This window comes from Mesoplodon densirostris, chromosome 7, assembly GCF_025265405.1.
Source record: "Mesoplodon densirostris isolate mMesDen1 chromosome 7, mMesDen1 primary haplotype, whole genome shotgun sequence".
Lineage (NCBI taxonomy): Eukaryota > Metazoa > Chordata > Mammalia > Artiodactyla > Ziphiidae > Mesoplodon > Mesoplodon densirostris.
The window spans coordinates 111,947,510-112,016,734 of NC_082667.1; the positions used below are offsets into that span (position 1 = coordinate 111,947,510).

The following is a 69,225-nucleotide window of genomic DNA, read 5'->3' on the forward strand; positions in this document are numbered from 1 at the left end:
TGTGCCCCTGGTCCGAGAAGCTTCTATGATGTGTTCCAAACTCTGCTCATCTCACAGGAGGAAATGGGTGCCTGGAAGTTGCCAAGGCCAGTTCAGGCTCATTCTACCCTATCCCCAGGCACATCCCCAGCCACCCTCTTTGCCCACTGCCCAGCCCAAGGAGCTGTCTCTCTGCTGCTGACCAGGGCTCAGCCTCCTGGGTCAAGCTCCAGGACAGTGAGTTCCATGTCTACGCAGCCTTGGCCAGGGTCCATTTTCTGGGCACTGGGCTGATTTGTAAGGCTCAGTGCCTTGTGGCTTTTCTCTTCCCCACCCCAGGCCTGACAAGGACAAAAAGCGCCATTGCGTTTCTGGGTTTGCTGTCAAGCAAGGGTGATTGCCCTTGCGCACAAGCTGAGCCTCTCTCCCACCTTTGCCTCTACAGTCTCCCCTCAGCATCTAGCCAGGGGCCCTGGAGGATCACAGGGCTGGATCAACCACCCAGAGGATAAGAATTCCTCTGCCTGAAGCAGAACAACAGTAACAGCCACAGCTTATGTTCCTTTAGTTTCCAGAAGGAGGATTTTATTTAGTCAGTCAGGTTTAAATTTTATTTATTTATTTTTGGCTGCGTTGGGTCTTCGTTGCTGCGTGCAGGCTTTTCTCTAGTTGCGTCGAGCAGGGGTTACTCTTTGTTGTGGTGTGCGGGCTTCTCACTGCGGTGGCTTCTTTTGTTGCAGAGCATGGGCTGTAGGCAGGCTGGCTTCAGTAGTTGTGGCATGCAGGCTCAGTAGTTGTGGCTTGTGGGCTGTAGAGCACAGGCTCGGTAGTTGTGGTGCACAGGCTTAGCTGCTCCACAGCATGTGGGATCTTCCCAGACCAGGGCTCAAACCCGTGTCCCCTGCATTGGCAGGCGGATTCTTAACCACTGCGCCACCAGGGAAACCCCAGAAGGAGGATTTTAGATTCCAGAGGCTATTGACTCAGTTATCATGCAGTGTTCATCCATCATTCATCAAACCTCTGTGGACTGCTGACTCCACGCAGTGTGCCTGGCACTGTGCTGGGTTATAATCTAGCAGGATCAGTGTGCAGATGTCTCTGCTACAAAGAGGAGTAGGGCAAATGCCGCACCCACCCACCCCACCTAAAACAAACAGCTAAAACAAACCCCTCTCACTTGGCTAACTGGTCAGCAACTTTATCGAACACTACTGGGTATTGGGGGTTTTCCTGTATTGATCACATACCTGTCCTCACAATAAACTTTTGAGATAGGTATTAGATCACTTACACATGAGGAAGAAGACAGAGACTTTCCCAAGGACATACGGCTACTGATGACTGAGATTCAAAAACCGGAGTTCTTTCTCCTGACCTTGCTGCCAGTCCCAGGTTAAGCTCTGCAGGCTCAGCCCACAGAAAGCCTCAAGGCAAGCCAACCTCCCCTGGGCCCTACCCAGACTTCCTACCTCTCCTCCACTGGCCCCTCTCCCATTCCCTCTTCATTCCTTCATTCAGTGAGTCAGTCAAAGACAATTACTGAGCACCTACTAGGTACAAAGCTCTCAGGGAGAGGGGGGAAATGAATCATAAAGGACTTGGTCACCAAAGGCTCTCATAGCCTAATAGGAGGGTATATAGTACATAAGTAACTACAATGCCAGATGAAAGGTAAGAAATGTAGGTAAAGGGCTAGATCAAGTTCAAGGGAGGAAAAGATTACTCTGATTTAGGAGAATCTTTGTGGAGGAGGGGCACTGAGATGGGCCTTGAGGATATTCAAGTTTTGGTCCAGCAGAGATATGGGGGAAGGGCTGCTGAGATTTCAGGAAACACCTTAAGCAAAAGGTGAAGGCAGGAAGGAGGGGGAGAGGAAGCGGGGAAGCTATAGGAATCTGGGTGGTTGGAGGACGATGCACCTGAGGGGGAGCAGGAGGACAGAGGTTTAGAAATAGAGAGTGGACATTCTATAAGTAGTTATTACCTGAAAAACAGTACATTTGGGCCAGATTACAGGGACAAAAAATGCCAAGTTAGGGGGCTTCCCTGGTGGCGCAGTGGTTGAGAGTCCGCCTGCCGATGCAGGGGACACGGGTTCGTGCCCCGGTCCGGGAAGATCTCACATGCTGCGGAGCGGCTGGGCCCGTGAGCCATGACCGCTGGGCCTGCGTGTCCGGGGCCTGTGCTCCGCAACGGGAGAGGCCACAAGAGTGAGAGGCCCGCGTACCGCAAAAAAATAATAAATAAATAAATAAATAATAAAAATACCAAGTTACAGAATCTGGTGCTTGTTTCCTTGCTAACAGGGAGCCACTATGGGGTTTTCCCAGCATCGCCCTGTGGTGGGTGAGGCCAGGTGGCTGCTCCATCTTAGCCTCTCCCGGCCTCCTCTCCAGAGCTGGAACCACAGTGTCAGCAGCCCTGTCCCCCACTGCTGTGTCATCGTTTACTCTCTTTCAAGTGCCTAGCCCACAACCAGCGGCCCCCACGCAGCAGCCCAGAAGGCTTCCTTCCTGGGGACAGCAGGGCCGAGTCATCTGGAAACCTCGCTCGGATGAGCTCCGTGATCAAGGTGCTGATACGGCAGGTGGGCCTGCCTCGCTGCGTCCCCAGTCACAGAGGTGAACGCGGTGGTGAGTTTCGTTGGCCCATCACCTCCGCCCTGGGCCGGGCTCACTTTCACTGCCGGAGACGGAGACAGAGGTGGAGATGGTGCAGATGATGTGACAATGCCATCTCACAGTCCTGCTTCGCGTTTCCTGCCTTTGCCCTTCAAGCTTGCTCTGTCCTGCCCGCCCCACTCTGAGTCATCCAAGGCCAGGCCCCTAACCTACCCCCTCGCTGACCACAGTTCTTCTCTCTAGCGTCACGTAGAGGCTCTGAGGCCGTGGACGTAGGGGAGATGAACTTTTAAAAAAATTTTTATTGGAGTATAGTTGCTTTACAATGTCATGTTAGTTTCTGCTGTGCAGCAAAGTGAATCAGATATAAGTATACATATATCCACTCTTTTTTTTGATTTCCTTCCTATTTAGGTCACCCCAGAGCATTGAGCAGAGTTCCCTGTGCTGTACAGTAGGTTCTCATTAGTATCAATAGTGTATATATGTCAATCCCAATCCCCCAGTTCATCCCATCCACCCTTCCCCCCCCTTGGTAATCATAAGCTTGTTCTTTACACCTGGAGATGAACATTTTGCCACTTTACATCTGCTCTAGAACAAGCAGGCTAACTGCCCCACTGGGGGCCAGTTCATCTCTTCCTCCCTGGAGGGCAGAGCACGGGGTCCGGAGTCAGAAGAACTGGCTGAACTTCCTTTTCTACTGGAAAGACTCATGCGACTTATGAGAATGGCTGAGCCTTGGTTTTCTCACAAATAAAAGAAGTAAAGAGGGGCTTCCCTGGTGGCGCAGTGTTAAGAACCTGCCTGCCAATGCAGGGGACACGGGTTCGAGCCCTGGTCCGGGAAGATCCCACATGCCACAGAGCAACTAAGCCCCTGTGCCACAACTACTGAGCCTGCGAGCCACAAGTACTGAGCCCGCGTGCCACAACTACTGAAGCCTGCGCACCTAGAGCCCATGCTCCGCAACAAGAGAAGCCACCACAATGAGAAGCCCGCGCACGGCAATGAAGAGTAGCCCCCACTCGCTGCAGCTAAAGCCTGCGCTCAACAACGAAGACCCAACGCAGCCAAAAATAAATAAGAAAAATAAATAAATAAAAGAAATAAATTTATAAAAGAAAAAGATAAGGAATAAAATGACTGAAAAGAGTAGAACATCAAAAAACAAAAAAGAAGTGAAGAACTCCTGGCTGGCTTTTTCCACAGGCTTGAGATGAGGTCCTGCTGAGACAAAGCATGGGAAAGGACTTTATAAACTGCAAATTAATCTGGGAGTATTGTGATTGTGGTTATTAGTTTGTGGAGATTGAGTTCACATTATTGTTTTCTCTCTAAGAATCCTGTTCCTTTTCTTCAGAGCACTTACAGATTTTTATAAGTTATCATTACTGCTAAGCAAATAGTTGATTGGTTTACTGCCTACCTCCTCTCCAGAGTGTAAGCTATGATAGGGCGGGAGTCATGTGTAGGATTGTTTCTTATTATTTTCCCCAGCATCTGGTTCAGTGCTTGCAATGTAATGGAAGCTTAAGGAATAATTAAGTTATATGAGGACCCATTGCCCATCCTCACCAGAGACATCTGCAAGCCTAGTCTGTCTTGTTCACTGCTACACCCTGGCATGGAGTAGGCAATTAATAAGTGTTTTTTTTTGAAGTTGAAACGAACAAACTTCCCTTAATTCTATCTTCATTGTGAAGTTCTGTGGCTAAAGGATCTATCGCGTTTCCCAGTTGCCCCATCTGTGATCCAAATGCCCAGAGAGGCTCTCTGTGCCTCTCAGAATCCACCTTCCCAGCCTCTTGTCCTTGTCCCACATCTTCCTCTGCTCCAGTCCAGAAAAACTGCCCACCATCCTCTCCCCAAGATATGCTTGTACCACCTGCAGACCTCTGCTGGGGCTCAGTCATTCCCTGTTCCCTTCCCTCAAAGTCCTGTCTGAACTTCCTTCCTTCCAAGCCCCTTTTAAAAGTGTGGTATGTATGGGTGTGGGTTTGTGTATGTGTGTGTGTTTAATAGCACTCTGTACCTACTGGAGTATTTCTATTTGGAAAAAAAGACTTTTACATACATGATATTATTCAAGACAAACAGTAGCAACATTGGCAGTGCAGGCATTTTACAAGTGTACAGATTAGGAAGCTAAGGCTCAGAGAAGTTTTATTTGTAATTTATATACCCAGGGATTGGACTTACTTGTGGATCCATGAAAGCTATTTGGTGGAGTGACTTCCACTGAAGAAAAAAAGAGAGACAGACAGACAGACAGGGACAAAGGCAGAGACAGAGGCAGAGACCCAGAGGGAGCAGGGGAGGAAGAAAGGAAGGGTAGAAAATAGGAGTACGGCACACATACTAAGAATGAGTATTATTTGGGAAATGTGTGTGTGTGTGTGTGTGTGTGTGTGTGTGTGTGTACACTTGCCAACGAGGCTGTGAAGTAAGACCTATTTCATACTATGGGCCACGGTCAAAGTGACTGGGTTACACGGTGTGCTGAGGTTAGCCAGCAGAACTTAAGCTTCACCAATTATCATGGAGGCCGAGATGGACAAGAGGAGGGCCAGAGATGGAAGACATGATCTGAATTTCAGCTGGGCCAGCTTGGGGCCCAGGGAAGCCGGTGTCCTGAGGGAAAGCAGCGTGGGTTGTGGTGCCGGTTGTGTGAGGTGAGTTGCTGTAGAGAAGCCTCAGCTGTGGCAGGGTTTGTGTGGAGAGGCTGAGAGTTTGCTGGCTGGCTTGGGCTGGGTCAGGGCCAGTGCTCTCTGCATACCAGTGCTGTGTAGCCCAGGGCAGTGGTTCTCAAAGTGTGGTTGCAAGGCCAGCAATATCAGCATCACCTGGTCACTTGTTAGGAGTTCAGATTCTCAGGTCCCACCCCAGACCGTAGGAATCAGAAAACCTGAGGGAGGGCCCAGTCATCTGTTGAACAAGCCCTCCAGGTGATTCTGAGGCCTAACATTCGAGAACCGCTTTCCTAAGGAAGCCCTGTTTGGCATTCTGTGTTTGATGTGTCTTGGAATATATTTAGGCAGGTCTGGTCTAAAAGCAGCCTTATTGAACAATAGAAATGCTGGGCCTCCAGTCCAGGCCTTTTGCTATAAATCCTGGCTTTCTTTCCACTGTTTATACGGCACATTCACGCACAGGATTATGTGTAAAGGAACGCTGGGTATATCCTTCCTACTCTGTGTGTCTTCCACACTGCTGGACTCGGCCCGCACTGGGTTCCAATACATGCGTGTATGTTGCTTTGAAAATGTTCTCAAGTTACATGTGTATATGAGTGTGCAGACTTGGGTACATGGGTCTGTCCTGCCTTCTCTGCTGGACAAAGTCCTCCCAGGGCAGAGCCTGAATCCCACCTCCCTCGATCTTCACATCACCCCTCTGGCCGGGGCTCAGCCGTACTCAGCATGCAAGCACCTGATCCAGGAACCTCACTCTCTAATCCTGACCACACAACCCGCCCCAGGCCGGAGGTTCCCAGACACGCTCATGGCCCCTATAACCTTGAGGCAACCTTGATGCACCTCCCCAACACCTGCAGCTCATTTCCTCCCCGCAGGACTCCTACCTGTTACCTAATGAGAGGAGCTATGCGTGGGTGCCGGCTCCAGCACTGAGAACCTTTACCACCCCACTTCCTGTGTTCATTTTTATTGTGCTTTTGGGTCACTGGTGACTGAGAGAGCTGTTAACACTTACAGCTACTTCCCACTACTGCCTGAAGCTCAGTTTCCACATGTGTGATAACGTGATAAACATACCTAGCACATAAAGACTGTTCAGAGGACCATAGGAAGTGATGTGTGTGAAGAGCTTAGCAGTTCATGGCACATAGTAAGTGTCTGATAAAAAGCTCATGAAGGGTTTAGGCAGAGTTTTCCCCTCAGATAGCCAGGTAAGTGCCCGTCCTTTGCAAAACTGAATCTCTGAGAGAAGGTCATGTGGTCTGGTAGAGCGACCCCCGGGGTTTGGCTTCAGACCCTGACCCTGTCATCACTCTCCCTGAAATAGGTTTTACATCACAGCCTCGTTGGCATGTGTACACACACACACACACACACACACACACACACACACGTTTCCCAAATGTACTCATGAGGGAGCAACTGAGCCTCTGTTTCCTCATCCTCCAGCCCCACCCCCTGCAAATTTGGCCATGGGTGATGCCAATACCTCCTGCATAACGAGTCTTGAGGATTAAATAGAGTTAAATGTGAAATTAAGTACAAAGATTAAGAAAAATGAAATATAAAAATTGAGCGACTTTGTAGATTGGTAAATGCTATACGAATGTTATTGTTATTCTCTTATCCTAGAAAGATACCCAACACCTCCCTGGGCTGACTCGCTAGGTGGGGACCTGTGGAGCACTGTTCTGAACAGCTGGGGAAGACCCAGAGAAAGAAGAGAACAAGATCTCTGTCCAGGTCAGAGAGAGTGAGCATCTCAAGGTAGTGAAGGAATAGGGGGGAAACCCCAGCCCTCTCCCTGCACCCCAAACACTCTGAAGAACAACTTAATTTTTCTGTGGAATGTAGGAGATGAACTCCAAGACAAGTGACTGTATCTTGTATCTGAAATAAAGAGAAACTTAATTAGCGCGTGAACTGTGAAGCAAAATTACTGAGAAACATCCGCCTGGGCTGATACGAAGCCACCATCTTGCCTAAGGCAGACACAAATCTACCCTTGTCAGAACCACCAGTGGTCAGGCTTTTGATGAGAAGCCTGGAAAACACCTCTGCCTCGGGTAGGCTGCCCATGGGGTGGGGCTTGGGATCCCACCCGGAAGAAATATAAACAAGTTGAAATAAAATGTGGGCTGCCTTCTCTGGAAATGTCCCCCTCACACACAGGTGGAACACCTGCCATCTCATCCTTAAAGTCAAGGGGTCACAGGCTAGGCATTTCCCTCTCTATTCTTCGGGGCTAGTCTGGCTTTATGGCTTTGAAGATCTTAAGATCATCTTTTCTACCAGAGGCAGTTACTCTCTGAACCTTCTAAGGCAACATGAGAACTCATAGTCGGGTGGTATTTACCCATTTAGGGCAAACCCAGTTGACCATCAAAGGTCAGTGGCTGGGAGAAGTGGGCCCTGGAAACCTGCAGTATGTCCCAGCATCTGGAGAGACAGGAAGGGGCATCTGAATGGGCCCATGATGCAAGAAGCACCAGGAAGTTAAGGGACTAGAGAGGAGTTCAGGTGACATCACAGGTTTCTCTTCTCCATAAAGCCCAGGTGAGCCACTGAGAAGCCAGCAGATGCCTCGCTGCCCCCAGCATCATAGCTGCAACCACAGCCAAGGCCTCTGCTGCACCTGAGGAGCAGTCCTGCGCCTCGTCCCAAACCCCTCTTCTGGACCCGCCACACAACAAGGTGAACGGACACCCACAGGAAGAGTAAGAGAGGAGAAGGCCACGAGAGCAATTCCTACCTTGTCCAGTGTACACTCCAACCTCCTCCACCTTCTTGCTGCTGACCACACCCCCCATCATCATCATCATCAACACCACCATAACCACACCTGCCACATCTTGAGTAATTCTTTCCACACGCTTTTTCATGCAGTCTTCATCATCTCCCACGCCCCCTACCTTGCACCTTCCCCTCCAGGCATATCAGGTCACTCTATCCAAACCTTCAATGTCCAGCTCATGTCCTCCTTCTCCCATGAAGTCTTCTCTGACCTTTGAGAATAGTAAGTTTCTAATGGCATGAAGTAGGGTTCTGTTTTTGGCATTGTTCTGTCAATATTTTCCATCAAGACTTGGATAGACCCAAGGATAACGGGCTTATCTAAGTTGGTATCACAGCCACAGAGGACTGAATCAGGATTTCAAACGTTTCCCCTTATAAGCTGAGATGATGGACTAGAACCATCAAAGTGAAATTTGCTAAGCATGTTGTCAAGGGGAATGGGAGCCCACAGGAAAGACCATTTTAATGACAGTTATATAAGTATGGAACCTTGAACAAGGAAAATCTTATCTTCCTATATTTTGTCCTAGTCAGATTATATTTAGACCATTAAGCAGAAATCACCCAGAGGTCAAAGAATGGGTTGATAGAATCATACTGCATTAAAACACGACCTCTTGAAAGAAACAAATTTCTCACCCTTGGTGATGTTTGACTAATACTGGGTGACCATCTGATGAGGATGTAGTGACAGGAATCTTGAATTTGCTGGGGGTAGGGGAAGGGGGGAATGAGGATAGAATGGTTGCTCTTTCAAATTCCCTTCCAATTCCTACATGAGTCTATGTACTATATTCTTTCCTGATCAATGTCCTTAGAGTAGCAAAAGCTAAATTGAGTATATCAGTTGATGGGAAGGGCAGGGATGTTGGGGTGGGTGGGGCTGGAAGAATGGGGATTACACAGGAAACACTGGGGCAGCTTCCTCCTGAAGGTTTCCGGACTGGAAGTGCAGAAGGGAACTCTGGCCCCTTTTCCTGAAATTCTTCCTCCTTGAAAGCTGGTGCTGAAGGCAATGAATGGAGATTGAGGAAAGAAAGACCTCAACAGTACAGATACAGGCTGAAAACTCCTCAAGCTGTCGAAACCCAAGAAAGATGTATCTGTTGGGGTGAAGTGGGGGAGAGAAAAGGGGAAGATGAACATGGAGGAAAAGGAGAAGGAGGGCACTAGAAAGGGGAGAATCCCAGCCAATGGCCATTTGGCTGGCAGGGGAGGATGAGGTGGGGCAAGGAAAGAGCACGTCATGTGTGGGTGCCTCTGTGTGTGCACTCACTGTTTTTGTATCATTGTGGACCTCTCCTGGAAGAAAAAGCACGAAGATGAGACTTGGAGGGGAAGTCGATCAGTGTCTACATTGAGCTTCTTAAAGGTAGGGGTCCACAGACAGGGCAGAGGTGAGGGAAAGGAAAAGGGTTCCGTTGAGCCTGTAAGAGTAGCAGCCTGGTGGGATAGGCGAAACACTGAATATGGAGTCAGGAAGCCTGGGTTCAGTCCTGGCTCTGCCACTGGTTAGCTGTGGGTCCTGAGGACGTCACTCTGCCTCTCTGGGCCTCAGGGTCCTCCCATGTAAAAGTCTACTCTAGCTGGGTAGTCTATGACATTAACCATTTATGTGCCAACCGAGTTAAATTATAGCTAGAACATTATTATTATTTTTTTAATCTCTTTTTTTTTTTTTTTTTTTTGGTACGCGGGCCTCTCACTGTTATGGCCTCTCCCGCTGCAGAGCACAGGCTCCGGACGCGCAGGCTCAGCGGCCATGGCTCACGGGCCCAGCCGCTCCGCGGCATGTGGGATCTTCCCGGACCGGGGCACGAACCCGTGTCCCCTGCATCAGCAGGCGGACTCTCAACCACAGCGCCACCAGGGAAGCCCGAACATCATTAATTTTGAGTCAGAAAATGACTCTTCTGTGACTATATTTTGTGCTTGGTGATTTGGGTAATTTTGGTTTTGTCTTCCAGCAATGTTTTAGTGTTGCTCCCTTTGAAAACTTCTAACCTATCTCTTCTGAACTTGAGCTAGAAAGGGAAGGGGTTTTGCCCCTGCCTGGGCAAAAGGATGATGCCCAGTAGGGTAGGGTATCCCAGTCTGCCTTGGACTGAGGGGTTTCCCAGGACAAGGGACTTTCAGCCCTGGACACACTGGGGGCTGGGTTGCCCTAGTGGGGAGACAGATGAGGGTTTGGAGGCAGCTTGGAGGAGAGGGCCTGGAAGAGCTCACCTCCTGTTCCCCTTCTGCGTGGAGTTTCCCTCAAAGCCCCCCGACCGATGTGGTGGTTTTCATTACAAGGCACAACTCCCTGTTGGGAGGCTGGTGGAGATGCAGGGAGAAGCGAGCGGCAGCCTTTAAACCAGTTTCAAGCCCCAAGTGAGACAACTATATTGCTGGGAAAGAAGCTGAAATGCTTGACTAGCACTGATGCTGTGGGGATTTTCCCTTTTTCTTCAAAAAAACACAAAAGACCCAGTGGAAACAAAAAAAAAATGATGAGTTGTGAGACAGGCCTCGGGTCCTACGCGGCCCCAGGAGACAGCGCGCAGTTCATTTGTTTAAATTTGCAGCTGACGGCTGCCACCTCTCTATAGTCAGCAGGCGGAGAAGCTCTCAACGTCAGGCAGCGGCCAGTCTGGTGACATACGGCTACAACCATGAACTACCCCCTAACCCTGGACATGGACTTCATGAACTACAACCCGGAGGACCTGGTGAGTAGGGACAGGCAGCTTTATTATGGTGGCCCAGGAATTCTAAATATCCTGTGCCCGGGGCCCAAGGAAGAGGGAAAGGCATGCAGTCCTCTCCCACTGCGGATCGGCAGAACCTAGACAGGCCCATCGGCGCCTGCCTTTTAAGGTTTGATTTCTCATTCCATGGAAAATAGAGCTGCTGCCTTAAATAGACATCCTTTATTTAGAGGGGATTGGAAGTATGGGTTCAGGTCCTGCATCCTCCCTGACATGCTCTAGGACCTAGAACAAGTCACTTTGCCTCTCCATTCTTCAGTAGGGGCTCCTCTCCTCATCTCATACGGCTGGAATACAGGGTAGATGGGAAAGTACTTTGGAGGTTTTCTTAATATCAGGAGGCTGGCATTGCTGGTTGACCAATCAGTGTATGTTTATTCATCTCTTGCTCTACGATTCTGTCATCGGGGCATGACATTCTCTCTTGGATAGAGAAGGTGAGAGCCTGTTCTTGGCACTTAAATAGCTTACGGGCTAGCCAAGAAGAAAAAAAAATTACTCACCAGAAGCTCGTAGACAATGATTATGTGCTAAACCCAAGGAGATGGTCAGCAAGGGAGAGGACCCCAGTGGGCTGGGGTCAGGAGGTAGGGGGTGCCAAGCTGGTATCAAGTTAGTGGAAGAACTCGGTGTTAATCCTAGAAATGTCTCTGAGCATGTTGTGGCCTCCCTCAGAGGACTGGGCTCTCTAGAGATAAGGTCTTTTTCGGTGGGCTAAGAAAATAGTCCCCAGCGTCACTGTCTGCCACCCACCCAAGACTGTCCCGTGAAGCAGAGTAACCCAGTTGGCTTGGCTTTTACTGGGTCCCCAGAAGATGTATGTAAGGAGCAACTCAACCAGAGACCCAAGACTCCTGTGTGAGGGCAGCAGAGGGTTGCTTGTAAGGATCTTCTGGAAACTTTCTTGTAGTCTTCACTCCCTTTCCCCCGTGGCCAAGAGCACTGCTAGGAAAAGAACTTCTCTCTGAGCTAAATTCTGGGCTGGATCCTTTTCGAAATGTCCAAACCTTTTCTCCTACACCTGCCAGCTCTCCTGGCCCTAAACTCACCCTGAGATGGTCTCCGACTCCCTCTAGCTCCCTTGACTGGAGTCTATACTGTATCTCCACCAGCTGTGTTCCCAGACTTGCTTGGAAAAGTCTGCCTCTCACTTGCCCAGATCCCAAGACTTGGAAGCGTAAGCAAGAGCATGGGGAGGTGGGGGAAGGGATAAATACCCAAAGCCTGTCTTCTCAGATCCAAGCCCCCGATAAAAGCAGAGCCAGAACCATCAGTCTAATCAGACCTGCTGCTTAATCTGTGGGACCCAATGCAAAATGAACATGCAGGGCCTCTGTTAAAAATTTCAAGATAGAGACGGCAGAGCAGTAAACCAAGCACAGGGCTCTTCTAAGTGCTGGGCCCTGTGCGACTGTACTGGTCTCACGCCCATAAAGCTGACCCTGAGTCCAATCAGACTAAAACCCCACAACCCTGACAAGGCAACGTGCTCCCACCCTGGCCCCCAGCCCTGGCCCCTGGCCTCACCTGACTAGGTTACTGGGCATCTTCCTCTGCCCGAAGCTTGAAGCTGACCACGAGCCCTGACCCAGTTGGATATCACAGTAACCAACTCGAGACCTGGCCGGTTCTGGCTTCTGAGAAACCTCAAGAGTTCCCCTAACTGCACGCCTCACTCCACTGTGTGACCTACTAGAGACAGGTGGCCGCAGGGGGACAGCGGGGCATGTCCCACATACCGAAGAAAATCTGCAGCTCCGGGAGAGAGAGCGGTGACTCACTTCATGTCAAGCCTCAAATGAGTGGTCTCAGCCCAGGCATCCCTGCAGGCCTGAACCTCCTCCATCAGGGTCGGGCCAGGAGCCAGGAGTCCTAGGACCATCCGGGCCCTGGACCTTTCTTCAGCCAGCCCCCAGCACCTCATCCCGCCTTCACCCACCTCCCATACACTCTCTCTCCAGGGCTGTTGCCCCCTCAGAAGTACAGACACTCTCTCTCCACCCCCCCGCCACTCACAGCAGGACCTTGAGCAGTTTTGACAGTCTCCCTGACGGTATCTCCCAGCACAGGGGCCCTGGCATGGCAGGGCAGCAGGAGAGTCTTGTATGCAGTAGCTTCTCAATAAGTATGTACTGATTTGTGCTGCTCTGCTGAGTGTCTCAACTCCCCATTTCTCTCTGGAGTTAGTCTCACTTCTATTATTTTGCTTCCTATTCCTCTCCCTCTCCTGGTCCAAACCAAGTATCAGTTCAGTGTCCTAGAACACTGGGTTCTAGACTCCAATGCTGGGTTAAGAACTGGGGGCTCTTGGCCATAAACCAAGTGTTGGGCACCCTATCTTCCCTCCCTCCTCTTGCATTCTAAGATCAACTGTTTAAAATGTCCATTTTCTTGAGATAGGTTGCTAATTCCCATGAATAGAGGATCCAAACAGAAAAACTGTAGATGGCTAAGTACCAGAAACTAGGAGCCAGGTCCCTGGGGTGGGCATGCCAGGGACTCATCCTGCTGGGAAGGCAGATCTAGGCAGACCTAGAAAAGCCTCTGTCCTTAGGAACCTGGATCTGAAAGCATGCAGCCTCCTCTTGACAGACCTAGGACCTGGGGCACCAACAGGGGTCGGTCATAAACTGCACCTCCAGCCCCACCCTGCACACCAGCCAGGAGGGGAAGCTGCTATAGAGCAGGGTGAAGGTGGTCCAGCCCCAGGGCCTGGCTTCCCCTGACCCCTCCCCAGGGATGACCCCCACAGTCTATGACTTCGGCGTGATCAGCGCATCACAGGACGGGAAGGCCATTCATACGCACTGCCCCATTTCATCAAGGAGGTGTGAAGAAGAGGAACCAAAACCAGCTCAGGCTGTTTCTGGGGTTTACCTTGGGGGAAGGGAGGCTCACCCCCTCCCAAACCAGGTCAAAAGTCCCAGAGGAACCCCAGTAGAAGAAGCCCCAACTGGGGCTGATTGGAAGGGTCAGAGATGAGGGAGAGACCCAGGGCTAGCCTGGGGAGGGGTCAGTGTTGGGGCAAGTCTGGGCTCAGGCACACAGACCACAGTCTCCCTCAGAAATTCTTGCCTTCAGTGAGGACACAGACTGTGGCTGATCCACTCCTCTGGCACAATGGCAGAAAAAGTGACCATGAATTTAGCACTGAGAATCAGGACACAAGAATGTGTATTCTTTCAGGAACGATGGGACAAAATATTTCAAATCAGTACTGACCCAGGAGATGGCTTCAAGAGGTTGCCGTACACACCTAAGAGACCTGTCTGCCTGTCCCTCGGACTGTGTGGCTCTGTCCCCAAAGTGCAAATTGATCTGGGGTGCCAAGGGGGACCCCTTGAAACCTAAAGACTCAGTGCAGAGGTAGGGATAGCTTAAAGTCTCCCCCCAGAACCACACCCAGAGTAGTGCCATGTTCCTGATGGCCAAACCTTTGGGTGGAGATGGAAGAGGAGCCTGGCGGGCTCGCTCCTGAGGGGTGGGGGCGGGGAGAGGGGGGAGATGTGACAAATGGCCAGCCAGAGTCTCAGATGGTCTTTAGGGGGTGTGGGCCCTCTAAAGGAAGCGTGGGGAAGGGATAAAGTCCTCCGCCCTCGCCTCTCAGCCCAGCCTCCTTCCTCCAGACCCCCGCACCCCTCAAGCCACGGAAAGCTGGAATGAGAGACGCCCTGGCTGGTCCCACTCATGACTCCTGACTCTGGGTTGGGAATATCCAGCCAGGGACATAAAAGGAGACGGAGTCTGTGTGTGTCCCCTATAGCCAGAGTGATGAACTGCGTCTGTGTGTAGACGCCTCTTGCAGCTAGTATGACTCAGGCCCCTGGAGCCCTGGAGTTGGGCCTGGATGAGCCAAGCACTCAGCAGCCCTCCTGGGGGCTGAGAAGCAAGTCGGGCTGGGCCATTCACTCAGTGAAGAACAGACAGGCTGGAGAAGCAACGGCTCCCACCCAGGTGCTGAGCTAGATGAAGGTGACACTGAGAACCAGATCAGCACAGGGCAGGGCATGGCAGCCAGAGACCCAAAGCATCTGGGAGCTGTGAGCAAGGGACATCTGAGGGCAGGGCCCAGCTTCCTTTCCAGAGCAGGAATCCGTTCCCACACACTTGGCCTCAAACATTCCTCTTCCTCCCAAGGGCCCCAACCCATGGTTCGACAGTTCTGCCTGTTAGAAGGTTCTTTCTCCTTTGACTGAAACACCCCCAATCCCAACCTCTGCCCGTTTCTCCTGCTCTACCTGCTAGGACCTCACACAATAAGCCCATCCTGCCTTCTTGCCATGGGGGCTCTTTCCAGTCCTGGAAGGAGCCAGCTCTCCTGGACTCAAGTCTTCTCTTTCCTGGACACCACAGCCCGGGACCTGGAAACTTTCCCCCAGGGTGGGGATTTCCAGACCCCTTAACAGCTGGTCACCCTTGTCCAGCCCAAACAAACTGGGTTGGTGGCAGGTGCCCACCTACAGGTTTCTGTTCACCTAGATAAGGCAACAGAGCCCTGCTGGCAGCCACGCCACCCTGTTGACTCATCTGAAGCCTGCAGTCAACAAACTCTCAGGTCTTTTTCTCATAAACAGTTGTTAAGTCAGGTCTTCTCCAACCTGTCCCTGAAGAGTTGAAGTTTTAAACCCCATCTAGGTCTCTACGTTTTTCTTTACCAATTCCACCTGGTCAGTTTGGGCCTGTAGTTCCAGGTTGTAGAGAACTCTGCACGGTCTGAAAACCTCCCCCAGCCGTATCACCCAAGACAGGGCTGAGAGTGAAAAAGAGGAGAGGGTCCAGGACAGACCCCTGAGGAAGGTCCTAGACACCCGCTGCCCACCTGCTGACACAGAGCCCCATCAGCAAACGTTTGCTGAGCTTCACACCGGCCAGTGCAGGGCAGTGAGACAGCCTCATTATTTGAAGTCAGATGGGGCTTGGAGGACTTAATTATCCAAGGAGGGGCCTGGGTCCTACAGAGGTTCCTGAGGAAGGAAAGGAGGGAGGGGCAGGGGAGTGGAGTGGGGGTGGGAAGAGTAATATTTGTAATTCCAAGCACTCTGATCTCTCCCCCCATCCTCCCTTCTCCTGGCACCTCAATACCAGGACACAGAATGTTCTAGTCCCCACTCCTGCCCTCTCCGCAGCTTCATCCCGGTCATCGTGGTTTCTTGCCTTCTTTGAGGCCTGGGTCCCTGGCCTCTGTTAGGCTACTGTCCGCTGGGTACCTGCTTATGCCACATGCTGTCATGGCCCCAGCAGTCACACGTCTGAGTCTATACAGGGTCATGCTGCCGTCAGAGTGTGTGTGTGCCTGAGGGCCGTGGCTTCCTGCAGCTTCTCATAGCAAAGGATGAGTGAGCGCTCGGCCAGATGGCCCACCCTGAGCTCCCTCTGGGTGTGAGTCCTGGGGGGGCTCCCTTCCGCGCCCACTCCCCACAGCATTCAGGATTCCTGATTCCTAACTTCCCACTGGGCCAGAGCTGACCTTGCTCGATGACCTATCTCCATGATTTGAGGAAGGGCGGGTGTGCCGGATCCCCTGGCTGTGGGAAGTGGCTTTAACACGTGCCACTCCCGAGCCCCCAGGATGTCTGTTTGACACCTCCTGCTGAGAGGCATCACCATCTCTCAGCACTCCTCAAACCAGCTTCCTCCGTCTTCTCCTCTCTGCCTGAGCGCTCTGCCGAACAATGGCCTCTTGGAAAGAAGGGAGACAGTCCCCCACTCCCAACCCTCCTCTAAACCTGGGTTCTCAGGAGATGGGGGCTCTGGGGTCCTGGGGACTTGTCTCTCTGTGTTGACTTTAAATGAGCAGCAAACAATCAACCTGAATGCTTTAGAGGGCAGGTCTTGAGTGGTTCTGGACCAGACAGGCTGGCTGCACCTAAGCCCTCCGTTGGGCAGTGGGACGGCCAGGCTCCCACCACAAGGTAGATGGAGTCCAGCCCCGCTGACTGCACCAAACCCTGCATCTCTTCTTCTGTCTCAGTTGCTTTGCTCTGCATGAAAACAGCTCATCTCACTGCTTTCCCCTTTAACTCCTGCTGAATTCCAGGATGAATCAAATGGTTGTATTCAATGACGATGTTGGAAATAACTCCCAATATGGTTAGAGAACCCAAGATAGGCTCTAGGCTGTCAAGAGCATTGGGAAGAGGCAAACACTGAAGAAGGGTGGGAAGGAGTGTCTGAGTCTGCTGAGGCACAGGGAGGAACTTCCCCGGAGTCCCAGAAGACGAGGTGCCCTGGCCTTATCTGGGAAACCACTCTCCAAGCGGCGTAGCACACATCTGCATCATGTCTGGCATGTGTAAAACACATGGTCTTGTAAGGGAGACACCCGAGACCCGCCCCCGGGAGCTCACCATCCAATGAGGCCACCGACATCCCAACCCTGAGTGAGGTGACAAAGGCACGCGTGATGGAAGAAGAGAGAATGTAATTCCAAGCAGAGGATTTAGGAAGGACACAGGAAGGTGGGGTTGAGTGGGGCCTTGAAGGAAGCATAGCAATAGGCAGACTTGGGAAGAAAGGACTGCTGGGCGAAAGGAAGAGTTTTAGAGACAGGATTGTATCAGCGTGATGGGGGCAGGCAGCCAGGAGAATGATGAACCTGAAGGAGAGGGATAAAGCGATAAAGTGGAAGAGAAGGTTGGAAAGGTCAGGGGAATATACAGTTTGCAAACATGTAAAGGCCCTGTAGAGGAGTTTAGACCTCACCCTGCAAGTCCATGGTCTTCCAGTGAAAGCAGAACCATTTTCGTAAACAAAAGCATATGTGTGAAACACCACATGAGACAAGGGTGTCTGGATTAAAGACGGGAGGACCAGAGGCTCCCTCCCTTCCCACTGCCCCACCCCCACCCCAGTAAAACCTGCAAAGAAAGTCCATGGACTTATGCTGTATGGGAGGCCTCACAATTAGTTCTGAAATTTAGTAACGTATGGTAAACATCTCTTCCTAAGAGAATGTGCAGGTAAACCTCACTTCTTTTTGAGTGCTGCATAGTATCCTGCTGTGTGAATGCACTGAGGTTGGCTTCTTCCAATCTTCTATGGATCAACTTGATCCCAGACATGACTTTTCCTTATAACTGGCTTTGCTATTAAATATGACTAACACAACATTTTAAATCAACTCTACTGCAATAATTTTTTTTTAATTCTTTGAAATTGAAAAAAAAAAAAGATAAAGACAAAAAGAAAAGAAAACCACTGCTTAGAGGTAACAGGGAACCAGTAAAAGATTTTAAGCAGGACACTGATGTGATGGTATTCGTGGGCTGAAAAACTCATCCTGTCCTCTGTGTAGGAGATGGATAAGAGTGGAGAAGTCGGTGAGAATGGGACCCATGGGGAGACAGAAGTCCTGAGCATTAGGGTGAAGGAGGGCTAGACTGGGGCTATGGCAGAGGGATGCTGGGGTCGGGCGAGTCTACGACTCTGCCGCTGCACGAATGTATCCTCCCACCCGCTTCTCCCAGAGCCACCTGCCCCAGGAACTGGAAGGAAAGGCCCAGATTGGGAAATGGGTCTTCCCACCATGGAGAGCAAGTGTAGTAGGACCCACAGCTGGGGCCCTGGGTAGCAGCACAACCACCCCCTGCTTGTGTGGGACCCTCGCTCTCCAGGAAGGAGGGCAGGGTGGGACCACCCTGAGCCTGGGTGCCCGGTACCCTCTCCCACCCTCTCTCTCCCTGGGGCTCATCGTTTACAGAAGTGCCTTTTTGAAGCCACATAAGCTGGTTATAATTGGTTTTGAAATGCCGTGGAGAGGGGTCTGGTTACGGGAGGGGGTGGGAAGAACAGAGCTGGGAAGTGAGGAGCAGGTGCAGGGGGGCAGCTGTGAGTGAAAGGTATGAAAACAGGCGCCCTGCCTTCCTTTGCGGTTAGCTGGGTAAACAACCTGAGTGCTGGGGTGGGGAGGGGTGGGGGGAGGAGGGGGAGGCAAGGGAGGAGTGAGCTTCCGGAGACAGAGTGGGCACATCCCCTTCACTTGGAAGCCTCCCCCCCTCCCCCCTCCCCCCCTCGCGGAGAAGGGAGGAGTTTGCTGGTGATGGGGAACAGCAGGCAGGGCAGCCAGGCAGCGCTGCGTAGTGGTGCAAGTTACATCAGCGTGGGTTCGAGCAGACCTGATCTCTGGCAAGACATGGGTGAAACAGGAATATCACATGCCTTGAGCTTGCTGTGCCGATTAAACAAAAAAAGAGGCTCTTACTACAGTTTCAGATATAATGAAGGAACAAGGGGACAAACTGAGAGCAAGCCAGCAGGCCATACCAGCATCCACCCCTTCAGCAGGATCCTAGGTCTTAGTGCCCTCTGTCCTGTTCAGAATTGGAAGAGATGGCTCTTTGTCCCAACCAGATCCATTCCCCCAAATGGAAGCCCTGATTCCAGCCCCTGCGGCTGCATCCTTCGGCACCTGAGGCCTCGCAAATGAGAAACGACTTACAGGTGCCCAGCCCTTCAGAGTTTATGAAGCACATCCACACCATATATCTCCTTTCATCTTTGTCACTACCCAGTGAGGGATGTTTACAGACGAAACCTGAAGTTGGAAAAGGCAACGTGATTTGTTTGAGGAACACAAAGGGAAACTGGGATTTGGTCCGTGGGCAGACTGGGAGTGCAGGGACAAAAGCAGTTAGCCTGGGGGGATAGGATTACTCTACCAGGGGGTCTGGGTCCCTCTTGAGAGGAAAGACTGGTTCTCAGTTCCCACCCTCCTGTCTGCTTGCCCTTGCAGTACAAGGAATTAGGCAGCTACAATGACAGTTCGGAGACCCACCCAATGGAAAATCACCTCTGCTCCGCAGCTGAAGGGCCCCTGCTGACCTCCTTCAAGGCCGTGTTCGTGCCCGTGGCCTATGGCCTCATCTTCCTCCTGGGTATGATGGGCAACATCCTGGTGCTGGTGATCCTGGAGCGGCACCGGCAAACGCGCAGCTCAACCGAGACCTTCCTGTTCCACCTGGCGGTGGCCGACCTCCTGCTGGTCTTCATCCTGCCCTTTGCTGTGGCCGAGGGCTCCGTGGGCTGGGTCCTGGGCAGCTTCCTCTGCAAAACCGTGATTTCTCTGCACAAGATCAACTTCTACTGCAGCAGCCTGCTCCTGGCCTGCATCGCCGTGGACCGCTACCTGGCCATCGTCCACGCCGTCCACGCCTACCGCCACCGCCGCCTCCTCTCCATCCACATCACCTGTGCGACCATCTGGCTGGCGGGCATCTTCTTTGCCTTGCCAGAGATCCTTTTCGCCAAAGTCAGTCAACCCCATTACAACGACTCTCTGCCACACTGCACCTTCCCCCAAGAGAACCAGGCCGAAACCAATGCCTGGTTCACCTCCCGCTTTCTCTATCACATCGGAGGATTCCTGCTGCCAATGCTGGTGATGACCTGGTGCTATGTCGGGGTGGTGCACAGGCTGTGCCAGGCCCAGCGGCGTCCTCAGCGGCAGAAGGCGGTCAGGGTGGCCATCCTTGTGACAAGTGTCTTCTTTCTCTGCTGGTCCCCCTACCACGTTGTCATCTTCCTGGACACCCTGACGAGGCTGAAGGCCCTGGGTAGCACTTGTGAGTTCAATGGCTACCTCTCCGTGGCCGTCACCGTGAGCGAGTTCCTGGGCCTGGCCCACTGTTGCCTCAATCCCATGCTCTACACGTTTGCCGGAGTGAAGTTCCGCAGTGACCTGTCGCGGCTTCTGACCAAGCTGGGCTGTGCCGGCCCCGCCTCTCTTTGCCAGTTCTTCCCTAGTTGGCGCAAGAGCAGCCTCTCGGAGTCAGAGAATGCCACCTCCCTCACCACCTTCTAGGTTCTAGCCCCCCTTTGTTTCTGCTTTCCTTGGGGCAGGCAGTGACGCTCGAACTCCTTCCAACAGGATCTGGGATCCTAAGAGCTCGCCTTGGCCAGTGTCCTCATGTGGGGCAGCTGGAGGAACCAAGCCCTCTTTCCAGGACAACCCCGCCAGCTCTTCTCGCAGCCCCGGGTCTAGGCTGGGGTCCACAGCCCAAGGGCAAAGCAAAGGATACCTGCGCTCGTCCGCATCGCTTCGGGCTGAGAGGACCACACTTACCTTCTCTCATCCTGACCATCCAAAGCTCAAGAAACAAATTTTCCTTCTGCCCCTGTCGATAGGGAGAGTCATTCCCCTTCCAGAACGTACTCCATCATCTTATGGACCGCCGACCTCCACAACCACCCGCCTCTCCTCCCACCTCACCTGCCAAAAGTAACAAGCAGCTGAGCACCAGGGGATGGTTGGAGGTTAAGGCTGAGGAAAGGCCAGCTGGCAGCAGTGGGGCCTTAACACGTCTCAGTGCCTAATGAGCAGGCATTCACCAGCCCTGCAGCATCTTGACCAAGCAGGGAGCTCAGGATGACCCAGTCCAGGTGGCTGCCCCTGGCTCTGACCAAAATGGTGCCGGGCCAGCCCCATGTCACTGGGCCCTGGGAGGTCTGCGGCCAGAGGCAGACTCCAGGTGCCCTCAGAGACCAGCCAGCATCCTAGAGAAGGACTAAGGTCAGCAGAGAGGAGCCCAACCAAGGAAAGGAGATTCTCCTTCCCCAGCTCCAAGGATGAACAAGTATTAACCAAAGGCAGCTGTCTTCCCTGCCCAGGGTGGAAAGCTCCCAGGGTGGGCCAGGGGCAGCAGGGTCCAGGGTCCTGGTGGGTCTGGGCACCGATGGGGAAGGGGACGGACGTGTCCTTCCCTGTCCCTCTCCCCGCAAACTACACAGCCAGGGGAAACTCCTGGAGCCACAGAGAGAATCTGACCACGGAGCAGAGATGGAGACTTCCTGAGGAAAGAGACAGACCTAAGGGGTCCCTGGGGGTCATCTCATCCAGCCCCCTGCCTGCAGGCCAGGCCATCTCTCTGGGCCTCAGCAAGAGCCGCGAGGCATCCCCTTGGGCTGGGCAGTGTGACAAGCAGGCCTAGGCTGGGAAGTCCCCAGGCTCCAGGAAGCTGGGCCCTGCCCCGAGAGGATACTACTCAATTGGAACCAGAGGAAGCTGCTCCGTGCCTGCCTGCCCCCTGCCTGGGGAGGGCTCTCCCTGCCTCCTCCCCAGCCTCTGGTCCGCCTAGAATGGGACATCAGGGACCCTAGTAGTTGCTGAGGGCACACATCGGTTGCCCAGGCCCACTCAAGCCAGTCAGCCAAGGTCCCTAAGAGGCCGCCCCCCGCCGCAGGGGAGATCAGAGCTGTGACCCAGGGGACTAGGTCTTCACCGTGGAACACCAGGGAATCCCTGGGGCCCCTTTTTCCTCCCAGCACCCAATAGTAAGTTGGGCAGCGGAGGAGCCAGACACGGAAGCAAGATAGCAAGAAACTGGATTTTTAATTTTCTCTTTTTAATAAAAAGGCACCTATAAAACAGGTCAATACAGTACAGGCAGCACAGAGACCCCCGGAACAAGCCTAAAAATTGTTTCAAAATAAAAACCAAGAAGATGTCTTCACATATTGTATTTATATATTTATATTTATATATATATTTATATAATGGTACAAAATGGCTGGGGGTGTGGCCATGGATGGAGGGAAGTAGCTGGCCTGTGGAATTCACCTTGGAAAGCTAGTCTGGTGGCAGAGGTGGGAGGAGCGGGGGAGGGGGAGGGCATCGGGCCCTTTTCAGTCTGACCCGTCTCTCCTCTGCGCAGGAAACACTTAAGAGTCGGTTTGGGGAGTCTTGGGTCATGGGTGGGGGACTCAAGGGCACAAGGCCTGGGTTGAGACAGGGTGGGAACGTGTCTGGTGGGATTGAGGGCAGGTGGCCCCTGAACACGGGGGACCAGGCCCTGGCCACTGGGAGGGGCTGGGGGAGGCAGGAGCTCGCAGCCAGCCCCAGAGGAAGCACTTGACCTGGCTGACGGGGTACTGAGGACAGCACCAGACTGGGAGAACTGGGGACAAATTCCCTTTGTATCACAGCTGCCAATGGGAGACCAGGCCCTCGGGTCAGGAAGGCTGGGGACGGGGCCACGGCAGAAGACACCTTGTCTAGAAATGGCCCTTGGCCCTGGGGGTGGGGTACGCAAGGCCTCAGCCAGGTAGCTGCTCTGCCACCTCACAAGGCAGGAAAGGAAGTGAGAAAAGGAGAAGTGTTTTACTCCTGGGGCTGAGGGGGGCAAAACACCCAATCGTGTATGGCTTCAGCTCTGACCAGAGGCGGGTGGGGAGCTCGTATGGGAAAGAGCCGGGGGCTGAGGGGAAGGCAGTGGCTGCGCCTGGGTGGGCAGAGCCCTGAGCTCTGGGCAGAGGGACCTTGCCAGCGATCGGCCAGGCAGAGAGAAGCGGGAAGACGCCCTCCTGCTCCGCATCCAACACTCTCTCTAGTCCATCCTCAGCGGGTGGAGGCTGGAGGGAGACAGACGGACTCGGCCAAACCCTTTTCCTTTCCTCCTTTGGTGATAAGAAGTAAGTGGTAGCCTCTGGAAGAGTCATGGCCCTGGGGGCTACCTGGCCCAGAGCCACCACTGCAGCGGGCAAAGGACCATCCGGCCCCCCCAGGCCACCCCTCCACGGCTCCACACGAGGGGGCCACACAGTCTCCGCCTCGTCCTCCTTGTCTTCATCCCGGACTGGGGACCAAGGACTTCAAGTTCTGGCTAAGATGTAGCAGCAGGGGACACCAGACATCCACAGCTAGGAAGCCAGGGCCCCGTGTCACCTCTGTGGGGCAAACACACATGCACGTGCACGCGTTCTCCTGAATCACTCAGCAGCAGACAGGCTGCCGCCCTGGGGGGGTCTCAGCCCTGCTGGGGCTCACCAGGTGGAAGCCTAGGTGGTCTGACCTCAGTTTAGGTGTGGGTGTAGCTACGTCATTTCACCATTAGGGGACAGGACCGGAATGGTATCCTTTACTGACCCAGAGACTGCCACAGCGGGTAGGTGTGTCAGACTGCGTGCCCCTGGGTCCAGGGGGATGGAAGGGGCAATCATTTGAAAAAGGGGGGAAGGGTTTCTTTTATCCTTTTTTTGTGTGACTTCTATCAAAACACAGAAATACAGCACACACACAAACCGGCACAAAAGCGCAGCGCTCTATTTACAGCTACGGCTGGCGCCTGCCCACCTGGCCAGCCGCCTGCAGGTTGGGGTGGGAGAGGGGGTCAGCCACATCATCAGGGAGAGGAACTGAGGCAGGAGAAGACAGAAGGAAGAACGGCGGGGTGGGGGCAGAGAAACCAAGAGGAGGAAAGTGAAGCTCCCGGAGGAGACAACAGCCGGAGGGGGAGGGAGAGGCAGGGAGAGCTCCCCTCTCCTTCCACCCGCTGCCAAGGATTGGATACAGGGCTCTGAACGCAAAGCTGAAGAGGGCGGACGCAGAGAAAGAGGGAAAATCGAGGCTCCGTAGGACTGGGGGGGTGGGCGCGGAGGGGCAGTCCTGGCGGCCGAAATGGGACCAACCCCCATCCCAAATCCCCCACCCCACCCGCCACTTCCCCCTAAGCTGCCAGCACATCTGGTTTCCACAAATGCCACTCCCCACACAAGCCCCCTCCCACCCCCTCCACCCCACCCCTTGACCCAGGCCATCCCAACACCGAAGGGGAAGAAACTTTCGTAAGGTTATCGCATTTGCAGTGTCGCCCCAGCTCCAGCCCCCAACGGGGACTGCTAGAAGGGCAGGTTGGCCATGCCACCCGGCGCCGGGAGGTAGCCCATCTGGCTGTCCAGAGACACACTGCGCTGCCGCAGCGGGTGGGACACCATGAGGTTCTGCTGGGGCGGGGGGCCCATGAGAGAGCCCTGCGGGGGGAGCATGTGGGGGGGCTGGCTGTAGACCTCACCGCCCACGCCCCGCTGCTTCATCAGCATGAAATTCTGCTGGGTCATGAGGCCTTGTGGAGGGGCCATGACCCCCTGGTGCAGGCCATGGGGCACCATGCCCTGCTGTGAGGGCACACCTGTCCTGCCCAGCAAGGACATCTGTCCGGGGTGGCACATGGACATGCTGAGCCCCCGCTGGACGCCCTGCTGGCCCGGGAGGTTGGGGGGCCGGGAGGGGGTCTGCTCCGCCATCATGTTCTGCAGGTTCATGAGATGCAGATTGGGGGGCTGGGCCTTGGGGGGCTGGTTCTCGCTCTTGGGGAAGTACTGGAGGGTGCTGCTTGGCTTCTCCGAGGGGATGATCCTGGACAAGTCGAACTCGGGGATCCCCGTCGGGGTGGGCCGGATCACCTCGCTCAGCTCAGGGTCGTTCAGCACGGACGCCACCCCGGGGAGCACGCCCGGGGGGTACGCGTCGCCCATGCGGCCGGCCATGCTTTTGCCCAGCAGGTGCTGCTGGGGGGGCAGGGGGCCTGGCGGCTGGCTGGGCAGGTCCTCTGGGGGCAGGGCCATGCCTGAAGGGTAGTGCTGCTGCAGGCCCGGTCCCCCGCCCCCGCCCCCACTAGGGGCCATGGCACCGTGGGGCTGCTGCAGCCGGGGGGGAAAGGGCAGCATCTGGGCCGAGCTGGGCACCGGGCCGCAGGGGGCACTCAGGGAGTCTGGGCCCCCTGGAGCCATCATCATCGAGTTCTGAGGGGGCCCTCCTGTCCCCTGTGCATTGGGGTGCAGTGGAATGTTGGAGCCCAGAGGGGTGGGGGAGGGCAACATGGTAGGTGGGGGGTCATGGGACAGGGGCTGCTGGCCTGGCAGGTTCATGCCCATGGGGCTCTGGGCAGCAGCTGAGTTCAGGTGCATCTGGGTGGGCTGGTTATTGCTGATCCCTGCGGGGAAAGAGAAATGGGGGTCAGGAACCGTGCACACCCAGCTGGGGGAGGGTGCAGAACTCAGTCCTTCCCCACTCCCCAGCCAGGCTGGTACCAGAGCTGAGGGCTTTCACCGTTGGCCTGCCCTAGCTGCGAGGGAAGGGACTCCAGGCACTTAGGTGAGAAGCCAAGCAGCACAGGCTCTGGCCCAGCCGGCCAGGGACACATCAGTAGGTGGAAAGACCACTCCAGCTTTCCGGGCTTGGCTTGGCTGGGCGACAATGAGTGGAAACTGTGAGCCGGGACACATCCCCACCCCACGCCCAGGGCTCTTTGGAAGCACAAAAAAGCCAGCAGGACCGCAGGGGCAGCCGCTGGCCGTGGCAACTCTTCCCACTCCCAGTGCCTTCATCAGCTCTCCTCCCCACAGCCCCTCCCTGTCCCCGCACCTGGCCCAGAGCCCTGCGGTGGCGGTGGCGGGGGGAGCAGGGGCCGGTCGGGCAGCAGCTCGTCGTCTGAGGTGGCGATGGTCTTGATGGCATTGTGGTAGAGCGGGGTGGAGCTGGGCATGGCATACTTGGACATCTGGGACATCATCAGTGACAGGGGGTTCTGGGAAGGCGTGGGGTCTGGGGAGGAAGTGAATGGCAGGCTGGGGTTCATGAGGCCGCTGGGAGGGTTGGCGGGAGGCGCTGAGGAGCTGCTCCGGGGGCCGCTAGGCGGGAGGGCACCTACAGAAGCAGGGAGACAGAAAGAGCAGGGGGTGACTGGGGAGGGGAAGATGAACTTGGCTGCTCACACTGGGGGCTTAGGAAGAGGTCAGCTCCCAAATCTCCACCCAACTCCTCCAGGCACAGATGTCCCACTCAACACAGGCCCCCCACTGTCACTACAGCCCACCTGTCTCCAAGAAGTTCCCGCAGCCTCAGGGCCCCAGGCAGTGGGGAGACCCCAAATATGACCCCCTTGAAATGCCTGGGAGCTGAACATGGTGCTCCCCGTGAAAGCTCACCCACAGCTGCCAGCGTCTGCCCCTCGAGCAGAGCCGTCTAACTCTGGGCCCCAGCACAGATGCCTTCACTCACTCCCCTGGCCCAGCAAGAATACCCCCACCGGGGAGGCTCCCAGCGCCAGAGGCCAGGGCCCACTTGCCTGGCCCCGTTGACTCACTCTGTTCCATGTTGCCCAGGGTGCTGGAAGAGTTCATGTTCAGAGGCGGCTGCTTGTTCTGGGGGACTCCGGGGCTGGGCATGGCCGTCTTGGGCGAGGCGACCCAGCCTGGAGAAGGCACCGCCATGGAGGGAGACTTAAGCCTGCTGGGCGAGCCGGTGGGCGAACGGACACTGAGAGAGGAGCTGAGGACCTGGGGTGACTTGAGAGGTCCTGGCGGGTTGGCCGAAGGCAAGGGCACCATCTGTGAGGGAGTCTGGGGTGACTTGAGGTTGGCGGAGGGCGAGGTGACCAGGGGTGAGTGTACCTGGCTAAGGGTGGGCGACTTCAGATGCCCCATGCCTGGTGAGCCCATCTGATTAATACTGATGGTGAGGTCTGAAGGCCGTCTGCCCAGCCCCCGGTTTGGGGCTGAATGCACAGAGCCGGGAGGATTGGACGCAGGAGGCAGGGGCATGTGGCTGAGCCGGGTGGTACCCACGTTTGCCATGGGCATTGAGCTCTGGTCGGGGCTGAACATGTCTTGAGTATTGCCCATCTCCTGGGGCATGGCTTGGTAGGGTCCCTGGCCCCCAGAGAATCCTTGCTGTCCCTGGCTGGGAAACTGCGAGGGCATAAGCATCTTCTGCGGGCCGCCCATCATGCCGCTGCTGTTCTGGGCCCGCACCCGGGCCATCTCCTCGGGACTGAGGCCCTGCGGCCCCATCATGTCCCCAGGGCCCCGCATCTTCTGCGACATCAGCATCTGCTGCTGTGGGGTCATCTGCACATTCAGGTTCATGTTCATGTTCATGTTCACATTCATGTTCATGTTGAGGTTGCCTGGCCCCATGGGTGGGTCCACCTCCCTCAGCCCAGACTGCCCCATGGGGGGACTCAGGAGGCCCCGACCTCCACCAAACTCCATGCCCATGGGAGTGCCCGCCAGGCCCTCGCCGCCAGCTATCTGCCCGGGGAACATGGCTGGATCCATCTGCCGGTGCGCCTGCATCATCCGTTCCACCTCCATGCCCTGCCCCAGGCCGCTGCCGGCCATGCCCAGGGGGCGCTGCATGCCCATCGACCGCTTCTCCAGCAGCTGGTGTCGCAGCAGCTCCTCACGAACCCGAGGGGTCATAAATCGCTCGGCTTCACCCTGCCCGCCTGGGTAGGGCACTGCGTTCTGGGCAAAATTGCCAGGCCCCCCCATAGGGGGCAAGTCTTCAGTCCAGCCCATACCCGGCCTCACAGGCCTCTGCATGGCATTCATGGGCACCTCCATGGGCATACCCTGTATGCCCCCAAACCCAGACACCCGTTGCATCTGGTTGCCTGGGAAACGGGGACCGGGGAAGGGTGGTCCACCCCGGAGCTGCATGGGATCTTGGACATCCATGGGCCCCCGCAGCTGGGCTCCCATCCCGGGGGGCCACTGATCGCCAGGCTTGCTGTGGTAGGGAGGCGGTGGTCCCCTCACCACCAGGCCCCCCATGCCCATCATGTCCTGCAGCGGGCGGCCCCCATGCAGCCCGATCTGCTCCTCCTTCCGTCGTTTCTCCTCGTAGTACTCTTCCTGCAGCTTGCGCCAAGCCACCTGCTCAGGTGTCAAGCTGTCCTGGCCCAGCCTCTGCATCATCATGTTCATCTGCTGCCCCATGTCCCCGCCCGGGGGGTGCCCAGGCACTTCATGCTCCAGCGGGGGGCCCCCGAGGCTCTGTGTCTGCGAAATCATGGACTGCAAGGGCTCCTCGTACTTCTTCAGCCCGCTGGCCGGGGCTGTGGGTGGCTGCTGGGGGGCAGGAGGGGCTTGTGCTGGTGGTCCCCCCTCGCCTGCTCCTCCGGGGGCCCCCTTGAGGAAGGGCTCAGTCTCCCCGCTGCGGAGCAGCAGCCGTTCAATGTCCCGAAGCGTCTGGAGGGAACGCTCCCGATGCTCCAGCTGCTCCTTGGACAGGCCCTCTGAGCCCACCAGGCTCCGCTGCCCATTGCCGGTGGGGGCCTCCCCAAGCAGGGCAGGGCCGGGAGCGCTGCTGGGCTCTCCTCCAGGAGGCAGCGGGTTGTTGGCGGTGGAAGCTGTAGGGGTATTAGGGTGGGTACCCCCAGTGCCACCACCCGTGCTGGCAGCTCCCACCGAGTTGGGTGTCAGGTCCTGATTGGTGTCCTCAGGAGGCCCCTCGGAAGGCAGAGCAGGGGGGGCGCTGCCTGGGGCTGGGGGTGGCGGTGGCGGCAGTGGAGGAGGCTGGGACTGAGGGGTGCCTGTTGATGGCGTGCTCAGGGGTAGCGGTTCTGGGGTGGGTGGCACTTTGGGGGCCTGCAAGAGGACAAAGGCAGAGCATGAGACAGGTAAGGGGATGCACTGGCCCATCCGCTGCTCACAGAGCGCCATGCCCAGGCCAGGTGACACACTCACCTGGTCCAGCTTGGCACGGGGCACGTTCTGCTGGTGGTAGGCGAGGATGGAGTCGGCCCGGCCCTGCAGCACTGCCTCCGCAGCCCTACGCAGGAGGGTCGGGCACAGACAGCTAAGAGAGGCGGGCAGGAGGGAGCCCTCAACCTCACCCAGCCCAACCCAAGCCAACCCTGGCCCCCTGCAGGCACTCACTCAGGACCCCAGGCTGAGGGGTGCTAGGCAAACAAGGGCTGCGGCACTTACGTGTTGGCCAGGTGGGTGGTGAAGACATACACAAACTGTGAGGGAGGCTTTCCCGGGACACCCCCGCCTCCACCCCCGGGGGCGTCGGGCCGGAGGCCTGGCGGGGGCCCATGCGGGGGGCCTGGTGCGCTGCTCTCACTGAGGGGCAGTTGGGCGGCTTGGCCAGGACCCAGCTGTGGGGCCGCCATGGCTGGGTCTGCTACATTACAATCTGCACAGGAGAGGAGAGGGAAAGAGGCCCAGATTTAGAGAGGAGATCCAGTGGGGAGACAGCCGCCCACCCCCCTGTCGCTACTATACCATCCCAGAGATGCCCAGGGACAGAGAGGCTCACTGCTTCATAGCTCGTGCCCACGGGGTCATCTGGGGCCCCAATCGGGCATTTTCACTAGTCTAGTTTCTATACTTGCCCTAGACCAGGCTTTCAAAAGGATGGAAATTGTGCGGACCATGTGGAGAGGAGGGAGAGGGAAAATGTGACCCTTGAATAGGCTCCCGCATGCCTGGCACCCTGACGACGCTTATGGATGTGATTCCATCTAATCATCTCATCCCTGGGAGGAAGCTGTCGTACACTCCACTTGTCGTATACTCCACTTGACAGCCTCAGAGGGATGACATTACTCACCCAAGGTGACACAGCCAGGCAGTGCAGAGCCAGGGTCTGCACCAGGCAGGGGCTGCAGAGCCCCGAGCTTGGCCCTGCTCCGACCCCTCGCCGTGGTCTGTGTGTGTGTATGCACATTGGCCAGGTGAGGGGAGAAGGCAAAGAGCTTGTACAGCTGATGATTCAAACGCTGAATGGTCTTCATTCTAGCCCTACCACTAACTGTTCTGCAACCTTATGAACAAGGTGCTTCCTCCCTCTAAGCCTCAGTTCCTTCATCTGTAAAATGGAAACACTAACTCCAGCCCTGCAGGAGGGGGAGGGGCTGGTCAAAGAAATCTATTTTTACAGCAAGTTCACAACTATGTCACAAACTAAAAAACTGTTTAGAAAACAGAGTTACAAAAGCCTGACATACTGGGTTCACTGCCAGGGTAGACTGGCTATCCTCGGCACCGAGCGAGGTTTTGTTCCACAGTCACAGCCCTGACTGTAAGTCCTCGCCTACAAAAGATCTACGCTTGGTCATTCATGGGTCTAGTGAGTGGGTGGAACTTTGCCACCAGTCAAGTGCCTGGCCTGCAGACAGTAAGTGACAGCACCTACTGCCCCAAGTTGTCTCCCCTGAGCTGGGGCAGCGGCCACCTTCCCGCAGGCCCACAGGCAGGCTCCTCTTCTTGAAGAAATCTTCTCTAACACTCCTACCTCATTAAAGGCCCTGCTCTGGACCCTGTCTCTCCAGTTTCACATAGAATAACAAAGCCAGAAGTTTGCGGGGGCGGGGGGACTTGAGAGCTGACCTCAATGTGTGAGGGCTGCCCTGGGGAAGAGGAAGGTGCGCATTCAATACACAGAACTAGGACTCCTGGGGATGTTATGGGGAGAGAGGCAGGCTTTATTTCAATAAAAAAAACTTCTAGTACAATGATAACGATAAAAGCTAAACGCTGGGGACTTCCCTGGTTGCGCAGTGGTTAAGAATCCACCTGCTAATGCAGGGGACACGGGTTCGAGCCCTGGTCCGGGAAGATCCCACATGCCGCGGAGCAACTAAGCCCGTGCACCGTAACTACTGAGCCTGTGCTCTAGAGCCCGCGAGCCACAACTATTGAAGCTCGTGCGCCTAGAGCCCATGCTCCGCAACAAGAGAAGCCACCGCAATGAGAAGCCCACGCACCACAACGAACAGTAGCCCCTACTCGCCTCAACTAGAGAAAGCCCGCGCGCAGCAACAAAGACCCACTGCAGCCAGAAAAAAAAAAAAAGCTAACACTGTTCTAAGTGTGCTACATGTCTCAACTCATTGACTCCTCACAACAACGCAAAGAGGAAAAGATTATTTTTATAGATGAGGAAACTGAGGCCCTTTCCCAAATTTACACAAATAATAAGTGGAAGACCCAGGATATAAACCAAGGCGGTCTGATTGCAGAGTCTGTGCTCTTAACTTCTACATTATACTGCCCTACCCTTAAGAACTCTTCGAGAATCTAACAGCAATATAACTAAAACAGTAAGTGCTTGCCTTGGTATCAGGTATGGGATGTTAGCAATTTCTGCTTTGATTTCCCTGTGTTTTCAAGTTTCTACAATGGTACAGTCTAGTGTTATAAAAGTGAATTGAGGAGGGTCTGTCCTGGGAAGCAGTGACCACCCCCATCTATCACTGAAGGGTTTGGCCAGGGGCTTGTGGACCACCAGTGAGTCCCCTGGGGTGGGGGCGGGGGGTGGCTGGGACCAGATGACCTTTAAAGTGCCAGCCAGCTGCAGAGGCTTCAGTATTTGATCCCATACACCACCTCCACCGACATAATCTGCTCTTTCCACAAACATCTGCTGAGTCTGTTTCCTCCTCTGCATCATAATAACACCTACCTCACAAGGCTGTTATAAGGATTAAATAAAACAAAGTAGCAAAGTAGCAAAGTATCCTGCATATTTTTTCTTCCTCCTTTCTACAGTCTGGCTTTCGACAAGTTCACAATTTAACATTCTCTGGTTAGTTTCTTACGCATTAAGTTGTTTCTCCCCACACACAGACATAAGCTTGGAGGGGAAGCATCAAATCAATGTATATGGGCTTCCCAAGGGCAGGAGTATGTCCGTTTCTCCCCCATCACTAGTGTCAGGCCCAAATAAATGCTGATCAATGCAAGAATGAGAGGGGTGGGCGTCCACCCACACCCACTCCTCGTCCTGGTGATGCGCTCCAGGCACTTGCCAGGAGTCAGTTAGAGGGTAGGGAAGGGCACCAGAGACACAGGCAATGTCAGCTCACACCCAGGCTTAGCACAGCTTTGCACAGCAGAGCCAGCTGTCCAGCTCCCAGCAATGCTGGGCCCTCACCGCCCTCCCTCTAATAACCAGTAGGTGGCAGCATAGGCCAGGAATTCATGGGAGGAGGTGTAGATGTGGCCAGGAGAGGCCACCTGAGGTTCAACCTACCCCACCCTGGTCCCTAGGGAGAGGGGGCCACTGAGCACCTGGAAGGCAGCAACTGGGCTGTCACAGTGCAGGGAGGGACTGAGTCAGAGATGTGAGGTGGGAAAGGAGGAGCCTGGGCTCCTGACCCTTTGCTCCCTCTTCCCAGGCTGGGCCTTCTAAAGCCCTAGGTGAGGAGAGGGAGGTTCCCTCAGGACGGGGCTATCTTCTGGGGGCACCATGGGCCACAGCATCGTGGCAATGATGGGCACTCACTGTGGGTGGCCCCGATGGGCTTGTCATCCTCCTCGCTGTCCGGTCCTGAGCACCATTCGTCCCCACTGTATGGCTGCTTCCGCTCCAGCACACAACGCCGCTTACTCCGGGGTGCCACTTCTGCCCAGGCAGGCAGGGGTCAGAGTGAGTACCCAGAGGCCCTGTCCTCCCACAGCCGGGATCCTTCCCAAGCCCCGTCTCCCAGATGCCCCACCCCAGGGGGCACTGCCCCGGCCATGGTGGGCACTTTGCCAGCCCTTGGCCCCCACCACAACACCATTTGTTTCTGATTTCTCTCTACAGCCCTGCTGCCTGCCTCCCCTCCCCCACCCAGCACCAAGCCCAGCATAATCCTCAACCACAACTGGTTCTAATTAGGGCTGGGGGGGGAGGGGGAAACTGCTGCTACTCTTCCAGGCCCCAGTGCCTACACCATAGCTCCCACCAGCCAGGATACCAGGAGGTTCCTGGGAGGTGTGAGGGTCTGCTTCTCACCCCAGAGCACCTCCCTCTCCCGCTCTGGGGGCTCTGGTGGGAAAGCAGGAGAGGCATGAGACTGACCGACCAGAGGCCCCATCACTCTGTGTGGCCCCTCCATGGGTGGCACCTAAGGATGAGACATCTCCATCCAATCCTGAGAGAATGACCAGATGGGTGGGTATAATGGGGGTAAGAGAAAGGTGCCCCCGGCATAAATGCTGGAGAGGAGTGGGGGTTGAGGATTAGGCAAGGGGGCTAGAAAGATGGTTTCCCAGCAAGCGTGAGTCTAGGGCTGTGGAAGATGCTGGGGTCTTGGGGATCAGGAAATGGGATACCTTTGGCCTCCGAATCCAGGGACGGTGTCCCAGCCTCTCGCTGCTCTCCGGAGTCCACAGACACGCTCCGCTCCCTCTTCACTTTGCCCTTGAGCGAGCTGAAAGGGGGCACCCCTGCCTGGGGGTTCTTCAGACTTGAGTTGCTAGGTGAGATCTGGTTGGCCTTGGCCCCATGGTTCCCCGCCCCCACGCCCTTCGAGCCCAGGTTGCAGGTGGGTCCTTGGTTCACATTCTGGTGCTGGGATTGGGCCCCGCCATTCCCTGTCTTGCCATGATTGGTCAACTTATTTTCTGGGTGCATTGGCTTGGCTGGGGCAGGGGGGCAGTGGCCGCGGGGGGACAGCGGCGGGCTCCCTGGAGCTTCTCTCCTCCTAGGGTGGGGTAACCTGGAGAAGGTGGAAGAGACATGAAAAGTTAATCCTGCTAGGGGTGTAGCATGCCTGGATTTTAATCGCCCCATCCTGCCTCACCTAGTGGTAGGGGAGGTGGGGGCTGAGTGGCATCTTAAGACCACCAGCTATCCCCTACCCCCCTCCATGGCTCCTCAGAGAAGGGGTGATGCCCCTCTCCACCTTGGGTAGAGAAGATGGGGCAACCCCCTCCGCCCTCCAATCCCCACAATTCAAACGAAAACCAGGGCCTCACATTGGCAGACTCCAACCCACCCCCAGCCCCAGCATCCAACAGACTGCAAGCCTCCATGGCAACCCCCCTCCACTAGCACCTGGCCAACACTTAAGCATCCTCTTTGCAAGGGTTTGCTGTCTTCAGACTCCTTCCAAGGTCCCCAAACCTCAACTGCCATGTGTCCCAACACCAGCATGGAAGGGGCACAGGACCTGAGGGTCACTGCTCATGCCCCAGCCCCATTCCCCTGGGGAAGTGGGGAAAAGCACACCAGAGAGTGGTACCCACTGGTCCAGACAGCTCCCCAGAGCAGGAGGGGAATGCCTCAAGAGGGTCTACTAGTATGCCTGGCCGGCAGGCAGGAGCAGGAAAAAAAATGGGGAGGGGACTGGTGTGCAAAGCAGACTGAAGCCAAGGATTCCTGCAGCCTAGGCTGCGGGCCCTTTAAGCTCCAGCCCGCTCCCCCCACCGCCTCCCCCTCCCCGGAGACCTATTAATAGCCGCTGGAAAGATCACATCACGGGAGAGGATATTTATCCCCCCTCATTCCACACCAGCTCAGATTTATTTCAGCTCTGCTGTCCTGCTGCTGCCGCCTGGCCCTGTCTGCCGGGTTCTCCTGGAGAAGGGGAGGGAGGCAGGCACCGCCCCTCCCTCCAGCTCCCACCCCCAGCTAGACTGAGGCCAGAGGGCGCCATCGGACCCGACAGTGGGGTGGGCAGGGGTCTGCTCAAACCGTTTTTAAGAGGAAAGGGCTGGAAGGGACTAGAACAGCAGGCTTAGCTGGTTGCCATTCCCCTCTGTCCCCTGGGCCCAGGCACTAAAGCTGTGGGCTCCTGCCTCGGGGCAGGCCTTCCCATTCTGACCCCCCTTTAGCCCGCTGGTGGCCCGGAAGCCAGGTACTCAGGGGGGCTCGCTTTCCAAGCCTGCACAGTTCAGTCCCATCACTACTGGGCCCTTCCCTTCCCCTCACTCCACACACATATCCCGCCCTCCGCGACACCCACACACCTTGTCTTGTTAGCCAGGATCCTCATGGTTCCCACACACAGTGGGGCTACGGCCCCTGTGCGTGCCCAGGGCCCAGCCAGGTACTCGGTACTGGAGCAGGGACTGCAGCAACAAGCCCCAAAGAGAAAACTTGTGACTTGGGGAGGGGGTGTGAGAAGGGGAGGGGAGACGGGAGGACCCAACAGCCCTGGGACTAGGGAACTGGATAGGGTAGGGTGTGAATGGCAAGGAAGGATTGATTACTAGTCGGGGTCTGGATCCTAGTGGCCGCTCCTATCCCCATTCCTCCCGCACCTTACCCTCAGGGAGCTTGCAGTCTCTAGCAAGACCCCCCTGGGCCACAGGGGCAGAATTCACTAAAAGGATGGGTTGCAAAAGTGCCCACTTGGGGCGGCCTCGAGGTCTGTCAGGCCCCGGGGTGGGGGGGTCTCCCGCCCCCAGGCACGCCCCTCACCCGGGGGACGGGGGACCCCCTGGCGTCCCGCCCCCAGCGCTGAGCCCTGCCCCTGGGCGCCCAGGCGGGAAGGGGGCCGCGGGTAGGGGCGATGCCCCGCCCCCAGCTCGAGGCCTAGCCCGTGCCCATCCCAGCAGGCCCGGGCGGGCAGCGAGAGGCCTGGCGGGGCCCCGGGGCTGCAGCTGGGCTCTTCTGGAGACCAGTAACGCTGGCTCAGATTCCTCCCCGACCGCAAGAATGCAGGAGCCTCCCCTCCCCCCGCCCCAGCACCCCACCCCGCCCCCTTCGGCAGAGCCAGAGCGGAGAGGCCGAGCGAGCGAGCGAGAGAGCCAGCGAGCCAGCGAGCCGGCGAGCCAGCGAGCCGGGGAGCGGGCGACGGGCAGGACTGCAGCGTGCCTCTCCCGGCCCCGCACGCGCCGCCCGGACAGACCCACGGCCAAGTGCGGCGAGGGGCCTGGCGCGCGCCACGGCGGGGCCGAGTTTCGGTCCAGCGCTGGGCGCCGCCAGGCAGGGGCCCTGGGACCCACCAGCACCCAAACTCTGACTCACACACACTCGCAGCTCACACGTGGACGGGGAGACAAAGACACGCACGGAGCCCAAGAAACTAGAGGCGCGCTCACGCCGGCCCGCGGAGGTGTGCGGGAGGGCGAGGGAGGCGCTGGCCGAAGCAGGAGCACAGAAGCAGCCTGGGGCATGTTTCCAGAGGCGGCCAGAGGGCAGAGAGGGAGCGCATCGACTCACTGAACAGATGAAAAGACTGAGGCCCGGCCACAAGGGAGCCATAGAAAGTTGAGCCCGGTAGTCACAAAGAAACACACACACTGGGCCATAGATACACCAACAAACAGACTTACACAAACACAGAAGCCTCACCCGACCACCCCCAGCCCTGTCCCCCCCCTCCCCCCGCAGATCCCAGAAAGGGGTGGGGGGAGAGGAGGAGTCTTGGGCCAGAAGCTTTGTCCCGGTGACAGGCCCAGCCAGACACCGGCCCACATTCCCTGCCGAGCTGCCGAGGCTGGGCTGGGACCTGGGGTGGGGTGGGGCCCACACCAGTGACCCTGTGGGAGTCTAACCCTAACTTAACCCCAGGGCACATTGGCCTTCCCCACCCCAGCTCTGTCTCTAGGGAGGGAGGCTCCTCAGGGGAAGATTCCAAAGTCCAGGGCCTGGCTGGGAAGCAGCCTGCTGCCAGCCCCCATCTCCTGCATCACGCGGGGTCGGGTGCGGGGGGTTGGGGGCACTGAGGCGGGGAGAGCTGGAGGGCACCTGGGCTTAGGGGCAGGCCTATGGGGCTGACATGGGTCCCAGGCTTCCACCTTCACCACCTTGCTGATCCTCAAAACTACCAACCACCTGCCACGACAGCATTATTATCCCCATCTCACAGTGAGGAAACTGAGATCTGGGAAAAGGACGTGACGGGCCCCCGGGTCACGTGACCGTTACATGGCAGCCCCAAGACCCCATTCCCCTGGTGTTTCCCCTACACTGCAGTGTCCTCCCCTCAAGTCATGACAGCTCATCTGAGCCTGCACCCGACCGATGGGCTTCCCACACGCCGCAGGTCACCGGACCCAGGCCCCCGGGGTTGGGGCAGGGCAAAGGCCACCCACTTTCCTCTGTTCACAGCTTCAAATATTGGGACATCTAATAATCTGGGAAGGGGCTGTTAGAAAATTAGTCTTCTCCAGGGCACCCAGTCAGGCCGAGCCTCCTCCTCTCCAGAAGAATCTTGGAGTTGCCCTCCCCTCTAGGACTCCACCCCCTCGCTCCCACCCAGCGGCAGGACGAGCTGAGTCAAGTACAGATGAGTCAGGACTTTCCCATCTCACACCTCCCCCCTTTGCCCCTCAGGGGTCTGCCCCAGATCCCAGAGATCCCCCTCCTCCTCTAGCACTCACAGTCCCCAGAAGAGACCTGGAAAACCTTGGGGATGGGAGGCAGGAAAGCTGATTCCTGGTGGGTGCAGTTTTTAAACAAACAGTGAAGGGGCTTCCTGGCACCAGGCCAGGAGCCCCTGAGATGGGTGAAAGGACAGGGATGGAGCTCTGGGAACACAGCGCTGTGGCCGCCTCTTAGGGGGTAGGGTGGGGAGCAGTGACATGTGCTCACACACAGGGAGCAGGTGCCAGTCACCTGAGTGAAGAGGCCAGGGGCAGACCTATGAGAATGGAGCCCAGGAGGCTGCTGAGACGACGCTTGCCTGAGATCTTGCCCTCCTGGTGCAACGTGGGGTGCGGGGGCGGGGGGGTGGGGGTGGGCAGTGACCTAAGAGTTAAAGTGCACCTAACCTCAGCTCGGGGAGGGAGACCAGGAAGGCTTCGACGGGGCAACCTGCCTATTTCCAGCTGCCCCCACCTTGGGAGCCTCTCCTTGGTTCACCAGCCAGCCCACCAGTCTTATTGCCCAGCTCAGAACCGTCCCAAAGACGCAGTGAGGACACGCTTGGAGGGTCCATGCTTCCACACGCAGTGGGCAGACACCCCTAGAGAGGAAATGGGCTGCTAGGACCCTGTGGTAGCTGAAAGAACAGGAACCTGCTGGGAGTGTTAGTGGTGGGATCCTGGGCCACTGACTCAGGGAGAGGCAGCCCTCGAGACAACAAGGTCCCAGGTCCTCTTTCTCTTGGGTGTCAGGACTCCTTGGTCCCTAGAAGCTCTCCTCTACCACCCAGGTCACTTCCTCTTCCTGAGGTGGTGACTCAGCCGGGTGGGAAGGTCAGAGATTCAGAGCCCAGCAGGAAATCTGCTCAAGAACCAAGGTATTGCTCTGGGACCCTCTGTGTGGGGACTTCCAGGCTTGGGGGGCCTTCCCCTCACCCTGGTTCCTAGCAGCTCTCCCCACTTCCGCCCACCTCCTGCCAAAGGAGACCATGCAAATCAACCATTTTGTCTGGGAGTTTCCAGCCTTACCCCACCTGCAGCCCCAGGGTGATGTCAAGGCAACCCGAACCCTGCTGGGACATGGAAACTCCTGGCCCCAGACCTTCTTCCAGTCTGGGGTCTTTGAACAGGGTCCTTCTGAAGGGGATTCTGCCCTTCTGGAAACTACCGGACTAAGTGGCATTGCCTAGACAAGCCGGAGGTCACCTCACTTGGCTCCCGTAGCCAGTGCCCAAGTGGCTAGGCCTTGGGAAGCAGTCACAGCCTGGCAGTAGGGTGCCCCCAAATGCTACTGCCCAAGCTCTGGCTGCTGCTTCCCCCGGGGGGAGGGGAGGGGGAGAGGGAGGGGGGGCACAAGGAAACAAGACAGGGCAGGAAGCCCAGGCAGGCAGCGGGCACTCTGGGCCAGGCACAAACAGCCAACACAGGAAACCACAGCCCACCCCCGCCCACCCCACCCACCCAAAGCTCTGGGAGAAGGGAGTGCCAAAAGCCTGGTACCCCAGCAGGGGCAAGGGCCAGGGGTTAGCCTGGGGCAAGGGAGGAGCACGCAGCTCTGCAGTCCTCTCTCTGCCCCAGGCCCTGCCTCGGGAGGGGGAGAGGAAGCCAGGCCGTCAGGGGTGGTACTGCCTCTTTAAATCCACCGAAATCCTGAGCGAGGCCCAACCCAGCTCTGGTTTCACAGGAAGGAAAGGAGCTCAGGAGCCAGTAGGGCAGGCCGCGGTGGCTGGAAGTAGCCCCACCGGCCCAAATATATCTGGTCTCCGCCTGCCACCCCACTGGCACTTCCTGCTCCCTGGCACCTACACCACCCTGGGTGTGGGAGAGGGTCTAGGCGCTACTCCCCACCCTGTGGGAAACCCCGATCTCCCCAGATGCCCTGTCGCTGGGTACACGTGTTGGGAGGTGGCATCCCAAGCCCGGATTCCCAGAAGGGAGGAATGGGCAGGGTAGTTCCCTGTGGGCCCTCACCTGGCCTCTATCCTCCAAGGGGTTAATCTGGCCCTTTTTTTGGGGGGGGGATTAGGGGTGGCCCAGGAACCTCCTGCAAACTGCCTGACTGCCTGGCGGCTGGGAACAATGGGGCCATTGTGGGAGTTGCGAGTGCGGGCAGACTGCTGGCACAGGCAGTGCACCATGGGGCGCGGGACCTCACCCAGAGCCCGCCTGCCCGCTCTGCTCTCTCCCCCAGGTACTGCCAGCGTCAGAGGCATCCTCCCAGCCCTCACCTCGCAGGCCTGGCCCAAACTCTTGGCACCAGCAGCAGCTGGAGGGCCCTCGAGCTCTGCCCACATTGACATCCAGACTGCTGTGACCCTACAGGAAGCAGGGGCATGTGGGCCAGGACGGGTGGGGGTGGGGGCTGATGAGACAGGATGTATGCCTGTGATCCTCCCGCAGGGAAGACAGGAAGGCCAAATGGGGTTTCTGGTGTCAGTCCTGGCACCCTCAGGCAAGAAGGGCTTAAGGGATTGCGAGAGCAGTGACAGGCAGGGTCCCCGGACCCCAGGCCTCCGTGCCTACACTCATTCCATAGACCTGCTCCCTGAGGAGGCCCAGTCCCATCAGCCTCGCGCCCTCTGGGGCTGGGACACTGGCAGGCAGTGAGAGTGATGCAATGGAATGAGAACCGGGTTTGCAGTCAGGCCGACAAGGATGCCAATCACATCCCACCCCTTCTGAGCGATGGGACCTTGTCCATCCCTTCAGCCCTCTGAGCCTCAGTTTCCTCATCTGCAAAACGAGGATCAATATATTGGGTGAGATACTAATAGTGAAATCATCCAACAGAATGCCTGTGACATACTCGGCCCTCAACAAACCACCTCTGGCCATGATGTCCCCTTCTTTACAGCCTACATGGCACCCAAATCCGTGGGCATCTGGTAAAGATGGGCACTCTCGAGATATTTGCTCTTGAGTATCCAAGGGATCGGGGCAATGGGCATCATCCCAGTGGTATCAAGTACAAAAACTTGGCTTTTTCTCTGCCCTCACAGAGGCCAGCTCCCTCAGCTAGCACTCCCCTGGGCATCACTGGGTGTATCGACATACACTCAAACCCAGAGCATGAACCCAGAGGGCAGTTATCCACTCTCTTAGCCTCAGGGCTGTCTCAAAACCCCAGGAGAAAAGCAAAGGGGAGTTTCCTTTCAACAGTGGCCCACGTCCCGTCCCCTCCACCAGCCACCCCTCTCCCCATCCTACTCCTTGGCAGTCTCCGTGCAGGGTCTGGGCTGGGAGGAAGCTGGAGCCTACTTTCTTGCCATGGGCCTCTTTAAAGAGTGGAGGGTCTGAGAGGGAAAGAAGAGCAACTGGGACAAGCAGTTCTGAAAGTAGAGGTCCAGAGAGAAGACCTGTGCTCTTCTCAACTAGAGAGGGCTGTCCCTCTCAGGGTGGCTCCACAGCCCCCAAAGGGTTAACAAGGCCCTAAAAATAACCTGCTCCCAGCAGGACCTGCTGATTGGAACCCTCCAGCCATCTGTTCCCATTTTCTCCTGTTCACATTGGAACATCTGAAACCAGCCCCAGAGCCCCAGCCCGATCCCAAAAATAGCCCCAGCCTGCCCAAGGAACAGGCCCCAGGGACTGGGCAAAAGCGGCATGGCCAGCCCAGCAGTGAGGCATGGCCCAGGCCAACACTGAGCCCTCACTCCCAGGCCCATGGAAGGGAGGTGTTCCCTCTGTTCCCAGAAGGAGGTGGTGAGTAGACCCAGGGGCTCCAGCCCACCCCCCTTGGTACCAGGCCAGAGAAGGTACCCAAGAGCCCTGGTATCCCAGGCACTCTGCCACATCTGAATCCACTTTCTCCAGAGATTTGGACACTCACTCCCCAGAAGACCAAACCACTTATCTGCAGAGCTTCCCTCTTGGTGGTCACACCATCCCTGCTGCCCAGCGCTGGGCTCCTCACCCAGAAGTTCCCAAGCCTTAGCCCCTCCATCATCCGACTCTCATCCCAGGGCCTTTCGGAGCCTTGCTCACCCAGAGTCACTCAGCATTCTCCCCTGGCCTGCCCCAGGGCACACAGGGTCGAAACAGAACTTTACCCAGCCCTGCCCACACTCACCCACGCCACAGAGGAAAGGATTCTGGGGGTGTCCTCTGGATGCTGGTATGACCCCACCCCTCCTCTGGGCTTCAGGATGGGCTTCTGCCCATCTGTGTGCAGCAGGTGCCAGGCATGCCCATCTGGGCTTCTATACATATCACAGGCCTGGGCACTGCCCTGCCACGCTCAGGGAAGATGTCCAGGCAGGGTACAGGGAATCCAGTGGACCCTGGGCCCCAAGGCAGGCCTAACAGCGGTCATCCATGTCACAGCCCTACACCGCTACTTCTCTCCCCAAAGAAGGTCCCTGACCCCTTAGGCCAGGAAAGAGAGGAGGCGGCCATCTAAGCCATTTAAGAACAGAGTGTGTTAATGGCTGTTCAGCCTGGTGAAGGAACAGAGAATCAGGGGATGGGATGGCGGGAGGGGTGTTGAAGCTGACCTGAGCCAAGAGCATGGGGGAGGGAGGGCTCAGCCCTGAGAAGTGCTGGGAGATGCGGAGGGAGACAGGCCCTAAGACCTCAGACCCCTCTCCAGGCCCATGGCTACTCGGCAAACTTTCAACCAAGATGTTAGTTTCCCCTCAGTGGGGAGACTGAGGCAGCAAGAAGGTGGGTCTGGATGGGTATTAGAATCTAGGAGTCTGAAGTGTTGGAAAGGCTGTCTCTTCCTCACCGTCCACACTCTCCCCACCCCCATCAATTCTTCCCCTGCTAAAGCCCCCAGGAGGACCACAAGTTCCTATGAAGAGCTATGACTAATAATAACGAGGAGGATCTCTAATATTTATTGAGCATTTACTCTGTAACATCAGGCTGTCCTGAAGGCTTCACAGGCATTATTTAATTTAATCCTCTAATTTAGTACTCTACAAGAAAGTTCTTTTGTTATCCCCACTTTACAGCTGAGAAAACCGAGGCCCAGGGAAGTTGAGTAATTTGCCTGAGGCACACAGTCCAAAATTAGAAGAGTCAGGATTTGAACTCAGACACTCCAGCAACTGGGCTATTAACCATTTCACAATACATGTTCACCCTGGTAGCAGCCCTCTGTGCTATGACGCAAGAATGGTGCCTCACCCCCTCATTCCATACTCCCCCCAACCCCAGTGCGCACCAGGTCCTAGCTAGAGGCCACAGTTCCCGCCCAGGGAAGAGATCAAAGAGAGGCCACCACTCCCCACCCCCTCAACACAGGTGCCTGGCCCACTGGGGCTCTGAGACCAGAGTTCTTGGGCCACCCCAGCCCCATCTACCCCCAATCTGTTACATCGTCACCCATCCTCGTCCCTAAGAGTCTGGGGAAGGAGCAAGACAAGTTACCATGACAACAGCACAGGCCCCTGCTGAGAGGCCCAGAGGCAGGAAGAGTCTCTGCAGGTGGGGGTCAAAGGTCAAGTGGGATTCACTAGTGACGAGTGGAGTCCCAGCCCTGGCCCCACCCCCACACCTGCTCAGCCACACCTGGCACTGCTCCCCACTTTCTTCATTGCCTGAGTTGGAAGCAGGACCACTTCCTCTGTGTCCCTGAGGGGTGGTGGCCTCCAGCAGGGAGGGTGGGGGGATTCGAAGCCCCTCCCTCCTGGGGACAGTCTAGGAGAAGTGCCTCCACCGTCCTCCGCTTTCTCCAGCTTTCCCTAGTCAGACCAGGAACCTACAGGCGTGTTTGTTGTGAATTCAGGGAGTTGTTGCTAAGTAAGGAAGGAGGGGAGGGAGGGAGGGAGGGAGGGAGGGGGTGGGGGTGGCAGTAGGGAGAAAGCGTGTGTGTGCCTCTGTGTGTGTGTGTGTGTGTCTGGGGCCAGGGCAGAAACCACATTACTGTGGCCGGTAGCCACCCTGGCTTTGACTCACTCAGCCAGCTGAGGCCAAAGCCAGCAGGCGAAGGGGAGCAAGAACTTGGGATGACCGGGAAGGAAACCGTACCTTGCCCTCCAGGGGTGACCGGGCTGGGGCTCCCCACCACCCACCCCGGCTGGGACTTTCACTGGAGCAGCGGCTGTGGCGCTTTAACCCTTCCTGCCCCGGCCCCGCCCCCATCCCCTACCGGGTTCCAGGTTGTAGGCAGTCAGCACCCTCTCCTCTGGGGGGAGGAGAATGAAAGGAGAAGTGGGGGCAGAGAGCCAGGAGGAGGGCGCCCGAGACAAAAAGCCAAGCAGGAGGCAACGGCAGAGGCAGACAGAGCTGAGCGAGGAGGCTGTGAGGACACACAGAAGCACACAGACCTCTCACCTCGGGATATTGCGTGTCGGGCTCAGGCTCAAGGGTGTGATCTGGGCTGGGGCTCCCTGTGGAGAGAGGGTCACAGCTAGAAGCCCCAGGCCAGCAATCTCTACCCCTGCTCCTCCCAGAGCCCCGGCCCCACCCCCAGCACGCACACCACTAAGCATGTACACACAGACGGGCCTGCAGCTCCAGGAAGTCCCTGAGCTACTTGGACACCACCCCCCCTCCACGACTTCTGTGGATTGGCTGGGAGCCAGGCCTGACCCAGCGGCCCCACCGCACAGCTCCCCCTCCCTCCCCTGCAAGCAGGAAAGGAGAAGGCGCTGGAGATGCCTTAGAGCTCCCTCAGAGCTCAGCCCACAGGGAGAGGGGGGAGGACTCCCACGGCCTGGCCTGAGGACCCGGGTGGAGGGATGGATGGGGAGGCCTGAGGACCCCAGCTTCCAGCACCAGCCACCCCGGGGTTATCCTATGTCAAGGAGAAGAATGGTGTGGGTCCTATGTCCCCATGTGGTCTCTCTTGTCCCCTGAAGATGCCCCTGGGGACCGGGCTTGGCTGGGAGGGCCTAGGGTGAGAGAATCAGGCTTAGCAGTTCAGTAGGAGGGGGCTGGGTGAAGCTCCCACAGGCAAGCGGGAGGGAGGCTGGTGGCTGGGCTCAGTTTGTACTGGGGGTCAAAGGGGAGTTCTTTTCCGAAGAATTCTGGGAGAGACGCCAACTAGAGCAAGCTGCTAACCACCCCTCCCTCTCTCTCACTGCACTGGGTGGGGGGGTGTCCCTGCCAACCAGACTTAACCCTCTCCAGCCTGTGGTGCTCCCAGGCACACGACAGGGGAGTTGGGGAAGGTCCCGCTGGGCCCAACTTCCAGTTCTAGGGGGCAAGCACAGGGTGTCTGCAGTGATGTGTGTGTGCGTGTCTCAGAGACAGAGACTGAGAAACAAACTGAAAATTCCTTGCCAAGGCCCTCCCCCTGCTGGGTCACTGAGCACTGTACCAACCTGTGTCTCTACCCCTCCCTTCCTCCCACTGCGTCCTGGGACCAGAGGCCATGGGAAGGGGGTTTATGAACAGACAACTTTTCTCTCTGCCCACCTCGTGCTGCCGTCTCCATAGGCCCTTGACTCCGACAAACAGCCTCTGCCCCAACGCTCTTCTTCACTGATTTGCTACAAGTGCTTCTAGAGGAAAGTATTCAATTATAGCCTGAGGTCCCAGGATGGGGAACTGAGTCATAGCGAGGCATCAGGGGTTCCAGGGGCCCGCATTCCATGCAGACATAACTCTACTAACACAACTCTTGCTTTGGCAAAAAAAGAAAGAAAGAAAGCTCCCCTTAGCAATCCCCACCCCCCTCCTATAAAACATAATTAAGGTCAGACATCAAGAAGGACTTCCCAGGGTCAAGGCTACAATGGCAGCTGGCCTCACATCCAACGCTTCATATTTCTGGGGTGGCACATCACCGCCCACCCCCGCCCCAGCGTTCCAGGCCCCTCTGTCTTCTGCTCAGGCTGGAAATATGAGTGTCTTGTCTTGTTTTGCTGTCTGCCCCTAGCTAGCAAAGTCAACTTTTCTGAACTTCAGTCACCAAGCACCCAGGTCTGATGTGGCTGGCTGTTTCTTGTCCCAAATGAAGCAAGTGACCCCAAGGGTGGAGGGTTAACTCCCTTTCCTCAGCCCTTTCTGGAGAGCACTGGGCCGCCCTGTGACAGCCCCCACGATATCACCAGGACAAGAAGAGAATGGACTGGGAGTATTGGGATCCCTTAAGGTGCCGGGTGTCTGTGAAGGGCAGAGGAAGAGAGCCCAGCCTTGGGGACAGTTTATCCCAAAGTCTCCCCACTGCACAGTTTCTCTCCAAGGACCACAGAACTGCCAGAAGCCTTGGCCTCGCTCCAAGAAACCTCCCTATCAAAGGACAGAGGACTCCATGTCCCAGGGAGCTGTGGGGAGACCTGTGGCTACGCACCCCAGACATGTTCTAAGGGAGGAGGCTAGAGGCGGCAACAGAAGCGAGCGCACTGAGCGTGCGCACGTACGCACACACGCACATGCATCAGAGACACAATCCCGAGCACACATACTCCTCAGATACTCCCAGACGGGTATCTGAGAGAGAAACAGACACAACCCCCAAAGACACACATCCAGGATACCTCTTTAAAATAACCCAAACTCCCCAAAAATGACTCCTTAAGACCCACAGAGGATCCCATACTCAGAGAAGGCCAAAGAGAGCTCGGGAAACACAAATGACATCAGCCAGTCACACAGAACTACTGACAGATAGAAGACAGACCCACACTGGGATACACGAGCACACACACATACACACAGAGTAGTATGCACATGGCCATGTACTAGCACGCACACACACACACACACACACACACACACACAGGCACTGCACAGCATGAAGTCAGATTAGAGGACTAAATTCTGGGCTAGTGGGGAGGAGGGGAGTCAGAGCAGTGGGGTGGAGAAGTACTCAGGGATTTCAAAACAATCCTGGTTTCGAAATGCTGGAAATGCTGGATTCAGGGCCATTCTCAGTTGAGGCTGGGGGGTGGAGAGTGAAGGGGAGGGGGAAGACAGGCCAGCGCAGGGCCACCAGCCCATTGGAAGAGGGACTTGGACAGAGGGCATCCCAGCCCCTGGGGATGGGGACTAGGCCAGACACCAAGGTTAGGAGGGGCAGGTGGCCCAGGGCCAAGCAGGGAGGGCCTGGGGTGGAAAGGAGGCAGAGAAGGAGAGGTCTCCACTTTAGCCACTGACTAGAGAAAGAAGGAGAAGGAACCTACCTGGGCCCTTCCCTGACCCATGGGTGGCTGGTGGTGGCCACCTTTCCCCCTACAGAGTGGCAGCTGGCTCCCCTTCCCCGCCAGCTAGCAGAGCCCCAAGGCAGGCCTAAAGCTACAGGGTCAGAGGGTGTGGGAGGACAGCAAGGGCCTGCAGGGGGTCAGGGACCTTCCAGGGGACCCAGGACCACCCACCCTCAGGGCAGGGTGGGGGACATCTCCCTGGGAAGCCAGAGCTTCCTATCTGGGTTCCCAGGGAGGGGGGCTCTTCGGGAGGCTGAGGCACTACAACAGACCCCCACATCCAGGAAGTCACCCCTCTCCTCCCAGGGCACCAGGATGCCCTTACTGCCCCTCCCCCAACCTCCAGGGAAAGTCGGCAGCTCTCTCCCAGGGAGGGGAGGTCAAGCCAGGCTGGGGGTGGGGCTCTGGAGGCCTGGCCCTGGCACCCAGCAGAGGAAATGCCAGGCCTTAACTCCAGGCTGCCTTCAGGGAGGCCCATCCAAGTGACATGCAGCACCTCTACTGCTGCAGCTTTCTTCACCTTGTCCCTCACTCCTAGCCTCTGGCGACCTGGCCCTCCAACTGGCTCCAGCCGAAGCTCTGGTAGTTAGAGGGTGGGACCTGGGGAAACTTAGAGCCCCTGGAGGAGCCTCTACCAGCTCCATCCTGGCCCCTTGGCCAGTCAGAGCCTCCTCGCCCCAGATCCCTGGGGGCAGCCCCCACAGTGTGGCTTATGGGTGGGCAGCTGGTGGGGCTGGCAGGCAGGGGCACAGATGCCAAGCTAGAGCAGCCAGGTGCTCAACAGGTTGAGCCAGTCCCTGGAACAGCCAGCCCCACCCCAGGGAGAGCAGGCCTGGCAGAGGCTCCCTGCCCGCGGCACCCAGCCTGTACCCGCTTGGCTCCCACGGCTGCCCACTTTCCCACGGTGCCATCCCCTCTGCCCCCTCCCCCGAGGTCAGCAACCAAGCAGTGCCCAGGGCTCCTGGCACAGGGAAAGGATGCCGTTTCCCCATCACCCCTGGGTGCCCAGGCTCTTGGAGTGCCTCACTACCAGCAACCAAGGAGCCCCCAGAAGAGTAAACATGGCATCAGGCCAAAAAGAACCCCAAAGTGCCCCCTACCTCCTTGCAGGCCTCCTCCAGTCCTGGGCAGACTGGACACTCAGACACCCTGGCTCCCCGCAGCTGCCCCCCCAGGGCGCTGGGACGGAACTTCAGCCGGTGGCGCCAGAGGCAGTGTGGCGGCCCCCAGCTCCTGTCTTGGACTCCCTGGAGGAGGGGCTGCTGAGCTGGGTGACTGCTGGCTCCCTCCACTCCTGCCAGAGCTGCTGCTGCCTGCAACCCTGCTCCTTTCCTTCCACCCCACTCCTGGGCTCCACGCAGCTCCATCCCAGCCCCTCCCCCTGCAGGCAGGCAGCCCCCTTTGCAGGCATCTCCTTTAATCTAAAGCAGGTGCCAGGCATTCCAGCCCTTGCTGAGTCGACACTGCCACCCACTAGGCCCCTGCCCAGAAGACTATCGCCCTGCCTCTTCATGGAAGTTGAGTCTGCGGCCCAGGGCTCCTGCTTAACTGAAATACTCAGAAGTTGGGAGGCAGACACTATCCAAAGGGAGTCATGGGTGCCCAACACAGACTCAATAAGCAAGTTCACTAGGTCGCACTTTACCACTGTTGTGATCGATTGTGGACCACCAACACTAATCCTTCTCCAGGACTCTGTAATCTCTTCCCACCTGGACCCTCAACCTCAGTAATTAGAGACTCTGAGCCTCCATATGGACCTCCAGAAACCATCTCTAGCGTGAGGCCCCTGCTACCCCGAGCACAAGAGTCACACTGGATCCAAGGTTATATAGGTATTCTCCCCTTCAGGAGCACCCTTTCCAGCATTAACCCCTGCCCCACCCCAATCAGAAGCAACACAGGTAAGCAGAGAACCTCCAGAGGCAAGTGGCCAGAAGACTGAGCTTCCAGGCCTGGTTCTCCAAGGCCAAGGAGCCTGATCAGCTGAGGGAGGGCAGCGCCTTCCGTCCTGATACCAGACCCCCCCACACAAGCCCCTTACCTTCCTTTCTCTCCCATTCTCATCCTGTCCTGAAGCTCCTATCAGCAGGCGCCTCAGAGCTGATACCAGAAAGGCAGGGCCTGAACATGCTCTTCCCCTGGGGCCATGAAATCATGGTCCTGACCCAGAGAAGGCAGCCAAGCTAGTGCTGGGGGGCAACAGACAAGCCAGGCAGCCCCAGCCCAGAAAAAGTAGCTGCTCCTTGGAGAGGCTGAGGAGGGGGGAGAGCAAGGGGAGTGGAAGCCCACCCACCCTGCGGGTCTCATTCAGAGAGCTGCCCGGAGGCATCAGTAGGGTTACAGCAGATACTGTGCAAAGACAGCTTTCCTAGGTAAAACAGGAAACCAAGGCCAAAGATCAAGGGGGCCTCCAAGCCCCTTTCCCAGGGCTCAGTCACATGCCCGGCTCACCTCTCCCAGAGCAACACTTTGCCTCCCTGCAGCAGAGGGCCCCAGACACAGACACAGACCCACACCCCAAGCAGCAGACAGACAGAAGGAGGAGGGAGGGGGGGGTGCAGAAAAACCCGGAAGGAAGGAAGCTGGACAGACAGACAGAAGCCAATCCTGGCTTCACTGCTCCAGAGGGACACCCTCCAGACTCCCAGACTGTAAGGGACACTCTCCTCAGCTCCCAAGAGGGAGAAGGGGAGAGTAGACCTCGGTGTCCCCTGAAACCAAATTCCAGCAGCCCTGGGACAGGACATACTCCAGCCAAGCAAGAAGCCCTAAGCCTCCCCTCTCTCGCCCACATTCCTCCCCCAAGAGCTCCCCCAGACCAAGGCAGGGGCTGTCTCCTCTTAGCAAGGCAGAGACACCTCCAAGGAACTGTGTGACTGCCCCCCCCACCACCACCCACCCCCTGCCAAGCCCACATCACTAAGAATCCTTGGCAGGGGAGACTCCTCCAGTCACAGCCCCCACTGCTCCTAGGCAGTGCTTGGGGGCAGAGGGTGACCCCCAGCAATCTCCAGTCCCCACGCACCTCCTTATGGAAGCTCCTATAAGCCAGGAGAGGAGTGCTGGGGTGCTGAGACCCAAGGGGTTGGTGAGCCTGCAAGGGGGACTACAACTCCCAGAAGCCCCCAGGGCAGAGTTGCTGCTCCAGCTGGCCCAAGGCCGGCCTTGTTCTCTGTGCTACGGTGGCAGGGTCTCCTGGCTGCCCCTAAGCCCTCCCCTCTGAGCGCTGGGGCTGCCAACCTGATTGGGGGCCCAAGAGTGGCCTCCACTAATCCTGGGGGCGTCCCCGACCCCTTAAACAGCCTAGGGGTGCGTGCCAGAGGGCCAGAGACAATCAGACTGTGTTCCCCCTCCCCAATTCGAACTGGATCTCCCTCCTCGCGCCTCTGCTGGCCTGGCATGACTTTCGCCCTCGGCCACAGCCCTCCCCTCACCTCGCGCGGGTCGGGGGTCCTCACGCCAGGCCGGAGTTGGACGCCATGACCAGGTCAGGGTCGGTGGGTGGATTGGGGTCCTCCTGCTCGCCAGTTGGAGGTGCGGAGGAGGGCGGGCAGGTGGTGATCTTTTGATTCTGGACGCCTTGATCTCAATACCAGCCCGGCCCGGGAGTGGGTATCCGGGGTTCGCTGGGCGCCTCGGTTCCTGCTTTCCAACCGCGGAGCATGGTCTTGGGCGCCGGGCAGCGGCGGGAGAGCGCGCACACCCGCCCGGCCCGGGGCTCACGGCTGGGGTCTCAGCCCCGAACCTCACGGCTCCGGCTCCTGCTCCTCCTCCCTTCCTTCCTTCCTTCCTTCCTTCGCCTCCTCCTTTCACTTTTCCCGAGGCCCGCGGGGACGGCGGGCGCGGGGCGGGGAGGGGGCTGTCTGGGCGCTTATTGTTGGTCGGACGCCGAGGGTCCGGGTCGCAGTCCCCGGGCGGCGCGGCGCCGGGGGACCCAGGCGTGCGGGCGTCCGGCCGGCTGGCTCCGGGCAGCGGCGGTGGTGCAGCGGCCCCGAGTCCGGGGCATGTCCAGCCACTGGCTCCGCCGTTCGCCGCCGCCTCCCCGGGGTCCCCTGCGCTGCCGGAGCCTCGCTCGCCCCTCCACTCGGCTCCGCTCCCCAGCCTGAATAAGCATCGGGGCTCTCTGGCTGCCTCCTTCTGCCTTCATACCAGAGCCCGGAGAGGCCCCTGTCAAAATAAGAGCTCCCCCATCTCGCTCGCCTCCTCGCCCAACCCGGCTCCCCCAGCCTCCCAGTGGTCTGACTCGGTAAGGCGCCCGGCCGGCTAGCGGGAGGCAGGTTGGCCCGGGGGCGGGGAGGGGGCTTCTATGCCACTCTCCACCCCAATCCCAAGGACTGGGGAGGAGACGGGCTAACACCATCTCAGGCTGGGGAGAGGTTTGACAAACCTACCCTCCTATCTACGCTGATTGGAAGCAGTGGGAGTTGACTCTCCCCAACCCCCAACACTCACTCACACTCTCTCTCTCTCCCTCCCTCTCTCTCCCTCCTTCTCTCTCTCCCTCTCTCTCTCCCTCCCTCTCTCTCTCCCGCTCTCTCTCCCTCTCCCTCTCTCTCCCTCTCCCTCTCCCTCTCTCCCTCTCTCCCTCTCTCCCTCTCCCTCTCCCTCTCCCCCCCTCCCTCTCCCTCTCTCTCTACTGGGTCCCCTCTTCATTGTATCCACCCACATTCATTATGCACTGAACATCTCTTTATTCACTTTATTCATCTCTCTTTCCTAGTAGACCCTGAGTTCCCTGAGGATGTAGACTGAACTTTTTCACCTCAATCCTCAGCAGCACAAAGTGGATACTAAGAAAATGTTTGTGGAAGTAAAACCTTTGTTCTCCCAAAAGAACTCTATCCTAAGCTCAAAGCGCCACACACAGACACACACACACACACACACACACACACACACACACACGACCCTGTAGGAGAATAGATCCAATGGAAAAAAATTGTAAAGTGTTTTAAAAAGCATTTCACATGTTATTTCAGTGTTTGCCACAAACCTGTGAGAAAGATGTTATGGCCCCATGACACTGATGAGGAAACAAAGGCTTGCATTAGTTAAGGACTTCCTCAGGGTTACACAGCTAGAAAGTGGTAAGCCCAGGACTGGAGTTTGGGTCTCCTTATCCCAGGGCACTTTCCCTGTATCCCACTACCCCCACCCACCCAGGATTAGTACCAACAAGTAACAACCATTGAAGGGCACTAGCAAGCCCCTTTGCTCATGCTATTTGGTTCCTCTGAGCTCTCCCCTGCCCCTCCTCACAGATGGTCCCCAGATAGCTCTAGCTCTCACTGACCTCCCTCTCTTTTGACACCTACTACATCTATGCCACCCAACTGAGTACCTACTTGTATGTTTTATCTTGATTCACCTGTGCATATGTCTGGTTGCCCCAAAAGATTATTGAGGGCCCAAACCATGTCTCCTATGCCTCTATATTCCCCACAGCACTCAAGGGCTGGGTTCATAGTAGGGATTCAGTAAATACTCACTTGATGGGTTGATGGTGTCTGCAGCTGGGCACTGGGCAAGGTCTGGGGAGGCACAGGTGAAAAAGGGGGAGAAACCCTGAAAGAAGATAACATAACAACCTCTATGGGTGCCTAACATAGAAGTTTACGAAGCATTTTCATACACACTATCTCTTGATCGTGCTTTGAGCCAATCAACAAAACTTCCCCAAGTGCCTATTAACTGCTATGCCAAGGCCAAGCTGGGTTAGGGACTGAATCATCACAACCCTGTGAGATAGGTATTACCCCCACTTAAAGGAAAAGAAGACTGAAGCCCAGAGAGGCTGAGCTCTGGTGTGAAAGATCTCAGAGCCTAGGATAGTACCTGGCCCGTGGAAGTAGGGTTTAATCTCCTCTCCCCTCCCCAGGGTCCTGCTATAAGATGAGCCACAAGACAAGAAGGCCATTTCTCAAACAGGATTGCTTGTTGAAAGGAAGGGTCCACCCAGTTACGTGGGTCAGTTTCCCGTTACATACATGACCCAAACCGCATGGGCTTGTGATGATCCGTTTGGCACGATGCCCAGTTCATAGCAGGTCCAGAAAACAATGTTTGTAGGGGTGAGTGATGGCTGTGTTGCAAGAGGTCTGTTAATTGTGGCACACAATCAAGTGTATTCGGCATGTCCCGTGGAGCAGCCATGTACAGCACTCCCCTGGGTGGAGCTGTGACTCATTCCCCCAGGTTGGGATGCGGAGCCCGAGCTCTGGGCAGCCACGAGTTCTGGGTGGAACGCTGGAGTGAGCGAGGAGGAGAGGAGAGAGGCCGGTGGCCCATTGCTGGAATGGAGTGGCTCCCTCTACTGGCGAACTCGGGGAATCACCGTGTGTTGCCGCGTATCTGTGTGTCACTGTGTCACGAGGAGTGTCACAGGTGTGTCAGCGAGTGTCGAGTGTCGGTGGAAGTTCGGGCATGGGTATAGCCTGTTCGTGGTGCAGTGTGGCTGTGCCAGCGTTTACGTGGGCCTGTTTCTGGAACCACAGGGTGTACACACACAACCACATTTTGTAATACAGTTTACTTTTGGGGTGGGGGTAGGGGGTCGGAGGAGCTAGGGCTGTAGATTATCTGAGATTACTACCTGGGGTGACGAGGACGAAAGGATCCTCCAGCTGGTACTCATCACCGACCTCGTGCAGGTGGGATTCAGGACTAAAGAAGAGTTCCTGGGAGGGACTCTATCCCCAAAAGCAAACAGGGACCCAAGAAAGGGTTAACTTTGAGCCCCACAGTGACTTCAATCATTGGCTCAGGGCACTGTCAGTCAGCTTCGGGGCGGGGCTTGTGGGGCCGCCTTCGGACTGCCCAGCGCCCCTCACTTGCCCCTCGACCCCCACTTCATTTCACTTCTGGGCTGCTGCCACACCCCCCATCTTGATGGAGACACCTTCCTGGGCCCTGGAAAAGGAGCGGATCTGGGCATCCTGGCTTCCCCACTCACTCCAGCTGCCTGGCTTCCTGATAGATGGTGATTATTATATAATAGACCTGCTGGACAGAACCGTGCCAGCCCTCGGAACACTTTGCCCCTCCTCGAAGCCTGCCCCAGGGCCTGGCACCAGCAGCACAGAGCCTGCCGCCCTGCTCTGCCGGCTCCCCCAGCACCGCCTCCATTCCAGGGCGGGAGACCCCGGGGCCACCCTCCCTGGTGTCCCTGGGGCCACTTTCTGGGATGGGGCGGGCGCCAGGCTGGGAGTACGGCCGGCGCCCCGCAGGTCTCGGGGTTGGCCTGCGGAGTATGGTTTTACCAGCGCCTCTCCAGAATTGTGGGACCCAGTTGGCCCCTTCCAACCTGAACTTGGAACTTGGGAGCCAGTAGAGGTGGGGATAGGGGGCGCAGAACCAGGGTCGGACAGCGAAAGGAGTTTCGAAAAGATGCGGGGGCAGGAAAAGGAAGGCTAGGAGAGGGGGCCGACAGGGGCAGTGGGGGAGGGACTCTTATCCTGACAGGGCTCTCGCCTTCCCCGACTGGAGGGTTTGGAAAAACTGAGCAGGCAGCCAAGGCTTGGCTGGAAATCCTGCAGCCCACCCTCCTGAGGACACAAAGCTGGAGGGCGGGGGCAGGGCGGGGGGAGAGAGCACGACCCCGGGGAGGGCAGGGCCTCTTTTAGGGCTGGGGGCCCAGGGGCCAGGTCCCTGGGGAGGGGGTTCCTGGCGCTGTCTCCCCGCAGTCTGCTTCCCCCTTCTCCTTCTCTACCCCCTCCTTTTCCCCCTCCTCCTCCTCCCCGGCTCCAGTCTTGCAGATTGCGGGCAGACTTAACTCCTTGCGCGCCAGCCCGGTGGACTCCTAGGTGGTGACGCTGTGAGGGAGGGAAGAAGGGAGGGACTCCCGACCTTACTCCCACCCACAGTTTAACACCTTGTGGCCCAGAACGCAGTCTCGGAACTTGGGCTTGTCAGAGCCCTAGAAGGTTGCCTGGTGCTCGAAGAACGACACACAAAATCCCCGGCACCTGAGAGCTGCGTAATCCAGTCCGCTCTCCTGCCACATCTTAACTGTCTACCCTCCCCTGTCACCCCAACCCTCTGTGCTTCTTCCTTCACCCTTTGGCCACCCTCCCGCCACCATCCCCACTAGTTGCTGCAAAGAACCCTGACAGATAGAAGGATGCAGGGAACCCGGAAATCTGGGTTCTGTGGCTGCTTCTGCATTCTCCGCATCCCGCCTGGGAGGCCCGCGCAGGCGACCGCAGCCCGGGCCTCTTTGGCCTCCAGGGGGCTCCTTCACACATCTGTGGGGGTAGCTACCCAACCAAGGTAGAGAATGCTAGCCTCCCCCAGCTCCAGCTGGGACAAGGGCCTGAGTAGCCGGAAACCCTGACTTCACTTCCACCCTAGCCCCTCTCCTAGGCAGCACTTCCTCCACCATCAGATTTGCCCCCCAGTTCGGCCGTGAGAGACTATGCCTGAGGGCAGTATCTCAGTCTAGGCAGGAAGGGGTTAATGGAACTCCCAGGCTCCCTGTGAGAGCCAGGTGAGGCACCGCCCATCTTGGCCTTCAGGTATGCGGGTGGGGAAGTGGAGGGACGCCGACCTCAGGACTGCTCTTTTGCCCCCTGGTGGTTAGATCTGGCTTAGCAGTCTCTGGCAAAAGCTACGCTCAGGTGGGGATTGGTGAAAGAAAACTTTGGAGGCAGCTAGAGTATTCCTGCAGGAATAGCACCTTTGGAGAGAAAGAGAATCCTATGGGGAGGCTGGTGGAGCTCCCACAATCCCTGCCATGCCATCCCCACCTATCAGGCTGCCTCAGTCACTTCCAGATCTTTGCCCTAGGGACCCTACTTGTGGGTCCCAGGTGCCCAGACACCTGGAGGAGGACAGGAGAAAATAGAAGATATAGGCTCTATCCTGCCAGGGTCTCAACCGAATGAAGGGGAGCAATAGAAGGAAGCTGCCCCTCACCTTCTTTTCTCTCTGTCCAGCCTTCCCAGAACTCCCATTCCCTCCAGACCCCAGCAGCAAATGCAAACCTCTAGCCAGGCTTCAACGCTCCTACCAGCTACCCGGTCCCCCATCAGTTTCCCTCCCCTCTAGCCAAGCTGCCTTCTGAGTTTCTCCCCCATAAAGAGGGCCTCTTGAGGGATTCTCGGTGCTCACAACCATTTCCTCCTATCCCAGGCAGGGCTGAGACCCTTCCTCCCCTCTACCCAGAAGCCTTCCCAGGTTAGCGAAGGCCATGACCTTCAAGGGTTCCTTTCTCTTTTTTCCCAGTTGCCTCACTTCCTTCCCTCTCCCCATTTCCAATTATCTTCTATCTAAGGCTTCCTTTCGCATAAGCAGTTCACCCAAGCAAGGACAATCCTGTCCTTGGATTCCTTGACTCCTCCAAGAATCCTCCTCTGACCAACCTCACCCACTTATTCACTAAAAAAATATCTATTGAGGACCTACTATGTGCCAGGCACTGGACTAGACAATAGGTATATGTTGGTGAATGAGACGGATGTGGTCCTTGGCTTCACAGAGGTCACTTGACCTCACTAGTTGGGGACAGACACATGAACAGGCAAATTCAGTTCAGTGTCATGAAGGCTTGCAGAGCCCTTTGGAGAGACATCTGTCTGGGACTTGGGAGTCTGGGAAAGTTTCCTGCAGCGAGCACCATCTGAGCTGAGACATTCCAGCCTAAGGTGTGGTTCTGTCCAGGCAGACAGTACATCTAACTGGAGGTCTAAGTATAGAACAGGATTCCAGCAAGGGGTCTCACCAGATGTTCCAAGAGATCGCTAAGTCTGCATTCCCAAACAATCCATATCTAATAAGTTCTCCAAGTCCCAAAAGAAAGGAGACTGGGGACTTCCCTGGTGGTCCAGTGGGTAAGACTCTGCTCTCCCAATGCAGCGGGCCTGGGTTTAATCCCTGATCAGGGAACTAGATCTCACATGCACGCCACAACTAAGAAGTCTGCATGCCGCAACGAAGATCCTGTAGGCCGCAGCTAAGACCCAGCACAGCCAAAATGAAAATATTTTTTAAAAAGAAAAAAAAAGAAAGGAGACTGGCCTGAAAGCCAAGAGTATGTGACCTTGGCCTAGTCAGCCTCATCTCTGGGCCTTAGTTTCTTCAAAAAACAAGGGGGTTGGATGAGTTTATCTCCAGGCTCTTTTCTATCAAGAGGATAGCAGTTAAATAGAAGGCTTGGTTTGTTGAGAGAAAAACAATCACATGGCTCTGGTTGGCTTGGGGATGGAAGGCAGAGTTCATAAGCCCCGGAGAGGCTGTCAGAGGCAGGGCCCAGAGAAGGCCACACAAGTCACCTCCTACTCCTTACTGCCTGCGTTGCCTGCCAGTTCTGAGTCCTGGGAACATTTAATTCTTGCCGTCAACTGAAGGCAAAAGCCTTTCTGAGATTTTGCTGGGAGGGGTGAGCATTGGGGGACAGCACCCCCAAAATATATTAATGCAACTGCATTAACTTGCTCTTGTATATAGCACTATAAAGCTTTTATTTTGAAGAGATGGAATGTTCAGAGGTAAGGAAACTGAGGCACAGAGTGGTGAAAGGACTGGCCTAAAATCACATGGCTGGTGAGTGATGGCTGGAAGAGGTGCCAGGTCTCCTAATTCCCAGTCCAGACACTTTCCACGACACCACTGCAGCACTCGCTTCCAAATTTCCATTGGACTTCTTCCTGCGTCTGGCTCATTTCCCTGTGAGGCCATAAGATCTGGGAAGGCAGGCTTGGCCTTCTTATCTGGACGTCCCCCAGAGCCTGGTGCAGGGCTCTGAACAGAGGGAGGGGTGCTCAGAATCCCCAGTCTCCCAGCCCCCCTTTCCTCTCCCACCATGACCTTATTTACATGCATGTAGGTCTCTGGCTCAACCTAAAAAGGCATCCCTGGATTGTGGACAGAGCCTTGGGCCAGGCATATTCCCAGTCCCAACCAGGCCTAAAACCTGCTCTGTGACTTTGAGCAAGCTGGTTAACTTCCCTGGGCCTCATTTTCTCCATCTGTCAAGACCCGTAACCGATTCTAATTCCTGGGGCATTTGTAACTTGAAATCCCAGATTAAGAAGTGTTTTTAAAAGCTCTAACTCTGAAGTAAGGGAGTAAGCTTAACGTTTCTGCCTTTTTGCAGGATTCCACAGCCTCAGGACCATGTCTGCTCTATCTGCAGGGACTGGGTATTGCTTGATGGAGGTTCCTTCACCCTGATACCATGCTGGGTCCTATGAAAGTTACAGGATGTATAACCTGAATATATTCTGGGGTCCCACAGCCCAAATATCAAAAGTAATTTCGAGAAGGAATCCTAATTTTTACTTGTATCTCTTGAAAGTGATCCAATTCTTAACCTACAGCACATCTTGTTCAAATTTCCTTTCCTCTTCTATTCTGCTGCACCTTGCAGCAGTTAAATCGCTCTCTGCAAATGCTAAATCAGCCCCTCTCTCTGCCTCTCTCTGTCCTCTGTAGTCAAGAAAGCTTTTCTGTCTCTCTTTGCCCACCATCTTCTCCTTATTACAAAGATTAGCTTAGCCTCTTATGTTTCATTATTTTCTTTTTTCCTTCACCCATTACCCAGATTCTCCCTAACACACAAAAAACGTTACCTGTCTCCTGCCTCTCTAGGTCTTATCTCTCACCTCTTGTTCTCCCAGTTTTATGTTACAAAAGCCCTGGAACTGAGCAGGCCACGACAAGATTTCCAACAACAGGTGAGGGATAAAATTATCTTGGGGCTGAGGGGAGGCAAGGCAGAGGGAGGCTGCGAACAGTCAGTGGTTAGTAAGTTTTTAATCCTGTAACAGATAATAAAGGCACCTGCCCTCAAGGAGCTTATAAAATGGGGACAATTAAAGAACAATAAAAGATACTAAATCATTAAAAGATGTGGAGTTGATGCACCCAGTGCAGGTTGCATCCTCAGGTAGACCTGGAAGAGAAACAGGAAACTGACCTCAGGTACAGGGGAGTGCAGAGGCCCCAGTGAGGGGTGCAGATAGAGCAGAAACAGGAGAAGTCATAGATCTTGGCGGGAAGGGGTCTCAAAGACCAACTACCTAGTTCCAATTCTTTTTGATGCTCAACTCTCTGATAACATCCCTGGCAAGCAGTGTTTCAACATCTTTACGAACACCTCCAGTAATGGGGAGCTTCCTGCCTCCCAGGGCAACTCATTCCATTTACAAACATCTGTTTTTCCTTCCTCTGAGATGAATTGTATCTCCTTGTGGTCTCTACTCATTAGTCCATGAACTACCTCCTGACCCTTCACATATTTGAGCTTTTTTTGAGGGGGGGGCGGTACGCGGGCCTCTCACTGTTGTGGCCTCTCCCGTTGCGGAGCACAGGCTCCGGACGCACAGGCTCAGCAGCCATGGCTCACAGCCCCAGCCGCTCCGCGGCATGTGGGATCTTCCCGGACCGGGGCATGAACCCGTGTCCCCTGCATCTGCAGGCGGACTCTCAACCACTGTGCCACCAGGGAAGCCCCACATATTTGAGCTTTAATGACTCCAGACTCTTCTCCTCTTCTCTAGACTAAACATTCCCCGTTCACTAAAGTTATGCCCACGAAGACAACTGGCCAACTTAGAGTAAAGCAGGACTATCAATCCTCTCCTTTATTCCAAAAACTATATCTCTAGTAATATGGCTTAAAATTGGATGCACTTTTGGCAACCATGTTATGCTGATGACTCAGACTGAACTTACTAATACCGCAATTCTATTTTACCTGAACTGCTTCTAAGACATGTCTAGTCTGTGTGTGTTGCTGAGATCTTACACAGATCTCTGACTATTTCATCTTGTTAGGTTTTCCTACCATTCTATATACATGGAGCTGATTTTTGGATCCTTACCCTGTCTTTCAAAGTGTTTACTAACCCTCCAGGCTTATATCTGTGAAATGTGATACTATATTTTCATATACACTATTAATAGAAATATTTAACAGGACAGAGATGAAGGCAAACCCTAAAGCACACGAATGTTCCTGGTTGATACCAATCCATGGCATATTGAGAAGTAGCAAGATACGTGGTGTTGTAGGTGGAATGGGTCAGATCATAATGAACCTTAAAAGCCTAATGGAAGAATAAGAAAGTCAGAAGGCTCAGAATCAGAATGTTTTTGAGTAGAAGAGTCACATGGAAGCAGACTAGTATAGCAACAAAATAACATAAAGCACTAACTGTGGAACTCCACAGATCTGGACTTGAGTCCTAGCTCTATTGCTTACTAGCTGTAGAACTTGGACAACTTACTTTAACCACTCTGAGCATCAATTCCTTCTCCTGTAAAATGGGGTAATACCTACTTCATAGATTACTGTGAAAATTAAATGAGATGACATATATGAAGAGCCTAATACATAATGGGTGCTCAATAAATCAAGTAGAAAAAGAGGGTGAGAAGAAAATCATGTTTCAGGTGGGTTTGGTTTCTTAGAGGAGACTACCTTTCTAGGAGGCCCAGGTGAGGATGGGACTATAGTGTGAGCCTCGAATGACTTGCTGGGCACTCAGTCTCAGGTGGTATAGATGAAAGGGCAAAGGGATAAAAGCAGATTCTCCTCTTCAAAAGAAGAATTGATACCCCTTGGACTCTAGCTACATATGGAGAATGACAGAGAGAGACGAGTCGCAGGTAGCACTGAGGTTTTTACCCTGGGTAGTGACAGGGAAGTACTGTAAAGAGGGGTGATGCTTTGCGGAAGACGGGTTCATGTTTAGAGTTGTTGAATTAGGCAGGATGGTAGGCATCCCCATGGTTAGGACCAGTGAGGAGGTAGAGAGACTTGACTGGAATTTGGAGAGAGAGAAGTCAGAGCCATATTTATGTGTTTGCCAGTGGGAGCTGTAGGCATGCAGCAAGTTCTCTGAGGGTGAGTTGGGAAGCGAACCAAGGACAATTTATTTATTTTATTTATTTATTTTGGCTGTGTTAGGTCTTCGTTGCTGCGTGCTGGCTTTCTCTAGTTGCAGTGAGCAGGGGCTACTCTTCGTTGAGGTGCGCAGGCTTCTCATTGTGGTGGCTTCTCTTGTTGTGGAGCATGGGCTTTAGGCGTGTGGGCTTCAGTAGTTGTGGCACATGGGCTCAGTAGTTGTGGCTCACGGGATCTAGAGTGCAGGCTTAGTAGTTGTGGCGCAGGGGCTTAGTTGCTCCGCAGCATGTGGGATCTTCCCGGACCAGGGCTTGAACCCGTGTCCCCTGCACTGGCAGGCGGATTCTTAACCACTGCACCACCAGGGAAGCCTAGCCATGCTGATTCTGACTTGGGACTAGAGAAGAAACTGCCCAATCCTGCTTTCCCTCTCCGCCCCCCATTCCCTGCTTCCTGGTCAGAGTCGAATAGATAGACCAGACCTTAAATCTACTCTCGCATCACTGACCTCTGTGCAGAGCCCACTGGGACCCAAACTGTGTCCCTCCATGACTCTCCACTTTTCTGCCCTGACGTGAGAAGGAACTCAAGCTCTTGTCCAGCCAATAGACTCTAGCTTGTTGCTACGATCTTGGACTTGAGAAAGGAGAGATGAGGGGGGAAGGTGTAGAAAGAGAGCTTTGAACAGAAGCAGGCAGGGACAAAGGGAGCACAAGAGAGAAACAGAGAAGTTGAGTAGGAAAGGTGAGCACCATGGGTATGGAGAAAGGCAGACTGATAGAGGAGAAAAAGAGAGACGGAAGGGCAGGGAAGAAAAAAAGATTTGCCGAGAAACTGATGAAGTGCAACTGAGAAAACTGTTGCCATGGCGACGGGTCCAGAGGAGGGAGTAGGAATATAAATCGGATTATGAATTGGGGGAGCGGGGAGGGGTGTTGCTCAAGACCCAGAGGCAGTGCCCCCACCCCAGGTCCTCCCCACCAGACCTCCTTCACCCACAAGGAATGCCTTTCCCAGGGGTGTCCCAAGGCCAGTCCAAGGAGTGCAGTGAGGACAGAAGCACTGGAGGGCCCAGGGCTCTGGCACTCCCTCCCCTCCCCTCCCCCTGGGTGAAGCAGAGCTGTACCCCCACCTCAGTGTGCCTCCTTGACTCTGGGAGAGCTCTCTCCATTGACCCTAGTTTCTTCATCAGAGCCCCGAAGTGAAGACAGGGGAGGGAACTTGTTTTAAACACTTACTATGTGCCAAACACTGTGTTGGGCACCTCAGGACTTGTTTCATTTCGTCCTCAGCACGGCCCTCAGAGGTAGGTTTATCGCCTCCACTGACAGGCAGGAAACTGAGATCAAGGCCCCAAGCTGGTGAGCAGCAGCCAGAGTGGGGTGCAGCCAGGCCCATCTGCTCCAAAGCTGTTTCCTCTCCTCCTAGCCCTCTGCCTACCTTGCAGAGCCTGTGTCCCATTCCCCGGCTTTTTCCTGTGCCCTTGGAACAGGACGGGGCAGGCTGGGGGCTTCAGGGGATGGACGAGTTTGAGGCTCTCATTCTATTCTGAGAGATACAGAGAGTTGGGGAGACTTGAGGCAAATATGCCACAGCGGCCAGACTCTGGGCTAAGTGGGAGGCGAAGGGGTGCTCTGAGCTCAGGGCTGGGGGAGTGGGGAGGGAGGGCTGAGGTGGAGAGGACCGTGGGAGTGTGGGAAGCTCAGAGGCCAGGCCATTTCCGGCGATGTTGCGAGAAACAGCGCGGCCACGTGGGGAGCTGGGGAACCGGCAGCTCTCAGTTTGCAAGTCTCTGAGCTAGTGAGCCAGGGGGACTGGGGGTTGGTATTTGACTGCAGGTCTCTTCTCTGCAAGTAAAGTGGCTGGAGTCGGGGAAGAGGAGGGCGCGGCTTCCCTCCCCCTCCCTCAGGCTTCTATACATATAACAGTTTTGCAAAGCGCACCATATCTGATGCATCATTAAACAGGACCTGGGGAGGTGGGAGAAGGCAGAGGTTGGGGTTATGGCCTGGGCAGTTATGCCAAGACCACCCCTCCCCACCACGAGGGTGCAATGAGATTCAAGAGGATGCTGGTGCCCTTTCATCATACCCTGCTGTCTTAGTGGCTACCTGGTTACTTTGAAACAGCTCCCCGTTCTCTCTGGGGACTGGCTTGAGCCACTCCCTAATCAGGAAGTCCATGTGTGTGTAAGAGATGGCTGGCCCCAAGAGGGGCAAAACATCCCCTGTCACCAAGCTGGAGATCCCAGGTCCCTGCCCCACACCCCTGTAGAGAGGGATCGGTGGATAGAGCTCCTTCCTCCTCAGGCCTGAAGGGAAGGCCGATCCAGATCAGCTCGCTTCTACCGCTTCCGTTCACACCACCTCCTCCACATGCCACCAATATCCAGGACACCCCTCCTGACCCTCCTTCCCTGTTCCCGTCATAGGTTCCGGACCCAAGAGGGTCTAAGGAACTGCCGGGGGTGAGAAGAAGAGCGCCTTCCTTGTCCTCCGCCTTCACACCTGCCCTCCCCAGGCTGTCCGGTCTCCCACCCCTTCACCGAATCCCAGGCCCAACTCCACCCTGACCTGCAGGCCTTCAACACCCTCTGCCAGCCCAGTCTTGCTCAGCCACCTGTTCCCCTAGCCTGAAGCAATCTCCATGACTCCTACTTGCCACATCCAAGGAGTACGCTTCATGGTTCTTTATGCCCTGAGCACCAGTTTGCTAGGGAACAAACTGGAAGTATTCTTCTTTGGGTACCTGGGACACCACTCCCTCCTGGCACTTTATTTTTCTTTTAGGGAAGATTCTCATTCTCCTTTGTAGGCTCCTCTTTTCCTCTGCCCATAGTGTTGCTGTTCCCCAGTCTCTGTCCTTGACCTTGTCTTCTTACTTGGCTTGTACTTCTCTCCAAGGCTGCAGCTGTCACACCTAGCTGACAACCTTCCTGAGCTCCAGATCAGGCATCCAACCACCTTCCATACACCTCCACCTGGGTGTCCTCCAGGCACCTCAGCTCAGCAAGTTCAGTGATCTTCATCCCCTTCCCATAAATCTGCTCCTCCCACCCCCACTCATGCCCAGCTAGCGACAGTGCTATCATCCACCCAGCTGCCCCAGCCAGGACCTGAGAGGCACCCTTAACTCTGCTCTCCACCCCCTCCACAGCCCTCCCAGCCAAACCATCACCCCCAAATCTCCTCTTCTATCATCTTTTGCCTGGAATCTTATCTCAACAGCATGTCAGAGACATCCAAAATATCTCCCAGCTGTTCACCCAGCACAATCTCTGCATTGCAGCAAAAACCATCTTTATAAGATACAAATTTGATCATGACACTCTCCAGTTTAAAACCCTTCAAGGGCTTCCTTTTAGCCTTAGGATAAAAATTAAAATGCTTAAAGGGGCTTACAGTACTTTTCATCTGGTCCCAGCTACTTCTCCAGTGACTCCCTCAAAATCCACTCTAACCTTCCGATGGGCCCATTCTCTAATCTTGGTTGCTTACAGCCTAGAACAATTTCCACTCTCCACCCCCACCCCACCTCCAGCCCCCGCCTTCATGCTGCTAACTCCTACTCAAACTTCAGGTCTTCACTTATTCACCACTTCCTCCAGGAAGCCCTTCGGGACTACCCAAGCCCATGTAAGTTGCCACTTCTGTGAGGAGCCTCTTTGGCGAGTCTGATCTTAGTTTCCTCATTAATAAAATGAGGACAATAACAGTACTCACATCACAGAGGTTGTTATGAGGATCAAGCAAGAAAATATACATAAAGGATTTAGCACAGCATCTGGCATGTTGTAAGCACTCAGTAAATAACAGCTGTTATTATTACATCTTCTACTAAAATCCGGATGCAATGAGTAGTGGCCTCTTCAGTATCTCCCACTGGACCATAATTTCAGGGAGAACAATGTCTAGCACTTAGCACAGTGACTGATGCAAAGGCATTTAATAAACATTTATTGAATAAATTAATTCGGGCCATCATTATTTCTTGTATGGATTAGCTCTCCTTCAGCCTAAGGAGAGGCTTAATTACCCTGCAATCAAGCCTCCACCTACTCTTTCAGTAATTTTTCTACAACTAGATTGAATTATGCGACTTCCCTACTCAAACCCTGTCGGAGACTCCTCCTGTCTGTGGAAATCACAGGGTGATTGCTCCTTCACTTCTGTACCCCACCCCTTCCACTGCAAACCCTCCTGCCCAGGGTCCTGCCCACTGGCTGTGCTGAACCCCTTGCTGCTTCCACACCCTCCAGCCTCTATGCCCTCAGCCTCAAATATCCTTCCAACACCCTGTGTCCCAGATGACACAACCTGGGGGTCCAAGGGCAAAGCTGGCCTCAAAGATGTATATTGTTTGGCTCACAAAGTGCATTTTCCTAATATATATTTAGTTTAAAATTTGAAAATAAGATCATTTTATCAAAAAATTCAGATTTTTGGCTTCTCTTGAAAAAGCGAGGAGGCGTGGCCATACTAGGTCCCCACCTTCCACAAGGCAACTCTTCCAGAGCTGCATGGGGTGGCCCAGTAGATGGAACTCATGCTGCTATACTCTTTCTAGTTGGCCCAGTCTCACTCGCCTTGTTTTACTACTTTTGTGATCTGCCTGGACCCTGGAGACACCGGGGTCTTCAGCCCCTGCCGGCCTCACAACTTTTTTTGTTGTTGTTTTGGCTACACTGCGAGGCTTGTGGGATCTTAGTTCCCCGACCAGGGAATGAACCCAGGCCCTCTGCAGTGAAAGTGCCAAGTCCTAACCACTGGACCGCCAGGGAATTCCCAGCAACGTTTTGATCCCATCCAGCTGCAGTGAGGACCTTGGCTTTGTCTCCTTAGCAGCTACCTAGATAGCCCACACTCCTGCTCCTCTACCGCTCCCACACCTTTGCTCTACCTTGACCTCATTGAACACCCCCTCGCTCAGTCATCTTTCCTGTCACATCTATCACTCCTTCTCAAAACTAGCCTAGATCTTATTCTCCATCCCTTCAATCTTGTCAATACCCTCAACTTTCCCTACTTTGGAAACCCTAACACCGAGTCAGTACAATGTGACAGTTTTATCATTTCTATGCTCTAGCTGTTGAGTAATTTGAAAAGTTCCCAAAATGTCAAGGTCAGTAGGATGGTTAATTTTATGTGTCAACCTGACTGGGCCATGTTGTCCAGATATTTGGTCAAACTTTATTCTGGATGTTTCTGTGAAGGTGTTTTTGGGATGAGATTAACATTTAAATCAGCAGATTTTGAGTAAAGCAGATTACCCCATAATATGGGTGGGTCTCATCCAATCAGTTGAAGGCCCTAATGGAACAAAGATGACCTCCACCCTCTCCCCATGAGAAGGAAGGAATTCTGCCAACAGACTGCCTTTGGACTCAAAAACTGCAACTCTTTTCCTGAGTCTCCAGCCTGCCGGCCTCCCCCATCAGATTTTGGATTTGCCAAGCCTCCACAATTGCATGAGCCAATTCCTTAAAATAAATCTGTCTATATATACACATCCTGTTGGTTCTGTTTCTCTGGAGAACCCTAACTAATACAGTCCGTGCCCCTGAAGACCACTAGTCCTCACGCTGAGCTAGGCTGTCACCTCCAAACACAGCCTTCCTCAGGGCTGTGTGTAGCTGTGCCTTCCTCTCCCACAACAGCTAGGCCCCAAACCCTTCTCCCCGCTGAGTTTCCTACTTCCCAGGAAAGCAGAGACATTCAGGAGGGAGCTCCCTTAACTTACTTCTCTCATCCCCCAACCTTTCCCAACACAAACCTCCCCAAAGTATAAGATTTCTCTGCACCATTGCCCCCATTCTTCTCTCTCTGGAAAGTGTCATTCTTGTGGCCAAAGGCTAATGTCTCCAGCTCTGATCTGAGTCCCATCTTCTCCCTCCTTCAGGAGCCTCCCCATAAATTACACCTCCTTCTCTCCTGTATCTTTAACTTTAAAAACAAAACAGATGAGACTTTTCTGTACCCCCAATTCCCTCCAGTTATGTTTCCTTCCCTTCCCAGCCAAGCTTCTTCAAAGAGCAGTCTACACAGTTCTAACTCCCTCCTCCCACTTACCCCTGGACTCTCACAGTCTGGCTTCCACCCCCCTCACCTGCAGGAACCTGCTCTGAAGGACACACACACCCCTCAAGATGCTAGGCTCAGGGACATGTATCAGTCCTTGCCTTCAATCCTGACCTTCATACCGTTTGACACCTCCTTTGCAAAACCTTCCATCCACTTTCTACTGGTTCTCCTCCTAATGCTCATTCCTCCTTCATCAGCTCCTCGCCCTCCATCTGTCCTCTAGACACTGTGTTTCCTAGCATCCTGTCCTTGGTTGTCTTGTCCTTCCCTTCCACTACTCTCTTCAAGGACTCTTTTCTACATTTATGATTTTAACCATCGCCTGCCTTCCCTCTCTTCATCCCAGACCTCCCCGCTGTGCTCCAGACTCATATACTCAATTATGAAAATGTCATTTTCATCTGACTTGCCCAAGATATTGGTATTAGTTATCTATTACTCCATAACAGCTTATCCCCAAATTTAGTGGTTTATAAAAGCAAACATTTATTCTGAGAATCAGGAATCTGGGAAAGGCTTAGCTGAGTGTCTCATGAAGTTGCAGTGAAGATGCCAACCTGGGCCACTGTCATCTGAAGGACTGACTGGAGCTGGAGGCTCTGTCTCCAAGCTCGCTCATTCACTGGCTGTTGGTTGGAGGCCTCAGTTCCTCTCTGGGTCTTGGCAGGAGGCCTCAATCCCTTGCCACGTGGACCTCCCCATGGAGGTGCTCCCATGTCCTCCAGGGTGAGCAATCCATGAGAGAAGGAGGAAGATGCAATGCCTTTTAGGACCTACTCTCAGAAGTGACCTACCATCACTTCTGTCATATTCTATTGGCCACATAGACCAACGCTGACACAACGTACCAGTCTTTTACCCACTGCCAATTCATTCTCCACACTGTTTCTAGAATGATCTTTAAGCAAGTAAAACACCTCAAATGCTTTCTGTTTTCTTCAGCATAAAAACCAAGCTCCTTAACACAGCATACAAAGCCATTGGTGACCCAACTGGGTAGCTAGAGCTCTCACCATGTCCATCCTTTAATATTTCTTTCTAGCCAAGATGTATGGTTCACAGTTCCCAGGAGGTGTCAGGATAATTCACTTCTCTGAGCCTTTTCATGCACTGTTCCCTCTTTTTGGAATAGCCCACTTAGGGATATTTGAAATATCCCACTTAGGAAGGCTAACTCTGCAACTCTCCAAAATTCAGCAACTTGAGAACAGGAATTGTGTCTTGTCATCTCTGTATCTCATCACCTAGCATAGTACCCACCACAGAGGAGTTGTTCAACAAATGTTTACTGAATGAATAAGTGTGTGAGCAGGCAGTTCCTGCGTGCCTAGTACCCCTGTGGCATTTGTGGTATCCAAGGAACAGCTTGTCCACCTCTCAGTCACTCTCCCCTCTCAGACTACCTTTCCTGCCCAACCACCTCCCTTTGCTTCAATGATATGGTTGGAAAACACATTCTGAATTCTAACCCACCTCATTTCTTGCTCACTCTGTGACCTTGGGAACATTATTTATTGCCTCTGAGCCTCTAGTCTTCATCTGCACCAAGGGTTAATAAAAAGGAGAGGATAAGATAAATTACTTAAATTAATATTAATTGAACTAGATACTGTGCTAGGCACTCTTAAATAAATTAGCTTGAGCGATAGTCATAGTATCCTGGTGAGACAGACTTTATACCTTTTCTACAGAAGAGGAAACTGCAGCTCAGAGTAGTTAGGTAGGTAACTTGGCCAAGGTCAGAAAACTGGAAGATCTGAGGAAAGTGGTTGTATCACAGGCAACATTAGAAAAAAATAAAGAAGCATCCAGTTGTCTTCCATCACTGAACAACTGATATTTTCTTACTCTCACAGCTTTTTCCAGCCTAGTATCTCAAGGATAGAGGCTCTGACATTTCCCATCAGAACAACATTTGGTGAGCATTGCATCTTATCCCCAGGTCCAAGTCGCCAGGGTTTCCCCCAGTCTGCTCCTACAGATTCTGACAGTCATCTCTACATTCCTTCTGCACCTTTATTTTAGAGCATATTTACACCTGTCATATCTTACTAGATAGATGGGAAAGAAAGAGTCTCCCCATTTTACAGGTGAGAAAATTGAGGTTCAAAGTAACTCATCTAAAGTCACATGGTATCACTCCTCAACAGGAGGACAGTAGTCCCCATCAGAAGTTGACATGCCCATGGAACCAAGGGGACATGTTCTTCTAATTGACTGGGAAGCAGAAGAGTGGCATTAGGGAAGGAGAACCACTAAGTATATCAGACAGACCTGAGTTCTGACCTGAGCTCTTTTGCTTGCAAAACTACCATAGTTCAATTTAAAAAGAAAGAAGGAAGGAAGGAAGAAAGAAAGGAAGAACCACAGTTTAGAAAGAGTAGTTCTGTTTTAGGAGCTAATCTTTGTGGCAGAATAGAGAGATCAGGAGCTCCATGAGGGCAAAATTTTATCTTACCTTCATATCCCTGGTGCCTAGCACAGTTCCAGGGACATAACTGGTATTTAATAAATGTTTGTTGTCTTGACTAGGGGATTTGGAAGGAAGGAGGCAGGGGAGGGAACTTGAGTGAGTTGAGAATCAAGAATCCAAGGCGGAGACAGCCTAGAAAGAGTGGGTCCAAGAGAGAGACTCCAGGCATTTGTAGCCCTGGTTCCCTTTCTCCAAGCCATGAGGAAATCCTCCAGAGGAAGAGAGTGCTGTGGCTTTAAATGACTTCAACGTTGTCAATGAATCTGCTCTGCTAAAAGAGTTATCCTCTTGCTC

At 55.2% G+C, this 69,225-nt stretch overlaps 2 protein-coding genes across 15 annotated transcripts; one reads left to right on the plus strand and one right to left on the minus strand.

Moving 5' to 3' along the window:
* The first annotated feature begins 10,752 nt into the window (after window positions 1-10,752).
* On the plus strand, window positions 10,753-20,647 carry CXCR5 (C-X-C motif chemokine receptor 5). The gene is made up of 2 exons (XM_060105031.1): window positions 10,753-10,809; window positions 19,580-20,647. Exons 1-2 carry the CDS (start codon window positions 10,753-10,755, stop codon window positions 20,645-20,647), a joined length of 1,125 nt encoding a protein of 374 aa, XP_059961014.1.
* A 1,640-nt stretch (window positions 20,648-22,287) lies between these two features.
* Window positions 22,288-50,925, minus strand: BCL9L (BCL9 like). Of its 14 annotated transcripts, none has more exons than XM_060105691.1 (11): window positions 49,967-50,925; window positions 44,800-44,882; window positions 43,714-43,769; window positions 35,092-35,193; window positions 33,454-33,839; window positions 32,639-32,758; window positions 29,335-29,545; window positions 29,092-29,176; window positions 26,688-28,992; window positions 25,985-26,266; window positions 22,288-25,553 (listed from the first exon to the last, which is right to left on the minus strand). In XM_060105691.1, exons 4-11 carry the CDS (start codon window positions 35,115-35,117, stop codon window positions 24,460-24,462), a joined length of 4,509 nt encoding a protein of 1,502 aa, XP_059961674.1. In that variant the 5' UTR covers window positions 35,118-35,193; window positions 43,714-43,769; window positions 44,800-44,882; window positions 49,967-50,925; the 3' UTR covers window positions 22,288-24,459. The 14 variants fall into 14 exon arrangements, with proteins under 14 accessions (XP_059961674.1, XP_059961672.1, XP_059961676.1 ...); XM_060105689.1 differs by having other exon boundaries at window positions 44,800-44,885; XM_060105693.1 differs by lacking the exon at window positions 49,967-50,925 and adding an exon at window positions 47,630-47,647 and having other exon boundaries at window positions 44,800-44,885.
* Window positions 50,926-69,225: the final 18,300 nt, after the last annotated feature.

Excerpts from the sequence above, each read along its gene's own strand:
- CXCR5 (XM_060105031.1), top strand. The coding sequence starts at position 10,753 with ATGAACTACCCCCTAACCCTGGACATGGACTTCATGAACTACAACCCG. Across the intron at positions 10,810-19,579 it reads ACTACAACCCGGAGGACCTG|TACAAGGAATTAGGCAGCTA; the intron begins GTGAGTAGGGAC and ends TTGCCCTTGCAG.
- BCL9L (XM_060105695.1), bottom strand. The coding sequence starts at position 35,117 with ATGAGGATCCTGGCTAACAAGACAAG. Across the intron at positions 28,993-29,091 it reads CCCGTGCCAAGCTGGACCAG|GCCCCCAAAGTGCCACCCAC; the intron begins GTGAGTGTGTCA and ends GTCCTCTTGCAG. Across the intron at positions 26,267-26,687 it reads GAGTGAGTCAACGGGGCCAG|GTGCCCTCCCGCCTAGCGGC; the intron begins GCAAGTGGGCCC and ends CTGCTTCTGTAG.